The 71,738-nt window shown below is 34.2% G+C and overlaps 8 protein-coding genes and 1 non-coding gene across 14 annotated transcripts in view; 5 read left to right on the forward strand and 4 right to left on the reverse strand.

Moving 5' to 3' along the window:
• Positions 1 to 3,810: 3,810 nt before the first annotated feature.
• Positions 3,811 to 24,677, reverse strand: LOC140885303 (uncharacterized). 4 transcript variants are annotated; one of them, XM_073292263.1, is made up of 2 exons: positions 22,305 to 24,677; positions 3,811 to 4,001 (listed from the first exon to the last, which is right to left on the reverse strand). In XM_073292263.1, exon 1 carries the CDS (start codon positions 23,703 to 23,705, stop codon positions 22,317 to 22,319), a length of 1,389 nt encoding a protein of 462 aa, XP_073148364.1. In that variant the 5' UTR covers positions 23,706 to 24,677; the 3' UTR covers positions 3,811 to 4,001; positions 22,305 to 22,316. The 4 variants fall into 4 exon arrangements, with proteins under 4 accessions (XP_073148364.1, XP_073148363.1, XP_073148366.1 ...); XM_073292262.1 differs by lacking the exon at positions 3,811 to 4,001 and having other exon boundaries at positions 21,912 to 24,294; positions 24,343 to 24,677; XM_073292265.1 differs by lacking the exon at positions 3,811 to 4,001 and adding an exon at positions 21,913 to 22,190.
• A 3,521-nt stretch (positions 24,678 to 28,198) lies between these two features.
• On the forward strand, positions 28,199 to 30,525 carry LOC140885302 (AAA-ATPase At2g46620-like). The gene has a single exon (XM_073292261.1). The coding sequence runs from the start codon at positions 28,354 to 28,356 to the stop codon at positions 29,794 to 29,796; it is 1,443 nt and encodes a 480-aa protein (XP_073148362.1). The 5' UTR covers positions 28,199 to 28,353; the 3' UTR covers positions 29,797 to 30,525.
• A 1,792-nt stretch (positions 30,526 to 32,317) lies between these two features.
• LOC140885304 (serine/arginine-rich splicing factor RS31-like) lies at positions 32,318 to 35,154 on the forward strand. Of its 2 annotated transcripts, none has more exons than XM_073292266.1 (6): positions 32,318 to 32,398; positions 32,516 to 32,641; positions 33,930 to 34,042; positions 34,168 to 34,391; positions 34,511 to 34,765; positions 34,928 to 35,154. In XM_073292266.1, exons 2-6 carry the CDS (start codon positions 32,536 to 32,538, stop codon positions 34,947 to 34,949), a joined length of 720 nt encoding a protein of 239 aa, XP_073148367.1. In that variant the 5' UTR covers positions 32,318 to 32,398; positions 32,516 to 32,535; the 3' UTR covers positions 34,950 to 35,154. The 2 variants fall into 2 exon arrangements, with proteins under 2 accessions (XP_073148367.1, XP_073148368.1); XM_073292267.1 differs by lacking the exon at positions 32,318 to 32,398 and adding an exon at positions 33,305 to 33,800.
• Positions 35,155 to 36,478: 1,324 nt separating this feature from the next.
• LOC140879761 (protein yippee-like At4g27745) lies at positions 36,479 to 37,268 on the reverse strand. Its single transcript, XM_073283650.1, has 2 exons — positions 37,031 to 37,268; positions 36,479 to 36,828 (listed from the first exon to the last, which is right to left on the reverse strand). Exons 1-2 carry the CDS (start codon positions 37,124 to 37,126, stop codon positions 36,601 to 36,603), a joined length of 324 nt encoding a protein of 107 aa, XP_073139751.1. The 5' UTR covers positions 37,127 to 37,268; the 3' UTR covers positions 36,479 to 36,600.
• Positions 37,269 to 38,646: 1,378 nt separating this feature from the next.
• Positions 38,647 to 42,979, reverse strand: LOC140879760 (serine/threonine-protein kinase WNK8-like). The gene is made up of 7 exons (XM_073283648.1): positions 42,025 to 42,979; positions 41,420 to 41,457; positions 41,077 to 41,304; positions 40,761 to 40,981; positions 40,526 to 40,683; positions 40,054 to 40,447; positions 38,647 to 39,821 (listed from the first exon to the last, which is right to left on the reverse strand). The coding sequence occupies exons 1-7, from the start codon at positions 42,385 to 42,387 to the stop codon at positions 39,010 to 39,012; spliced, it is 2,214 nt and encodes a 737-aa protein (XP_073139749.1). The 5' UTR covers positions 42,388 to 42,979; the 3' UTR covers positions 38,647 to 39,009.
• Positions 42,980 to 45,238: 2,259 nt separating this feature from the next.
• Positions 45,239 to 47,684, forward strand: LOC140882386 (protein LEAD-SENSITIVE 1). The gene is made up of 2 exons (XM_073288365.1): positions 45,239 to 45,731; positions 46,731 to 47,684. The coding sequence occupies exons 1-2, from the start codon at positions 45,638 to 45,640 to the stop codon at positions 47,393 to 47,395; spliced, it is 759 nt and encodes a 252-aa protein (XP_073144466.1). The 5' UTR covers positions 45,239 to 45,637; the 3' UTR covers positions 47,396 to 47,684.
• A 2,498-nt stretch (positions 47,685 to 50,182) lies between these two features.
• Positions 50,183 to 52,190, reverse strand: LOC140883587 (dof zinc finger protein DOF2.5-like). The gene is made up of 2 exons (XM_073290123.1): positions 51,914 to 52,190; positions 50,183 to 51,235 (listed from the first exon to the last, which is right to left on the reverse strand). Exons 1-2 carry the CDS (start codon positions 51,935 to 51,937, stop codon positions 50,387 to 50,389), a joined length of 873 nt encoding a protein of 290 aa, XP_073146224.1. The 5' UTR covers positions 51,938 to 52,190; the 3' UTR covers positions 50,183 to 50,386.
• A 14,622-nt stretch (positions 52,191 to 66,812) lies between these two features.
• On the forward strand, positions 66,813 to 66,883 carry TRNAG-CCC (transfer RNA glycine (anticodon CCC)). Its single transcript has one exon. It is a non-coding gene; the product is annotated as a tRNA-Gly (tRNA).
• A 4,217-nt stretch (positions 66,884 to 71,100) lies between these two features.
• The window catches only part of LOC140882774 (uncharacterized), a 2,826-nt gene continuing 2,188 nt past the window's right edge, over positions 71,101 to 71,738 (forward strand). For both annotated transcript variants that reach the window (XM_073288965.1, XM_073288966.1), the window contains exon 1: positions 71,101 to 71,319. The gene's annotated coding sequence lies outside the window, so the exon portion shown is untranslated. The remainder of the gene's footprint in view (positions 71,320 to 71,738) is intronic.

Genomic DNA, 71,738 nt, shown 5'->3' on the forward strand with positions numbered 1-71,738 from the left:
GCCTTTTATTGCAGCTCGATGAGTTGCTACCTGGGATGAGTTCCGCACGGCTTTTAATAAGTTGTATTTTCCTTCTGCTCTCCGACAAATGAAGACAAGTGAGTTGCTGAGTTTACGACAGGGATCGATGTCGATCGATGAGTACACGTTGAAGTTCTTTGAGTTATTGCCCTATTGCCCCCAGATTTTTGATAGCACGGAGGCGAAGTATAATCTGTTCCTCCAAGGCCTTAATCCGGAGATTCATGACCGAGTTGCTGTGGGAGACGACATGACTTACGAGGGATTAGTGAGCTGATGTAACCAAGCAAAGGCCAGCATCCGCAGTAACAGATCCTTCTACTCATCTAGACCCACGAGTTCCTTGGGTCCCTGTGCTCAGTCATTCAAGAAGTCTGGTTCTACTTCTTCCTCAGGATCCGGGGAGGTGATGCGTTTCGGCATAAAGAATCAGGGTCCTTGCAAGCATTGTGGTGGGAATCATCCTGCCAACAGGTGCTGGAAGGTTTCAGGGGCGTGTTTTCGATGCGGAGAAATTGGCCACCTGAAGAAGGATTGTCCACAGACCGGGGGAGCAGGTTCTGGTTTTCAGGCTTTAGTGCATCAGAGACCACAGGGACAGTCGGCAGGGGGTTCTAATCTGAAACCTCGTACTTCCAGTCAAGTGTTCGCCTTAAGACATGATCAGGTGGTGGATGAGAATGAGAAAGTTATAATAGGTACGTTCTTGTTATTTGATATACCTGACCCATTGACACTGGTGCATCTCATTATTTCATATATGCATGTTTTGTTAAGAGATATAAGTTGTCATACATTTCACTAGACACAGTGGTTGTTGTTTCTACCCCGATGGGTCAGTCTGCGTCGGCTAAGCGTCTAGTGATGGGTTTCCCTTTAGAGTTCGAAGGGAATGTCTTGATGGTGAATCTCATGATATTAGCAATGGAGGATTTCGATTGCATTTTGGGAATTGATGTATTGTAGTACCCCGTACCTGAAATTGGTAATTAAGAGATTAATTATGCTAATTAAACCAATTTGGCATCGGGAGGATCGGAAGCTCCGAAGGAGGGATCGGAAGTTCCGATCAGGATCGGAAGCTCCGATCGAAAATACGTCATTCATGACGATTGCCAGGATCGGAAGCTCCGATCAGGATCGGAAGCTCCGATCGCCCTATCCAAAGTCAACCAGTGAGATTTTGACACATGGCAGATAACGTGAGATCGGAAGCTCCGATGGCAGGATCGGACGTTCCGATCGTGTTCGGACGTTCCGATCGTAGTTCGGAAGCTCCGATCGTTGTCTATAAATAGAAGGGCCGAGATTCAGTTTTGAGTGCACCTTCCACCTTTTATCTCTCGATTCCTTAGCCTTCTAACTCAGATCTAGGGAGTTCTAGGCGTCCTATCAGGAATTCGGAAGTGGCATAGCAATCCAGGCGTCGTAGTGGAGATGTGGCCTAGTTTTGAGGCACTCGACAGCAAAGGGCTAACGATGGACGAAGGTATAGCTTTTGCTTCCTAAAAATATTTAGGAGTATGTGATAGCTTAGTTAAGGCTTTTAGAGCACTTTAATGATAGTAGCATCAATTGGCAGTGTAGAGCAGACTATAGGCATGGACCTAGAGTTGGTAGAGCTTGCACTGATTTGAGGTACGAAAGTACTGTTCGAGATATCCTGACTGAGTATGCATGTATTATGTGACTGCATGATTTTATATGCCATGATATTATGCTGCATTCATTTGCATCTTGATGTATCTCCTTCGAGATGTCTGTTAGTAGGGTTGTACCCTATCCTGTTAGTGGATGGACTTCCATCGATTTGGGTCCGGCGTATCCACTGGTATTATGGTATGGGAGCCACCTCCTGAAGCGACGGCACAGAGTGCTACATACCAGGGCCCGGTCTGTCTTCTGTTATCTGATCCTTAACCTCGAGTTATAGGGAGTTCACTTTGCATGCATGTATACTCATACTCTCGTACTGAGCGATTTATGCTCACGTCTCGTACTCTGTGTTCTGGACACCCTATTCCATGGGGCAGGTTTGCGATTGGACGATGCGGGTGGGTCCAAGAGAGGCTAGATGGTGGTTGGCCAGCTGGAGCTTCGTCTAGGTTTTATTTCTGTTGTTTTGGGTTGATACAGCTATTCGATTTGGTTGTATAATATTTGGATAATTACATATTCCTTTCCTTGGGATTGTATTATTTTAATGGTTTCCGCAGTTTAATTCTGATATCTGTTTAATTAAGTTAATTGCATGCCTAAGTTCTGTTTAGTAGGTGATCCAGGTAAGGGTTACTACATTTATGGTATCAAAGCATGCAAAAGAATTCTTGGGATTTTAGTCTCTTCTTGAGGTAACCGTGAGGTGCTTTTGTAGATGGCAAACTATGATGATCAGAGTAGCCACGGTAGTGGAGGTGGACGCTGGGGAGATGATGATCGTGAGCGTCGTCGAGACCATCGTCATCATCATCATCGTAACGAGAACCGTTTCAGTGTGTGCCGATTCTTGCAGCAAGGGCCTAAGCCCTTGGTTGGAGGTGAGTCTCCGGAGGATGCGGAGAACTGGCTAGACCATATGGAGATGACTTTTCTTTCATTCCACTGCACCGAGGAGCAGAAGATGGAGACACTGGGCTATCTTCTGGATGGGCGAGCCCGTAGGTGGTGGAGGTTTACTTCTGCACCCTTTATTGCGGCAAAGGGAGTGGCCACCTGGGCCGAGTTCCGCACAGCTTTCCAGAAGCTGTATTTTCCTCCTGCTCTCCGACAGTCTAAGGCAGGTGAGTTACTGAGCTTGCGACAAGGAGCTATGTCTATCGAGGAATATCAGCGGAAGTTCTTCGATCTACTGTCTTATTGCCCGGAGATTGCTGGAAGTGTTGGTATAGAAGCTATTCCTATTGTGAATGAATTTCCAGATGTATTTTCAGATGAGATTCCAGGATTTCCTCCAGTGCGCGAAGTTGAGTTTGGCATAGAGCTGATGCCAGGGACTTTGCCTATTTCTCGAGCACCATATCATCTGGCTCCGTCAGAGATGCATCAGTTGAAGCAGCAGCTTCAGGATCTGTTGGACAAGGGTTACATTTGTCCTAGTGTTTCTCCATGGGGAGCACCTGTTCTGTTCGTGAAGAAAAGGTATGGGTCTATGCGTCTGTGCATTGACTATCGCCAGTTGGATAGAGTAACAATCAAGAATAATATCTTTTGTCTCGTATAGATGATCTGTTTGATCAGTTTCAGGGTACTTCGATTTGATCGAAGATTGATTTGAGATCTGGATATCATCAGATGAGAGTCCGAGATCAGGATATTACCAAGACAACATTCAGGACCAGGTATGGGCATTATGAGTTTCTAGTAATGCCATTTGGGTTGAGTAATGCGCCGGTTGTATTCATGGATCTAATGAATCAAGTGTTTTGGGAATTTTTAGACAAGTTCGTCGCTGTATTTTATCAATGATATCTTGGTGTACTCACATTGTGACGTTCCGTATTTTAAAACATTTAATTAAAAGAGATGGGAAAAAATAGTGAGGAAATTTTTCAAAACTTTTTAAACTATGATGAGAGTGCATCGCTCTAGTAAATCAACAAATTCATTATATGAAATACGGATGCAACCCTACATTTAATTTCATCTAAGATACGGCACGTCAAAACCTGCTACTAACATTTAAAGAGGATAGGGAAAAGTGAGTTCAATTAATTAACTATGTATATAAAATACATTTGAAAGACGAAACATTTGAGATCCTCAAAACTCATCTTTAAAAGACTGACAATGAAAATAATTAAACCATTACTTTTAAACATCGTACATAAAATATTATAACAACATAACATAAATAGACATAGATAAATATTTTCTCTTTAAATACATCAGAGTTTTTGAACTATTATGTCATGCAATGTCTTCGCCTCTTGGACTCTTCAGCCATGCTACCCAAGCTTTTTAAATCCAAACTGCTAAACCAACTGCACCATTCAAGTATAGTGAGTCTAAAGGACTCAGCAAGATTGAAATAAGCATATTGATATCATTATAGCTTCAAAATACTTTAAACATAAAATGACTTGAACATACATAACATGATACCTTGAACTTGAAGAATTTTAACGTAAACATCATGGAACTTTAAACTTAAAATTTTAAACATGAACTTCAAAACTCTTAAAAGATGCAAGAAACTTAAATATGAACATCAACTAACTTAACTTTAAATCTTGAAAATAGACTTTATGCATATTCTCAAAACATTACCATTTCATTCTTAAATAAACATTTGCACTAACATCTAATGAAAATCATGCAACTTGGACAAACATCAAACTGTGAACATAAACCATGAACATAACATAGAAACTTATCATTTTGGGGTGATGAATTATGTAAAATTGTGGCAACCTTCATAATGGGCACATTCGTAGTTCCTGTTGATCAACAAGAATTTCTTTCTTTTCGAAGGCCCTTCCGGAGCTCATCCCGGAGGACCTAACCCGTACATTGAGCCATATGGCATTACGCCTCATAACATTCGTTCTTTCATTTTCGGAGGCCCCTCCGGAGCTCATCCCGGAGTACCTAACCCGTACTTTGAGCCATATTTGGAAAGGTCCCTCCGGAGCCCAAACCGGAGAACCAGTCCCGTATTGCCACCACAAAGACACATAAGACATCAAAATATTTTCATGCATCAACATATCATATCTTCATGCTTCATCATAACATTATTCATTCATGCTTCATCATCTTTCATTTCATCATCATATCATCGTATCATCATAACATATCATTTCATTATGAAGCATCATCATATCATCGTAACTTTCTTCATAACTTTCATTCATGAACATAAAACTTTACTCGATAACTTCATGCATGTCATAGATGATGAAAATCATACTTTCATATTGAACATAGGTTTCATGAATGAAACTTAGACATGTACATGCATCACATAACGTAATCAATCCACGTAAGTCGTTCTTTTTGTTCTTGGGTTAAAACTTGAAACTTATTGCATAGAAACTCTTAAATATATTTTAGAAAACTTAAAAGATCATAACCATGAATTTATGACCCTAAAATAACCTAAATAAAAGTGTAAACCCGAAGGCCATGCGTGGGGGCGCCACATTTTGGGCGCGGGCGCGCATGCCCTGCGCATGGGTCAGCTGTCTCGCTCTAAAACTCTATTTTTCATGCATAATTTGGAAAAGTGGTAAACATGAAAGTTGTAGATCTTGATCTTGTCTTTCCAATGCCGAAAACCTCACATAAATTTGATTTTTCAGTAAACAGTTATACGCATTATCCCGAGAAGGGTTAGTTAGGGAAATTCAAAACAACCGACACACTCCGGGACGATTTTGGCCAAACATCCAAAACGATTTTGACAAAACTCAAAACACAAAAATTGTAGACATTTAAACTAGATTTCAAATAAAGTAAGCCTCATCTCATTTGGATTAGTACACTAGTCTTGATCCTCAAAATCGTGACGAGTGTCTCTAATCCGGAACAACCCAACACATGTAATAATTTAAAACCTTAACTCAAACTAACTCAATACTTCAAAATATGATATTTTCTACTACTCTAGCTATATACTTTAATTAAAACATATCTTAGAACCTCAGGAACTCATCAAAACTTTAAAATAAACATGTATCTTTTGAATCAAACTCAATAACTTGACAAGAACGACTTATGCTTCACGATTTCATACCATCACATAACATGCTCTTCAAACCCTTAAAATAAAAACTTCATGCTAAAATCATGCATACACATCTCAACATAAATCTTTTCATATCATAATTATATTTTGAATGGTGGTTTCAAAACCTTTAAAAATATGTGTAAGTGCCTTTAATCTTTGAAGAATAAGATCAACTTGGACCTTGGTAGAGATCTAACCATACTCAATGGAATCGAGACATGCTAAAGAGGTAACCAAAGGAATATGAAATCCAATAGGTTTCTAAGCTGTTCCTAAGATCAAAATAACACTTTTATATGGTGAGAATACACCAAGAATCAAAGACAAAATACAAGAAGAAAGGGAATAGAAAATCTGTGCAGAAATGTCTTACAAAATGGCTTCGATCTAGGCTGAAACAACCACCAAACATAGCGATTCATAGCTCAAATAGAAGATACGGATGTAAGGAAGATGACCCTTCAAACAGAATGAATTTTGGACACCGAATGAAGGAGTTATGAGCACAATTCAGCAGCTGCTCATAGGGTGACGAGTTTGAGAGATAGAGATGGAAAGAAGAAATGAAGAAAATAAAAGAAAAGAAGAAGATGATGCAACGTGAAGAATGGAGAAGGAAGGGGACAAAAGGATTGATTTGGGGGAAACATGGGTATCATGGGTGGGGTAGGGAGTAGATAGTGATAAGAACGGTGATTATGAATGCTACATCAAATATAGTCTGTCTAACACGCTTTAAACTGGACTAATAAGATTTTTCCTCCCGATGATTAAAAATAAAATAATAACAATATTATACTCAAAATACTCATAGAATTATTTTCTACGATATCGTTCGTAGGCTATACTTGTATTCTCAGTCCAGAATCAATTCTAATAAAATCATTTAATACAACAAATAAACATATATTTTAATACCTGAAACATAAACTTTTAAATCATTTACACAACACATAATATTTAATTGAGAATAAACTTTAAATCTTAAATAATAAAATACAATAACTTAAAATTCATTTAAAATTACTTTAATAAATCATTAATAGATTTATGAATTTTTCGGATATTACACACATAATGTGAATGAGCACGCATATCATTTGAGGCTTGTGTTGCAGACTCTGAGGGATAGACAATTGTACGCCAAGCTGAGTAAGTGTGAGTTCTGGCTGGATCGGGTGGTATTTCTTGGCCACATTATATCCAGAGATGGAGTTTCTGTGGATCCGAGCAAGATTGAGGTTGTAATGAATTGGTCGCGTCCGACGACGGTAGCTGAGATCCGTAGTTTTCTGGGTCTAGCAGGATATTATCGTTGATTTATCGCAAATTTCTCGTAGCTGGCTCGAACCCTAACACAACTTACTCGGAAGGGCGTGAATTTTGAGTGGTCCTCAGAATGTGAAGAAAATTTCTGTGAACTTCATAGACGGTTGACTTCTGCGTCTGTGTTGGTTTTGCCGTCTGGATCTGGAGGGTATGTAGTATACACGGATGCTTCTCTTTAGGGACTGGGATGTGTCCTGAACCGGAATAGGCATGTGTTTTCATACGCCTCTAAACAGTGGAAAGTTCACGAGAATAACTACCCAGTGCATGATCTTGAGTTAGCAGCTATTGTTTTTGCGTTGAAGATCTGGCGTCATTATCTTTATGGAGAAATATTTGAGATCTTCACAGACCACAAGAGTCTCAAATATTTGTTCACTCAGGCAGAGTTGAACATGAAACCGAGACGTTGGATGGATTTGCTTAAGGATTATGACTGTGAAATTAAGTATCATTCAGGAGCTGCTAATCTCACTGCTGATGCTTTAAGCCGCAAGGTGCGATTGTCTGCACTACAGACTTGTTCTGTGGCAAGTGAAATTGAAGATTGTTGTTCTTCAGGGTATACCTTCAAGCATAAGAAAGATATGCAGAGTATCCAGATTTTTGTGATCTTATCTGAGCGTGCGTTGTATTCTCGGATTCAAGATGCTCAGATGGCTGATCCGAAGACCCAGTGTTTGGCTCGTTTATCCAGGGATGATAGTCCGTCTGGATTCTACTATCAGTCAGATGGTTTTATTTGTTTATCTGGACGTATTGTTGTTCCGGAGGATGATACTCTGAGGGATGAGATTTTATCCCAGGCTCATCGTTCTAAGTTGAGTATTCATCCGGGGAGCAACAAGATGTACAAATATTTGAGTACTAGGTTCTGGTGGAAAGGAATGAAGAGGAGTGTGTATCTATATATTTTTAGATGTTTGGTGTGTCAGCAGGTCAAGGCAGAGCACCGACGACCTGGAGGGTTGCTTCACAGTTTACCTATTCCTGGGTGGAAATGGGAGTTGATCGCGATGGACTTCGTGACCCATTTACCGGTGAGCTCGAGGAATTGTGATGCTATCTGGGTTGTGGTGGACCGACTCACCAAGTCAGCACATTTCATTCCTTATAATCAGGACTACAGTTTTGATAGGATGTCACGGTTGTACATCCAGGAGATTGTTCGATTGCACGGAGTGCCTGTGAGCATTGTCAGTGATCGAGACCTCAGGTTTACTTCCAGGTTCTGTGTAACACCCGGTATTTTTAATACGTAAATTCGCATGCATAATTAGGGATTTTATTTATTTAGAATTTTAGATTATGGGTTAAATATTTATGTGAATTATTTGTGCATGATTTAATTGATTTTCAAGCATTTAACCCATAATTAGTGATTTTTATGATTTATGGAAATTAATTGTTTTGATCGCGTAGACGGGACCGTGGACGGACGAGATACCGAAATATTTAGCCAAAAATATTTTATGAGTTTTATGAGCCTTAAAATAATATTTTAAGGTATTTTGTCAAGAAAATTTTAGTATTTAATTATATATTTATTTAAGGGTTGATTTTTAGCCAAAATAAGTCATTTTAATGACTTTTATTAAATTTTAAAAATTCCCTATTATATTATTTCGGGATTTTGGTTGTGTTATCAGAATTAATAAGTTATTATGGAGTTTTAAATATTTAATTAGGTATGATTTTATTCCTAAATTAATTATTATCCTATTTTTATTCTATTTAATTTATTTAAAACCTAAACCTACCCTACCACTATCTCATTCAGCCGACAAATCCCTTTCCTCCACCCTCCTTCATGCCTCCATCATAGTTTTTGACAGAAAACTTCAAGCCACCATAGCCGATCAACCTTGCCCTTGTAGATTTCGGTTCGTCGTTGTCCCGGAGCCCTTATACGCATCAAGTTCTTCCAAATAAATCAAAAGGCATGTTTTCTTTCTCAATTTTTCATACCCTATCAGTGATTAATAGTGTGCGTGTGTATGCATCAGATTTATTCAAGAAATTTTCAGAAAAAACATTTGCTTTTGGTTGTTTGCACCTTGTTCATGTATTTCTTCCATCATGCTCACGTTTTTGGCTAAGGGGCGTGCATGGCTGCTGGTCAGGGCTGTCAAGGGGTTCGTCGGGGTCCTTAGGCTAGCTTGGCTTGGTCGGCTATGGGCTAGGTACAGGCCTGGGCGAGCTGGTGCAAGAAGAAGCCGTGGTTGCGCAAGTTTTAGGGCTGTGGAAGGGGGATCTGTGCTCGGTTCATGGGCTGCATGGGGCCAGGGTTTTGGCTAGGTTCGAACCTCCCAGACGTGGGCTACGTCTGGGCGGCGGGGCTCCGGCCAGGGGCGGCTGGAGCAGGGCGGCAGCAGCCCTAGAAGGGCTGCTGCTCGCGGCCGAGGGGAAATCAAGGGGGGGCGTCGGGTTTTAGGTGTAAGGGCTGGGTCCGGGTCGGGTCAAGGGCCTGGGTCGGGTCTGGAAAGTAGTGGGTCAAGTCGGGTTGGTCCGGGTCTGGGTTAAGTTAGTCGGGCTCGGGTATTTTATTTTTAAGATATTATTTAAGTTTAAGTGTTTAATGAGCCTAATTAAATCCCAAAATTTAATTGGGCTCCATTTAATTATTTTGAGTCAACTTTATTTATTTTGGGCTTAATTAATTTAATTAAGTGAGTCCATTAATTTTTATGGGCCTTGGGGGCCCATGGAAATTATTGGGCCAGTCTTTGGGCTTTTGGGCCCATTAGGCCAGATTAATTATCTAATGGGCTTAAGAAAATTAATTGGGCTTACATTTAATTATTTGGGCTAAAATTTTAAGTTATTGGGCTTAAGTGAGTTATTGGGCCAGTCTCAGTGTTAATGGGCCAGATTTAAGTAAATGGGCTTGAGTGTGAGGGCCAGCAAATCAGTACAACCCATGAGAAATTGCATGTGTCCTGATTATATATTTAATTATTTTTATGCATGGAAGTTATTTTTAATATTTATATGTTAGTATGAAATTAAATTAAATATATATGAGGGACACACATTTTATTTAAGTACATGCATCCATGAAATAATTTTTATGCATGATTTAATGTTTAAGGTTGAGCAAAAGAAAATATTTTATGTTGGAATTTGAAGTAGTGTGACAATTTAAGGGGGACTCGTCCCCATAAGTGAACTATTGAAGGGCAGTTTACTGCCAATTTAAAAGGTGATTCGTCACCTCCACGTACGTTGGTCTCCACGCTGATCAGTATTTAATGTATGATTTAAGGTTACACTATGGATACAACCATGCGATGTTAGAAAATACTTTGCTCAACAATGTTTATGTATTATTATGATATTCAAGACTAATTTAAGTTTACGTTATGTTTATGATATTTTAAGCATACTCATTCATGTATATGTTATGTATTAGTATTCCAGTGATTTAAGTTATTTTAAACTCTTGTTATGTTAGCATGTTGGGCCTCTAGGCTCACTACACTTATATGGTGCAGGTGAGTACGTAGAGGAAGATGTAGTTCCTACCAGTGGTGAGGGCGTATGAGCGGACATGCAGTGACCCCCGTGACCGCCGGCTGAGTCTTTATGGATATTTTAATAATTTTTAAAACTCTGTTTCTTTTATTTATTTATTGGCTTTCCAGTGGTGAATTTTAGTACTACTTTTATTTAATAATCTTATTGCATGCAAACTTTTAATGTGGATTGTTTGACTCAGTTATTTAAGTAAGTATTTTGCATTTTTATTTAAGATAATTTTTAAGTCTATTTATTTTTGGTGCATATATGTATGGGCATGTATGTACATTTATTTTATTTAGTATTATTTAAAAAAATTTCCGCATATTATTAGTAGTACTCTCAGTTTGAGTACAACTTATCACCCAAAGACTGACGGACAGTCAGAGCGCAATATTCGTACTCTTGAAGACATGTTGCGAGCATGTTCTATGGATTTTTGTCCTGCATGGCAAGATCAGTTGTCATTGATTGAATTTGCGTACAAAAACAGTTACCATTGCAGTATTGGAATGGCTCCGTTTGAGGCGTTTTACGGGCGACGATGTCGTACTCCACTTTTTTGGGAAGAAGTGGGAGAGCGACAGGTTGAGGGACCAGAGTTAGTCCAGCAGGCTATTGATATTGTTGGACAAATCAAGAAGAGAATTAAGGTTGCGCAGGATCGACAGGCTAGCTATGCAAATGTTAAGCGCAGACCTTTGCAGTTTGAGGTGGGTGAGAAAGTATTCCCGAAAGTCTCACCATTTCGCAGGATTTTGAGATTTTGTCTCAAGGGTAAGCTATATCCTAGGTACATTGGTCCATTCGAGATTCTGGAGAGTGTTGGAGATCTGGCTTACAGGTTGGCGTTACCGCCGTATTTGTCTAGTATCCATGACGTGTTCCATGTTTCACTGTTATGACGGTATGTGGCAGATGAGTCTCATAACTTACAGCTGTCTGAGGTACAGTTGGACTCGGATTTGACATACGTGGAGACACCTTTGCGTATCATAGGTCATAAGGATAAGGTGTTACGCAACAAGACCATCCCTCTTGTTCTAGTTCAGTGGCAGCGCCGAGGCATTAAGGAGGCCACTTGGGAACTTGAGAGTCATATGCGTACAGATTATCTAGAGCTATTCTGAATTGTTGTATTTTTTGGTTGTAACTTGTAAAATGAATCAGTTTGAATAAAGATGTTTATTCAGTATTTTACTGCATTCAGTACTTAAGATTGTTCGAGGACGAAATATCTTAAGTAGGGGGAGAATGTAGCAGCCCGGTTCCATTTTACAAGATTAAGTGATTTTAAACATGTTAGAAAATGACATATAATTTTAAAAGTGTCAAAATATGTTTAAGGAGTCCTTATTTGGTAAAAACAAGTCGAAAATCATATCCGGAACGTCCAAAAATGGTAGGGTAGGTCCCGGGGGTCCAAAAATGACTTCGAAAGGACCAAAATAGTTCGGAGCATACGGACCAGTTCGGGCCCTCCGAACCCAAGTTCGGGCCCTCCGAAGTCCGCAGAGCCAGGTGTCTTAAAGGCTCGGACAAGTGGCAGTTCGGACCGTTCGAACCCCAGTTCGGACCGTCCGAACTTCGCCTATAAATAGGTCATCCGAGAGCCTCATTTTCACACAAGTTTCATCTCTCTCTCTCAGCATTTAGTGCTTTCTAGGGGTTTCGGGGTGTTTCCAGCCTTTTTAGGCTTGGTCCGGAGGTTGTCAAGGTGCTTCGGGGTTGCGGCGGAGCGGTGCCCAAGTTCTGGGGCAGTCGTCATCAGCGGGCTGACGATGGATGCAGGTATAGCTCTGGCTCCTTATAGTAAATAGGGAGTATGCTATAGCGTAGTTAAGGCTTTTAGAATAAAGTGGTAATGCATGAGTACTTTTCATTGTAGTGCGGATTATAGGCTTGGACAAAGTGCTGGTCTAGCTTGCCTAGTTTATAAGGTACGCAAGTATTATTCGAGATATCCAGATTGAGTATGCATGTATTATGTGTTTGCATGGATTATGTGATTGCATGTTTTATATGTCTTTATATACAGCATGTCATGACTGTATGTTGCATACATGAGCATATTGAGTCTTTACCTTAGAGGTATTCGGTAGTAGGGCGCTCACCCTACGAGTTTGTAGATGGTTGGATACGTAAGTCTTGTGTCAGGTCATCGTGATGGTTGGACACATGTACTAGTATCAGGTCACCATTATCCGCTGGGTATATGAGTCACCTCCTAAGGCGACGGCGCAGCGTGCTATATACCCTGGACCCGGTCTTTGAGCATGTTTTTTGACCTGAAAGTCTTGGTATCCTGTTCACTTGCATACATGCACACATAACACCGTATACTCATACTCCCGTACTGAGCTTATCATGCTCACGTTCCGTACTTTGTTGTATCTTGTCACCCTATTCCATGGGGCAGGTCTGCGGCTAGATGAGGCGGGTGGTTCCAGGAGAGGTTAGGTGATGGAAAACCAACAGGGTTATTGTCTAGGCTTTTATTTCAGTTGTATTTGGGTTAATACACTGGTTTATTCGATATGGTTGTAAACAATATTTTATTGTTGTTTAAGCTTTTTCGCTATTTAGTTTTTGATTTATTTAATTAAGTTAAATGCATGCTTAAGCTTCTGATTAGTAGGTGATCACGGTGCGGGTCACTACAGATGTGCCTTGCCAGCATCGCAGTCCACTCGAAAGTTATGCCCCTCGATCTCAACAAAGTATAATATGCACCAATCATAGTAGTGAGCCTAAAGACCCAATAAAAAATACCAAGGAAATAACGAGGATTCAAAATACATGCATCATACTAAAAATAATAATAAGTATACAATGAACTCACACGACTGATACACATCTCATGCCCGAAGTAAAACTTTTACAATATGCAATAAAAACATAACAATCATGAACATTTCATTTTACTTAACTAGTGAATTTAGATCCTCGATTGTGACACTTGGTTTTGATCGATCAATGACTATAGTCACGCTATGGGGAAGCTTTCTTCCAAGGGTGATGCTACGTGTATACGGAGGATTACACGTTGGGTTACACGTAGCACTTGAAATTACATAAATATTTTTAATGTATTTTGAAAATATTTTTTTCAAATCAAGTGGAGGGATAAATTTGTAATTTCATATGTATTGTGTAATCCAATGTGTAAATCAATATGTACATGTAGCATTTTTCTTCTTCCAAAGCAATTCAATACGTGTACATAGTAATGAGGAATTTTATGCAAATGCAGACATATATACCACTTAATCTCGCCAATACTAGACAAATTTGTTCTTTCAAAGGAAATGATCAGGTGGAAAAAAAAATGATTGACATAAAACTGTATGTAGTTGATAGATCTGTGTGGGTCATTTGCAAAAATGACTCTCTCATCATTTTCTTTTAAGTTTAAGGGTTTGTTGACTTTTCTTATATTTATAATATAAATTTTATTCTTAATGACAACAATGCCCTTTTGATCAAGGTGAATTAATGTCATCAAATGTTGAATCTGATTCAAAAGTAGATTCACTTGATTCTGTGAGATAATAAATATTTTCATCCTCAGATGAACATTCCATTGTTTCAACTGGATAAAATCCAATAGTGTAGAGTTCTTCTAAAAGTTTAATTTTGTTTTTCTATTCGTTACGTTTTGGACATTTATTTGCATAATGTCCTTCTTCATTGCACAACCAGCATGTGCAATTTTTTTCTTTACCCTTTGGGCAAGGTGGTTTTTTATTATCAAATTTTTTATAAAATTTTCTTCTATAAGGTTTTCTGAAGAAATTATTTCTAAATTTCTTTTTCTTATAAGGAATAAATTTCTTATTAAAAGATTTATAAGGTTTATTAAATTTATTCTGCTTTTTTTCGTTTTAAATATTTGTGTGACATGTTTGTTTTGCAACCGTATTCTTTTACTGTGAATTCCATTTTGTCACAACAAAGTTTATTGTTTTGTTTGTATGATTTAGAGATTCTTTTATTTAGTGTTACTTCATGACATTTCTTTGTTATTATGTCTTTGATGAATTTAATAGCTCCTCCTAAAGTTTTAGCATACGGACCAGTTAAGAATTCATCTTTACAGTTTATTGGTATATTAGGTATTTTATTAAAGATACTTAATTTATAATGTTCCTTTTTATCAGCATCTATTAACTGATAATAGTTTGTTTCATAATCACAAATAAATTCTTCTAAGTGGCATAAATTGCATAATTTAATATTATCTAGAATAAAAATTGCTCTATTTTGTTCTATGTTCTTAGCTACTAGATTAGCATCATTATTGGATACTCCTAAAAATTCTTGATACATGGCATCAACGAATAGTTCAAAATAACGATGTCCTGTCATTCCTTGTGGTAGATTAGTAATTACTAGGTTTTCAGCCCAAGTTCTGACTGCTCCTACCAATGTCATTTTTATCATTCCATGAGTTAAAACTTGAATATTCTCACTTTTGTCTAATAATTGTGTTAATTGAATTTGTACTGATAGTTCATTTGTCCAATGATCTATCTTTGATTTTCTTTCTTTGGCTGTTGAACAACCTAAATCTAAGATATTCTGTTTCACAAATCCTGATGTTTTTGATTCTCTAAGAATATCTCTAACATCTTTATAAGATCCAGAGTATTGGTCTCTATTATATTTAAATTCTTCATCATCTCTTCCGCCACTTCCTTTTATATTTGTTCGTAGATTTAATCGTGGTCTAGAATCATCTTCAGATTCTGATTCTGAAATATCCATATCTCTATATTGTTCTGATTCCTGATGTGAATAATATAATTCTTCTGTATTTATTCCTATTTGTTCAAAATCAGATTCGTCTGTTTCACTAAACATCTCCATATTTATGTTTTCCATAACTAAGGGGATTTCTATACCATGATTCAATTTTGAATGGTGGTTCTTCTTCCATTTTCCTTTTTCCTTTATCTATTGTAAGAACTTCTTTAAGATAGTTTAATATTTCATTACTATGTCTTTCTTGTTCAATTATTAATTTAGTCGTAGCTAAATCAATATATTCTTTAAAATGTTTCTCTAATTCTTGTATTGATAGGTTTATTTTATTAATATTATTTTCTAAATCTCCTAGATCTTTTTCTAATTTTATTAAGGATGTCATTGCGATGAGGTTGACTCATTAACAATGGCTTGTTTAATTTTAAGAATATTTTGATTCATTGTTCCAATCTTTTCAAGAATATCTTCATCATTTCTTGCAAATGATAATGATCTTTTTGGTACAGACTGTTTTGTAATTTGGAGGTCATCTGAACTCCATCTTTTATAGGGATTTATTTCTTCAATAAATGCTTTTCGAGGGTGTTCAATTCTTGTAATATTTTCAAACATTCTTTCAACAGAAATGGTTGGTTTTGTTGAAATTATTCCTGTTTGAGAATTATTACTAATTGCTAAACCGACAACATAGTTTATATTGATCGGATGGTTTCCTGTTAACATAAGATTATTTCTATAAAAGTAATAATCTAATGTTAAAACGTCGTTTATGTTTTTATCAAAAAGAGATATATTGTATTGTGGATAAATACAAAATTTCATCTTTTTGTAACATAAATTTCCTTCAATTTTTCCAAGGATAGAATCCTCAAGATTACGTATCCTTTTGTCACGAACTGTGATTTCAATTGGTGTATCTATTCCTTCTCGATAGTGAGCTGATACTATTATTTCAATTCCTCCGATATGAACATATTTTAGTTCAGATCGTTATTTTCACTGGCTTTTGCCATGATGGTATCAATATCTTGAGTTGTTAATAACTTCAGAGTATTAGACCTTAATTCATTATTTATTTTACAAGATCGTTCTTTTGTACGAATCGAATAATAAATTAAATTTTTCCTAGGATTAATAAAATTTGAAATTTTACTTAATATTCCTGGTTGATCTATCAGATTAGTTTTTGAACTAGAAAACCCTGTTTTCTGTATCTCAGCAAACTTATTTTGATTAAATATAATATTCAAATTATACTTTTGGTTTTCTTCAGATTCATCAATCTGACTATTTTGATTTGGAATTGTTACTTCTGTCATTTTAACAGATGATATAACTTCTTAATTTTCTTAAGGCTATTAAAAGCTTTTTTGTTGAATCTATTTGTTCTAATAAATTCTGAAAATCTTCGAAACTATCAATTGAAGATTGACAATTTTTAAGATTTTTCAAATTGTTTTCACAATTTTCTATATCAAAATTTATATTTTGAGAATATAAATTAAAAATATTCATTTTTGTATTTTCATATATTTTTCATTTAGTAAAAATTGTTACTTTTATTATTTTATTTTTGTTGATCGGATTTCGATAACAAAGTTTATTCTTATTCATAACTGATTGTTATGTCTTCAATTTCTTCATTTTCAGACATCTGAATTACCATTTTCCAGTTGCTTGAAAAATATTCTTTTTTATGATTTTTGAAATAAAAGGTTTGAAGATCTTTTATTTCATTCCATAATCGATCTATTTGACGTAAATCTTTTAGTAAGATTATTTTATCAAATAAATTTTTAATCTCAATATCTAAAGTTAATCCAGGCATTAATAATTTATTTTAACCGCTCTCATACCAAGTTGCGGAATTCTTATGAATTTATTATTCATGGTTTATAAATCTGATTTATTTATAAACGATGATTGTTTTCATATGAATTTGGTTCCATTTGTTGGTTATTATTACAAATTTTATTTGATAAATTGATTCGAATATGGTTAAATCAGAATTATTTAAACGATATTCATAAAATGTATCATATTCATGATCATCTTCTATTTCAAACCAGTTTTTTATTATTAATCTTCCATTTCTTATAAAAGAGAATGACATGATTATAATATGATGAGTTTTCAAAATTTTAATAAGGGCAGCAGGAGGTTTTAGAAAGGTTACCGTGGTTGATCAATCCTTGATTTACAGCAGAGGCCAAATCCTTGTTTTCCCTTAGCGATCACCTGATCAAACGGTACTCACTTTTGGATCTCCAGGTTTACTTTGATCACGGATCTTTCAATCCTTGGCTTCCAGCCTTCTTCCTCCTTACGCCCTGCTTGTTTAGCTAGTTGTCATAAGGCTAGATTTGTTTATGATTTTATGTTTCTTAGTTTCTGATAATTTTCATACGTCTTGTATGAACCAGATTGTAAGAAACTTAAGAAGAGAGAGAGATACTCAAACTTCAACTTATTCATTTACAGCACGAAACATCTCCTTTTATAGGCGTGGAGAAACGCATACAGAATTTAAAATAAAGAAAAGAGGGGGACCACCCGACACTACATAATGGAAAACAGCTCATTTTTCATCTGAGTGGATGCCTTTAACATGTGGTGTGGTCCACATTTGTTTTTACATTGTGTCACTTTCTGATTCACTGGTACATTCAGACTATTTCTTTATTGGTTTGTCTTCTTTGACAGCTTCTTCTTCTGTCTGAATGAGTTGACAATGTCCACATTTGTGAGTGGAAATTATTGTTCTTAGTCTTTGACATAACATTTGTTGGGTTTCTCGGGTCATGTCAACTCTTGCTTCATAGATTGGAGCTTCGAATTGAGCTAACATGGCTTGTTCTTTCTTTTGGATTGTCTCCTTGTGTCCAGTGGTTAATAAAATTTTACTGGTTGAAAAATTTATTTTAACCTTTGAGTTTCCATCAATCTTTCCTGTCTTTGAGATCACGTCAATCAATGTCTTTATTCTTATCTCAGGAAGTGTTGAGATATCCATTACTGGTTTCTCTTCATTTGATCCTTCGAATAAGAACTTGTCTTTTTGTTTTCGACATTGAATATATACCATTGGTTGATAGAATTTGTTATCATCCCAATCTGGAAGGGTTGAGTGAATACTTAATGTTAATACTGGATCGTCCTTAAAGACTGCTTTCTTGAATTGGATGATATTATTTCTCAACTGATATGGAAATAGTTCTATTTCTTGATTGTTGGGACTGACTTCCTGTAACGACCCACTGTATCAAGACGGGTCTTTTCAGCGTGCTTATGTCCTCACTCACACGCACCCTGAGAAACTTCCCAGGGGGTCACCCATCCTATAATTGATCCAAGTGAAGCACGCTTAACTTTGGAGTTCTTATGTGATGAGCTCCCGAAAAGAAGATGCACCTTCTTGATATGAGTAGTACATATGAAATCTTTTAAGCTCTTCTCAACTATGCAGTCTCATACCTACACAGTCTCAGAATCCCCTCTCATTCCGGCAGGATCGCTTCATTCATGTCTCCCTCCGCCTAGAAGCCTTTCAGGAGCCGCTCATTGTCCGTGCAACCTCTTGGCACCGGCGATCACTCCCCGCCTCTTCAGCCCCGGGCGTCACACTTCCAATCCACTTAATAATCCATTAGAAAAGAATCTTGCGACTTCATGCGCTGGAGCACCTTGTAGTGTTCTTGCTCTTGATATGCTCTGTGAGTCACAAGTTTGTTGCCAAGATTCTACAGATGGTTTGGCTATTCTCAAATAGTTTAGTGTTTCAAAGAATTCAGTCCTAAGTTTTTTTGGAAAATTTGTTTTTTCAAAAATTGGTTTTTGTGGTCGCAGATTGACCATCTTTCTTTCTCTTGTTTCAAGGGCGCTTTTAAACGTCCTTTCTTTCTTTTTATTTTTCTCGATGTTGGCTGTGACCACCGGTTCTTTCTTCTTTTCTTTTTCTTTTTCCCTTTCTTTTTCTTTGTTATCAGTGTTGGCTGTGATCACTGACTATTTTTCATTTATCTCCATTATTTTGTCAAATGGAGTTGCTAACTTGATTGGAGTTTTTGGTGAGGATGATGATGATGATGTTGTCATCTTTTCTTTTATCCTTTGAATTTTTCCGTTTATATTCTTTTTTCTTTGTTGAAGAATCTGAATTTCTTCATCTATGTCAATCAACTGTTCTTCTAATTGATTTAATGTATCCATCCTGCCCAAGAAAACATATATATATATATATATATATAATTGGTTAGAAATTTAACTCTTTATCGTGAGTAACTCGGATGGTTTTATCATGCGTATCATGGCATTTATAAATTCTTTTGCAAGAATTGAACCAATCTGAGATTGATTGTTTTACTCATAGAGTAATTTATGTTTCTGAATATAAATCTCATTTCATCAATTTATATTTCTCATGCTTTCTGAGGCATGTTCGGATGACACGTGGTCATTTTCTGGATCACTTAGGATCTCTTTTATTATTCCGTTACTAAGGATAGTATAATTTGGATGAAGTTCTCTGGTTAATACGTCGGGTAATGAATTATCTGTTCCTTTGACATGTTGAATCTCGAACTGATAATGGTTTAATTCCAATTGCCATCTAATTAGCCTTGCTGCATTTCTCCCTGCATTTCTTGATATTTTCCTTGTCTTGAAATATGTTAAATTCATATTATATGTTCTTATTAAAAATAGTTTAGGAATAAGATAAATTTCATAAGTCCTAATTGTGAATATTAAAGCTAATAATTTTTTTTCATTTGAATGATAATTTAATTGTGCACTTTGAAAAGTTCATGATGTGTAATTGCATAATTTTTCATTATTTCTAGTAGCTGTTTTAGTAAGTTCTTCTAAATTTTTTTCTCCAGTATAAGCTTTTAAACATGCTCCCCAGTATTCATCTGAAGCGTCTGTTTCAATTATTATTATATTTTTATTGGAAGGAAAATATAACTCAGGAAGATTACTAATTATTTTCTTTTTAATAGTATCTATGTAATTAGTATCTTCTTTCGACCATTTCTACTTATAGTCCTGTTTAAGTTTTACCTGAAGAGGTTTTCTGATTTCTGCAAGTTTTTTAATGTAATTTCCAGAATAAGTTAATAATCCTAAAAATCTTCTTAATTGATCTTTATCCTTGATTTCACTAGGAAAATCATGAATTTTCTTAAGTATATGCGGTTGTAAACAATGTTTTCCATCTTCTATTTGTAATCCTAAATACTTAATTTTTGTTTTGAATAATTGTGCTTTCTTTTCAGAAAGTATAATTCCATCTTTATGACAAATATCTAATACTGTCATGAGGTCTTTATAATGTTGATCTAGTGTTTTCGAATAAATTAATATGTCATCTATATAAACACAACAAAAATTTATATATGATTTAAAAGATTCATCCATATATCTTTGAAAGATACCTGGTGCTTGTTTAAGTCCGAAAGGTAATATAGTCCATTGATATTGTCCTTTTGGACAACTGAATGCTGTAAGTAATTGTGTTTGTGATTCTAACTGAATTTGCCAGAATCCTGACTTACAATCTAAACTGGAGAAATATTTCATTCCTCCTATATAAGATAGTAAATCATTCTTGTTTGGGATGTAATATCCATCCATAATTGTTGCATTATTCATTTTTCTATAATCAATTACCATTTTTTTCTTATCAGTATCTTTCTTACTGACATAAAAGGCTGCTGAAGAGTGTGGACTCTTACTGGGATGATTATCTTAAGTTTTAATAATTCTTGAACTTCTTTTTCAAATATTTTTACATCATCCATGTTACATCTTCTTGCTGCTTCACGAATTATGATATTAGGGTCTTTGAGTTTTATTGAAGCAATGAATTGTTTTCTCTTCTTAATTTTGTTATGAGGATTTTCAGAACAAATATCATGAAATTTCTTCATGATTTCTTTTTCAGGATTAATTGTTAAAATATTTTCTATTTTTAGTTCTATTGGATTTGTATTTCGTTTATGAAAATTCTTTGTAAATTCTTTATTTCCTACACGAAATGCTGTTCGAATTTTAGGAATTTAAATCATTGATGATCCTTTGTTTAAAGTTATGTGATCTTCAAACTGTGTAAAAGGAAGATATTCTCTTAAAAAGTTATTTCCTATTATAATGTCCATTCCTGATTCTATTTGGTATATAATGGGTATTACAAATTTTGTTTTTTCAATTTCTATTTTTAATTTTTTTGCTACTATATCTAGCATAATAATTGATCCATCTCCTATTCGAACATTTAATCATTTATCATATTTCTTCCAATAATGATTAGGAATTATATGTTTACTTGCTAAACACATAGTTGCTCATGTATCAACATAAGCATGTATATGATACGGTTTATGTTCTTTTATTTTTATTTGAACTTTTATGTAAATGCTATTTGGATTGGTTTTATTCTTAATATTCTTAATATCCATTCTTTTTTTTTTAAATAAAAATAAAAGCTTGGAAGGGTATATAAGTAAATTGAGACAACAAAGTCTTATTAAGTTAGAAGAAGGCTATTTACTTAATTGAATTTGTGAAGAGGCTTATTTGTCAAAATCTTCCGATCTGTGTCTTGAATATCTTACAGTACGCGTTTAAGCTTGCACCAGGTTTAGAAATAATTCACCACCAAACTGTCTTGTGGTTGCTCAATAAAAAAAAAATTATTCAATCAAGGATGGGGTACATTGTATTCTCCACTCATTAATTAAACAGGACAGAATGTATGCTTTCCCTTTAGCTGCCTTCCATTGGAGCTGGATTACAATTGGGGTATCAGAATACATGCCCTTTTCGGCTTAAAACAATCACAATTCACAAGTGATCAGATTTGTTATTCAGTGAGCTACTGCACCAAGTTTATTATAAATAAACACACAGGAAAAAGAGAGGTTGGGGGGGGAAGGAATACCTCACAAGCCTTTTAGTGAATCGATTTTCCACGTTGGTCCTTCTGGAGGCTGCCATTTGCCTTTTTCGTAAGAGAAATATGGACACCGGGATCATTGTTACGATGGTTACAATTGTAAAGGATTGAATTGTTTACCCCCTGAACATTGCTATTCAAGAATACCGCTGTTGGTGAAGACTGCATTTCCATTCCCCTGCTAGTTTTTCCATCCTTGTTTGATTTTCCTTCTTCACCACTTTCACTGCTTGACTGATCAAAGTTACTTACAATGGAATTGTTTTTATTTTTGGACATACGCAGAGGGTTTCCCGACGGGTAATTTTTCCTCTGATTCGGAGTCAATTCCATTATAGCGCCTTTGTTCTCCCCAGCAAGTGTTATCACTTTCATGCCCGATTCTTCGGAATCAGAATTCTTTTTGCTAGTGCCTTTAGTGTTCATCACGTGATCTTTCCTTCCACTGGCATCTACACGTTTGTTATGAGAATTAGTCATTTCCTTGGGTTTTTCAATGGTTTCTTGCACTAGCACCGTCTTTTGTTCGACTTCAGCAGGGAACTTTGGCTCGCTCTCATCTTCAGTCTTCTGGGTAGGTGGCAGAGTGAAAGGAGATGGGGGGTTTGATAAAGGTTTGATTTTGGGAGATTGTTCCGGGGTTCTCGCCGAAGGTTTTACTGATTTCGGAGATGAAACAGGTGTCGCTGCCTTAATGGCTGCAGGACTTGCAACAGGTCTTGAGACTGGAGAAGTTGGCATTGATGAGGATGGAGAGTATGCCTTTACTTTAGGAGATGCAGGTATGGGAGAAGATGATGGTTGTACATTTCTTGAAGCTGTTATTGGTGTTTTTGGGACTGGAGAAGTTGCATGTGGAACAATGGTTGGGGAAGGTGCTGGTTGAGTCTGGGGTCGCGGTAAAGTGGCTGGTTCGCTTGTTCGAGTAGGCTGAAAAGCGGGAGAAGGTGGGGGAGCATCAGTGTCAGATGGTTTAATTGGAGACTTTGGTGCAGTTACATCCTGTACTGGGTTTGTAGTGGGGGACCTTCCTGGAGCTGGTTCTGGTGCTGCGGTTACAATTGGAGACCTTGGTGGAGCTGCAGCTGGTGCAGGGTTCGACATTGGAGACCTTGGTGGAACAGGGGGTGATGGTGGTGGAGCTGCAGTGCTGGGTGGAGGTGTTGGCTCTTGAGTTTGAGTTGGTTGCACAGGCTGCATAATTGGGATCGTAGGCATTATTGGGCGAGTTATAGGTGGCATTGGTGGGGGTGGACGGATGGGAACCGGCTGTGCGACTGGAGGTGGAGGTGGAGGAGCAAGGTTGGGAGTGGGTGCTGGTGCAGTCGGACGATTGCCTAATGCAGGGAACCGGAACCATGCTGGACGAGGCTGTTGGCTAGCCATTTCAAAATATGGGATAGTCTAAAATTCTATAACTTTGTGTGTGAACTATGATGAAAAGGATACTGGAAATCATAGGGATTAACCATCTGGTTACACTCCTATGTATATATAATACTCGAAAACAAGCCTGAAACACGCCCCTTCCACGTCTGTAGAAAAAGAAAGGAAAGACAATTGGTGAGAAAAGTATCGATTCTGGAAAGAGAAACTGCTATAAAAGCTCAGAGTAGTCATAGTTAAGGTTGGCATCACCTCTTGGATGGGGCCATTGACAAAAAAAGGAGTTAAAGTGCTGCATTCAGTTGTCCCATTAGGGATTCCTTAACATCTACTTCTACTTCACGCATGTTCCATCACACTTTTTGAGAGCCATCAAAACAAATTTATCTCACCAATTAGAGTTTTTAAATTATATCCGTAGAAATTTTCCCTGAAATGCTTCTAAAATTGTCAGCTAAATGCATGTTCTCCTATTCACTGCACAAATTACGGCTGCTGATGCTTCTTAAATTGTCGATGTTCCTGCATCGCATATCATATCCTGATGGTAAAGAATAAATTCACCACAGGAAGTGTAGTTTCATTGAATCTACATAAGATTTGTGCTGTTAATTGGGTGGCTTGAGATTGGGTGAACTTTGTGGTTCCACCGCTGGATGTGCGTTGCCATGACTTTGCTTGTAGGTACGACGATTCTAAATGTCGTTTTACCTTTACGTTTTAAGTGCTGTGGAATGAAATGGATGGCTTCATGAGTGGGGTTTCTAAAATTCAGATACTGTGCGGATTAAATCGGCAGCCTACCTAGAAAGTCATGTCTTACTTTGAATCGAGCAGATGATCACTACCAAACCGGTCGTCATGTGGTGTGTGTACTATATATGTAGGTTTTTTATCACGTTCATTATTATACTTGAAAGGTTAACGATACAGTCTGGTGGAATTTATTCTCAGAATGCATGAACAGTTGAAAGTGGCTTCTTTGGCTTCAAAGTTTATGCTATCTTCAAAGAAGCCTAATTCTCTGCATCCACTTTTAACGACAAAAAAAGAAATCTAATTATACCACCTTAGTTTATTTATTATATTTCTGTGCTATGTCGATTATGATTTATGGAGGAAAGTACTTACTGACCTCACATTTTGAAAACCGAGGGAAGGCCTTCATTGCTCTGTTTCTACGTGTATTAGCATATGTTCCTAACTTGTTGAGTCTTCATTATGTTTAATTTCGAATCAATATGTGAAAACTCCTTTGCTTTGAATGCTTTGATTTTATATGGATGGGGGATTTCATGCATAAGTTGATTATTGACATGGACTGTATTTGAAATCTCTTACGTATTTTGTTTATCCAAACAAGTTAAGTTATTCAAAATCAATAAATTTGAAATTCATCGATCAATTTATGATTTATTAAACTCGAGTTAGAATGTTCATGGGGATGTTTGCGAGTTTGAAAATAAGTTTTAAATGTTTTTGTGTATATATTTTTTCAATATAATCATTTATGAGATTTAAGATCTAAAAAATGACTAAATATCAATATACACAGATAAAAAAATCATTTACCAATGTGATATATGGCACTGATACTACTTGCATTATGTAACATAAAAATAAATCCTCCAAATAATTAACGTCATTTTCAAAAGAACTAATTATCTTTTACAAATTAGTTAAGAGAATGAGAAAGGTAATAAAATCAATCGCAACAAATTAAATTTTCTTAATCGAACAAACTAAAATAATTTAAGTTGTAAATAAAATCCATTATTATAATATTACGAACCAATTGTTTCGTTTTGGATCACTGCTTCTGTTCCTACCAACCGAAAAAATCCAAGTTTCAAGATTTCAACTTATAACTTGTTAGTGGGCCTCGAGATCATCGTAATTATCACCAGCGGTGCTTTCTGATAGCTGGGCGATGTGCAAAAACGTACGAAAGTAGCCCAAGATCCACTCTTTTTGAACAGGCCCAATAAACTATGCGAGAAAATTTGGATCCAATTCTCCAGTTTTAATTTAAGATGCAAACAATAATTAAAGAGGCATCCATGATCCATCCACTTGTGATGAGTCGTGGGTGTCGGTATTAGGAGATCATTAAGAAGATGCGATGGGTCTTTGTTTTGCCACATATCACTTAATTCTCACCAATCATGTCTCGGTTTTTGTGGTCACCAATAATAGTAATAATACAAGAAAAAGGAAATTTGGACGGCTCTCGAATCAATTTCCAGGCTGAAACTTTTTCGTATTTTAATTGTTATTATGAATTTGTCTTTCTAAACAAATATGTGAATCTAAGGTTTCTAATGATGATATGCGAATATCGTCTTATTCGTATATTGCTCGTATGGTCCCAAATCATCCGAGCCTTCTAGATTAAACGAAGTATCTAGATATTTTAGTTGTTATTAATAACTAATTGATTTCGAAGATGTTTTAAAACTTATAAACTCTACAAAACTTTTTAATTTGTATACACACAAGCTAATCGCATCGGCTTGTTATAAATGCCATCTTTTGTATGTGATGATGCATTATTGTTTGCCTCAATTAACAATATGATTGTATTTCACGATCTCCTTTAATCTTTTCTATTCGGGGTAATTAATGCCGCATATTTTATAAAAAGGAAATAGTTACAAGGCTACCTTGTAGGCCAATAAAACTGGAATTCTAAAATAAGCCAATAAGAATATATCAATAATACAGTAGATGCACCGAATTTCAAAGATCGGAGGCATGCCATCATTAAAATTCTAAAGTTAGAGTTCCGATCCGAAGAGAATAAAGTAGCACAGCCCATAGAATCTTATTCACCAATCATTTCTCACTAAATAAATTCTTTAATATGCCAGATATAAATATAGACACCTATATGAGTTGTCCGTTTCGAAAATCCCTGGTTTCCTGTGATTTATTTAAAAAGATTAACGACGATGCGGCAATAATTCGAACCACACAACTATGCATTTTTTTAATCAGATCACATTCGTGTACGCCTAATCCCATGTATGGATATAATGATCGTCTTGCATTGCCTTTTCGGCTTCTTGTCGTGATTGATGCACAATAATTTCATTTTCCTCGAGGGATGTTTGTGAGACGGATCAATTCGACTCATATTATATGAAAAATATACAAAAATTAGTTTTTTTTTGGATTGTGTCAAATAAAATATATATATCATAAAATTGATTCGTGAGATCGTTTTATGAGAGTTTTTGTGTAAAAATTTAGATATTTCAATTGTTAAAGATTCTATGAATCACTTTCATTTAATTAAGAATCACAAATCTTTCAATTAAAAGCGTGTGTAGTTTCGTTCATAAACCAAGATTTTGGTGAAGATTCATTATTAGGAAATTAATATCTAATTAATTAATGGAGCCGGGCCAGATTAATATCCTTCGCCGAACCTTTTGGTTTCGATTACTACGATATTTTATAATACGTACAAAATTTATTTATTTTTTATAATATAATAACTCCAACTTTTATCTATTGGTTATGGTTTTAACTTATAATGCATTAATGCCGTGGAAAAAGAAATGTTGACAAAATCGCCACCCTCGGATATACTGATTCTTTTTCTTCCATCCGTATGATTAACTTTCAATCTTTATTAAAACCTCTCGTAACTATCCACTGTTGCATGTTTGTACAGACGAATAATAATAAAATTAAAAAGTGCCAAACATGTATTTTTTTTTAGAGGTGTCAAAACGGATCAGCGGGCGCGGCCGATTCACAATCCGTCGTAACCCATAATTTGGCTAGGCGGGGCGGGGCGGGCCGACCCACCTTTTAGGCGGGTTGGGCAAACACCAACCCAACACACCAATTTTAGGTAGCGGGGCGGGCCAATCCGGCGGGCTCACGTGTAAATTAGCGGGTTTTTGCGGGTCAACTCGCAACTCACCACAACCTACTATTAGACGGGGCGGTGCGGGCCGGCCCACCTTTTAGGCGGGTTGAGAAATTACCAACTCAATCCACCAATTTTGTATGGCGGGACGAGCCAACCCGACAGACCTAACTCATTTTGACACCTCTATTTTTTTTAAACAAATAATCACAAAAAAATAGATGTACCTAAATTATACAAAGTGTGATGACATTTTCATAAATAAAAAGATACAAAAGTGTATATCATCGTTTTGATAATATAAATAAAAAAACATCAAAAACTAAAATACATAAAAAAAATCATATAAAATGACTAATTTATCTAATAATTTTGATCATATTATTATTTTTTTTGTGACGTGGGAATCCGCAATCGCTACTTTCGAAAAACACCGAATAAATATAATAACTTACAAACAACATTAGTCAAGTAATCAAACAATACTGTATTATCTGTATCCGAGTAGAATTGAAATAGAGTTATACTTATACACACCGTATTGCAGCCAAATCTTAAATTATTTTTTAATTTTAATTTTTATATAATATATAAAAACAAAAGTGGGGGAAACATGATTTATTTTCATCGGACCAAATACCATTTTCTCCGAATGTATTCCCACAGAAGTCGTCTCTTGAGTGATCCCTTATATACTTACTACAAGCACATATGAATGATATGATCCATGAATCCAAATTAACAAATCTCTACTATTTCTAGTGCGTCATGTTTCCTTTACACTTGATATCGATCATTTTCTCAGTTGTATGCTCAATCTTTCTCTTCCGATTGTTCCTGCATCGCACTGGTCTGATATACGTGGTCCGGAAATTCGTCGACTGGGTCGGCGACGGGATTCACGTCCATCTACTCCTCAAGGTGCCCGAATTCAACGATTCCAATCACCAAGAAAACCAGTTTTTTCGACGGGTTTCGCTCTATGTCTCTTCTTTGGCTTCCCTGGAAGATTCCGATTTCACCAATCTCTTCGCCGGGAAGAAGCCCAACGACATCGTTTTGTCCATGGACGATGATCAGGTTGTGCACGACTCGTTTCTCGGCGCCAGGGTATCGTGGCACTACAGGGTCAGGAGGGATTGTGAAAACCAGGTTGTTTCGCGATGTTTCGTGTTGAAGATCAAGAAAAAGGATAAGCGTTGGATTCTGAAGCCTTATCTCCAACACATACACACTGTTTCTGATGATATCGATCAGAGGAGGAAAGAATTGAAGATTCACAATAACATCAACGGCAGGTGGAAATCGGTTCCGTTCCATCATCCGGCTACTTTCGATTCCGTCGTTATGGACACGGATTTGAAAAGCAGGATTCGGTGCGATTTGGAGACGTTTCTCAAGTCCAAGCAGTATTACCACAAGATAGGCCGTGTTTGGAAACGCAGTTATCTATTGTATGGCCCTTCCGGCACCGGTAAATCCAGTTTCATCGCCGCCGTGGCGAATTTGCTTGGCTACGACGTGTATAGTGTTAATTTGGCGCAGGTGGCGGATGATTCCGATCTCAACACGCTTCTGTTGCAGACCGCGTGCAGATCTTTGATCGTGGTCGAACATTTGGATCGTTACCTTTCGGAGAAGGCCGCGGCGAAGATCACGGCGACCGGGTTCCTGAATTTCATGGATGGGATTTCGAATTTCCAAGACGAAAAGATCATGATCTTCACGATGAACAGCAAAGAGGGGGTCGATTCCGCGTTGTTGAGGCCCGGCAGAATCGATGTTCACATCCACTTTCCCAATTGCGATTTCAATTCTTTCAAACATTTGGCCTGCAATTATTTAGGCGTCAAGGAGCACAAATTGTTCCCTCAAGTGGAGGAAATCTTTCAGAGCGGCGCCACCATGAGCCCGGCGGAGATTGGGGAATTGATGCTAGTGAATCGGAGCTCGCCAAGTCGCGCGTTGAAATCGGTGATTACTGCCTTGCAGTCCAATGGAAGAAACGCCGGAGTAAAGGCCGGACCACAGATATACAACAGTGCCTCGTCTTCGCCGGCTCCTCCGTATGCGGCGGAGGAAGCTGGTGGCGTGCTCTGGAAGGACACCGTGCCGAAAGAGTTTCGGAAGTTGTATGGACTTTTGAGGTTGAAGAGTTGCAAAAAACCTGGATCGTTGGATCATCATGATGTTGAAATGATCGACCGATAGCATTTCTCCAGCCGTCTGGTATACAATTTCTTTTCTTTTCTTTTTTTTTTATTTATTATTTTATATGGAAATTAAAAAAAAAAAAAGTGTATTTTATGTCTATTAAATTCTTCTTCTTTTTCCCATTTGACTCTGCAATTTATGGAGTAAATTAACGGGTAACTTGGTTACTCAGACTCTGATGAAGTCTACCAAAAATATTTAGAATATACGGGTAACATATTCTCTGGTATCATACACAACATAATAAAATGTAAATCAGAAATAATGTAAATGGTTTTTTTGGGGAAAATAAAATATTATTGGGCATATTTGCCTGTCCTCCTCACGCACGTCTTGTCACTCTCCCAAACTTTTGATTACGCCTCTGAATATGTTACATATACTCCCAAAAGTCTTTTAATTGAGTGTGGCCAACAACATCATTACATCACTTTCATTATAATCTTTGGTGGTTGTATTATTGTTAACCGAAGAATAAATATCAATACCCTGTTTTTATTCACACAAAATTATATGTTCCTTCTTTTCGGAAAAATAATGTTCGTGTATCATAGAGCGAGTTTTGGATGTCAAGTTCCGTTGCTCCGATTCCGCTTTGAAATGGAAGCGTAACATGCAAATTTCAGCTTTATCACAGCAAGGCTTGGGGAATGTGGAATCAAAGTTTAGGTACTTGAGAAATGAGAAGGTCGTCGAGTATTTGTCACATAAAAAGACCAAATGAACAAATAAAGTAAAAGATCATGATAGTGCTTTGCTTAAAGTTTTGAGATTTATCTTCTTCCCTACCTCGGAATTATACTACTTTTTATGGCAAAATATGTCGAATCCAGCTTGATGTCTCGTGAGGTTAATTGATATGACAAGTGATCTTGCCCCGAAATCGGCATATACATAATACAATCAATATGATGTTGTTTTTATTATTAATATTATTTCATTCATAATTACATAATATTTTTAAATCACAAATTGTTTTAACTTTTTTGCGCATCAGAAAAACTCAATAGAAAATAAAAACAATTTCTTCTTAAGCAGAGTCGATCATTTTAAATAATGAATTTGCAAAAACAAAACAATTAATTGATTCAAAAACACAAGTTCATGGTTAATTTGGTTCCACAACGAGATTTTCAAGTCTCACGGACAAAAATCGATTATTAATATTTCTGAAAATATACACCTGATTATATCCTAAAAATAGTGTTTATTACCCGATACAATTCTTAGCCTAGCTTATCATAGGATGGAAATTAGTCACTCCCTAGGTTCAAGAGTATAATTGAATTGAACAAAAAAAAAAAAGGCGAGTGTTAAATCAAATATCAATAGAAGGAAATTGAAAAAGAATAATTGGCCACCAAATATAGGAATTAAGAAGCAAGGCAGGCTTTTTCAAAACCGAGTCATGTGAGAAAAATGCACGCGCAAGCTGCTTCTTCTTCTACTGCCCTGAACATCATTGCATGCCTCCTCCTCACATTCGAGTAGTGTAATTAAATTATTATATTTTAAAATGTTGTATCCCATTATACCCAATATTCTTAGCTAATTGAAGCAAACATGGTGGCATGGACGCCACCAAAAGCAGCGACGCTATGATTGTATTGTTGCTCCTTTTCCAGCATAGATGTGGATGGATGCTTGTTATGTAAAATTAAGACACTCGCAATCATGGTGAACTTACTTTTAAGCTTCGCAACCATAAAACCATCTTATTGACAGTGTTTTGTACTATTCTGTCTTATTTTTCAGTTTATGTTAACTTCCTTTATATTTAATTGATATACTTATTATGCTTCATGTCATGATTTTTGCGCTTGAAAAGAGAGGTACTGCACCAAATATAATATACAAAAGAGGTGAATTCAAAAAATGCATAATTTATGCCTCAAGAGGATGTCCAAGTTTATAAAGTAGGTAAGCACTTGACTAGTGGTCAGATGTTCGACTCTCCTGCCAACACTTTTTTCGCCTAGTATGTCACACAGGGCATGTCCAATATGATTTATCTGACTAGCGAGATTTACCTAACTAGCGTGGTTTACATACTATTGCGTCAGTCCGAGATTTACCCAATGCACACCGAAAAGTAACTATTGTTTTTTTTTTCACTTCAATAAAAGTAAAAAAAAAAAAAAAGAAGAAGAAAAAAGACAAATTTGTAACTTAATCACTTGTTGCATGCGAAGCAACTTCTAATTTAAATTTAATTTGGATCCTGTAACTCGTATTCTTTTGCGCAAGGGGACAAGAAAATATGGGCCGAGTGCAGGTGTAGGAACATTTAATTTTGGTAATGGGCTCCTTTTAGTCTTATGGGCCTTTGTCAGTTTGGTTATCAAATAGGCCTGTATGTTTTAACAAACTTGTATTTATAGCCCATGGGCTTTGCCATGAGAAGTCCGTCAACGGATCACTTTGCTCCAGACTCCACGTGTGTCGGGCAAGATTAGGGCTCCGATCTCGCAGCTATATAAAGTTTTTTTTTTTTTTTCTTTTTCCTATATTGCATTATCAATTTATCACTAGTCCGGAACTGTTCTCGTTTACGGTGGGTTTGTCGGGCTAGGGTTCTTCAATTGATCTTCAGGCGGAGGTAATATGCGTTTTGTATCTAGTGGTAAAATTTTTGGGCGATCTCTTACTGTGTTTCGCGTTCGGGATAATGATTGTATTGTTTACGACTGTTCGTATTTTCATCTTGTTATCACAGGGTCTAATCTGTGAACTAAGATGAGGCCGATTTTCTGTGGAAATTTTGAGTACGAGACTAGGCAAACGGACTTGGAGCGATTGTTTTCAAAATATGGAAGGGTTGACCGCGTCGACATGAAATCTGGTACTCTCCTAAAGGAGATTCAGTTTGTTTTGTGGATCGATTTATTAAAATCAGAGGCGCTTTCTGTTTAATTCGAAGACGTTTTAGTTTGTTTTGTGGATCGATTTATTAAAATTGGAGGATTTGTCTGTTCAATTCTTATTGTTCACGCCGATTCATCATTTTCTGTTTGATATATGTAGTCTTTCGAAGTGATTTAATTTATTTATTTTTAATCGAACGATTGAAGTGTTATTTCTGTTCTCTGTAGCACCCGCTCGTAGCTAGGGTCGCTCTATCTTTATTGAGGAGATGAATAGTAGAACACATATTTGGTGTGTGGTTGATGCATATTTGAAAGTATTTTTTTCTTGGGTTTCTTGATATTTAATTCACAGTAATTAGAACAGATCCTATAATCTATTCTTTTTAGATTTGTTCTAACTTCGTGAGACTGGTATGGTAGTTGGTATGGTGTTATTAAACGTACACCATGCAGTAGCTGAGGCCAATAAACAAATGATAAGTTGTCTAATGACATTGCACCTGAAACCTTGATGAATTTACTTCTCTAAATGTGAGAGTGAGTAAATTCATTGCCTTGACACATTGAAAATGAAATGGCAGGACATTCAAATATTTGTCCGGGAAGATCTCCGTATTTAAGTGTTTGTTTTGACGCAGGAACATTTGCTAAAGGAAAATGAGCTTCTATACCGGCTTGCAGTCTTCTCTGCAATAAAAACTTCTAATGCCAAGGCTACCTAACTGCTTACTGCTCTCCTTATGGCAGATGGAAACATTCTACATATCTATCACCCATCTTCCCTTTGTCTTTCTTGAATGCTTAAAGTTGCTCTCTCACCAGAATGGTAATGGTGAGGTCTATGAATTCATCATGTCATGCCTACCTTTAATGATAAGGGTTCAATGTGTCAAGTTCATCATCTCATGCCTACCATCAGTAATGATAAGGCGATCAATGAGGTCTAGCTTGCCATTTCTTCAATGTACTGAAACTCTGTGCCCTGAAATTGATGAAGCATGCTTAGCAATGACTACTGAGGCCTGACACAATGGATCTAGCCTTTACTTGCCTTCATCATAATTCGTCTTGCTTTAGTTCTTCATGCAATGCCTCTACATCCTTACTTTCATCAGAACCTTCGCATATTTGCAGGTGTTGTATGTTATTTTATTATCTGCCAGGAAATTTATCCTGACTCAGCTGATGCAAGTTTTCATGTGAGGCCTCAGTGAGATGGTTTTATACCTTGCCACTTCTTCTCATGCTTTTTCTCCTCTGCAGGATTTGCTTTTGTTTATTTTGAGGATGAACGTGATGCTGATGATGCCATCCGTGGTCTTGACAACATCCCCTTTGGGTATGACAGGCGCCGCTTGTCAGTAGAATGGGCAAGGGTATGCTTTCTTCTAAATAAGTTTATAAATTTTAATTCACTGGATGGGGATTTGTTCAGCATGATCCAGTTGAAGCTTTTATGTTAAGAACATCGTATTATTTAATGTTATTATCGTTTCAACAGGGTGAACGTGGTAGGCATCGTGACGGGAGAGCAGCAAACCAGAGACCTACTAAAACGCTCTTTGTTATCAACTTTGATCCTGTGCGGACTAGGGACCGGGATATAGAAAGACACTTTGAGCCTTATGGGAAGGTACTCAATGTCCGTGTTCGCCGGAATTTTGCATTTGTGCAATTTGAAACCCAGGAAGAAGCCACAAAGGCTTTGGAATGCACACACATGAGGTATGTTTAACGGTGGAGTTGGTTTGTGATTGTATCTGTATCTTATAGCATAACTAATTCATGCTTTGACTAAAATGTTTACATCTTTGTTGCTGACAAATTGTGCTGTGAATTTGCAGTAAGGTACTAGACAGGGTGGTTTCTGTTGAATATGCCCTGAGAGATGATGATGAGAGGGGGAGTGGAAGAAACAATAGCCCCAGAAGGGAATTTGGGAGGCGCGGAGGGAGTCCTCACCAGAGATCACCAAGTCCAGGGTTTCGCCGGAGTCGACCAAGTCCTGATTATGAGCGAGCTAGAAGCCCGGTTTATGACAGGTATAATGGGCCTTCATTTGACAGAGCCAGGAGTCCAGAATACGCAAGATACCGGAGGTAAATGAATCCCAGGAAGTACTTACTTTGTTGCTGGTAGTTCTATGGTGTTTTCTATTTTTTCCCAAAATGGTCCGAACCTTTGCTGCATCACTAGCAATTTTATAAAGCATTTTTTACACGACTACTTGTGTGGTTACTTGTTCCGTGTTCCTTCTACAGTAGGTCACCCGTTCGAAGGTAAAAGGCTTAATGGGGTGCTAGCCGCTATGCAAATGGAGGTTGATTTTCTATTTTGATGTGGTAGCATGTAATATTCTACTTCCTTCGCGATGAAAGTATGGGAGAACGAACTTGGGCATAATTCCTCCATTTGTAACTCTAATTGAAATGGTTCCGATGGTCTGCCAGGATCTTATACTTGGAAACGTGTGATGGAGTTTCTATTATGCCATTTGCTTTTGGTAGTTTTTCTGGAATCCCATGTTTTATATGATGAATTTTGTGTCATCTGAGTGAAAGGTTAAAACAAAGAAGTACTTTTGAATCTTAAGAAGCGTAAGTAGTGTGGGATTGAAGTTTTAATATTTTAAGTAAAAGCTCAATAGTTCTTCCTAGAAACAATCCAATTACTATCCAAACACTATCTTAGTAGAGCACGAAATTGGTTCCATGATGGATGATAAATCTGTTGGAGGATAAACACAATCGCAGCGTTTGATTTTTCATCCAAAAATCCTTCCCTTTTCTGAAAATGTTCTTCCACTTTCAATCTTATTCCCGACTTCTTTTTCTTCTTTTTCTTTTTTTCCTTTTTTTTTTTAAAAAAATGACAACCAAAGGATACACTTACAAGTCTCAATACGGTCCTTGTTATGTCATTGATTTAGATTTTAGCTATTTCAACATTTTCGAAAAAATGTTTTTATATAAATTCTAGAATTTATTTATCGCTAAATAATTCGAATATTTCTTCAAAAAAAAAAATAATAACTCGAATATAATGTAATAATATAGTACCTTCCAAATGTTGTAATCTTTAATAGTTCCAACATAATTTATTCGTGTATCCATCGATTAGAATATACAGAATTTTCATTAAAAAATACTTGTTTTTTGTGTTTGTCTTGTGGAATTTATATCAATTTTTTAAATACACGTTTCAAGTGGACCAAGTGACGCTTTAAATAATTATTAGGATCGACTTGGTGCAACTTTTCGTGGTCCATGCTAAGTGGCATTGTCCACAGCGCTTGCAAAGAAAATAAGCACGCTATGATACTCATCTCTGTACGACTAAGTATTAATTACTTGATGAACTCATTATTGAAAGAGTTATTAATGGATTTGGTGCCAAATGTATAACTAATTATTTATTTGAAGAAGTATTATATAATACTATGACATTACATCAGTTCTATGTGAAATCTACAATTAATTGACACAAACAAAATTTATGCAAAATTTATTTATCTCGGGGTATTGTCTTCCCCAAATATATTCATTACATTTGAAGATGTAATTTTTTAAAGTTCACTAAGCCCCGTTTTCAAATTTTCCATGTCCAAGCCAACATTGACTTCTTCTCGTGAAATTCAATCAAATATTGCTGATGAAACGCTAAAATTTATATAGCGTTATCTTCTCCAACAACTTTATTCTCTGTTTCCCACAATTTGACTTCAACGTTTTCACTGTTTGATATCAATGTTCCCTTTGACAAAAAATGCATGCATAAATAACTTTACACCAAGTAGTTGAGGTTTCATCAATTTTGACTTGGAAACACAAAATTCTTCAAGTGAAATCGATAAAAAACGAAATTCATCCACTTTCCATTAAACCGAAATATATTTGTACAGGTTGGTTGAAGAAGCACATTAATATTGGAAAGGCTACTGATTTCCAAAGACAATCTTGAACTTTTCGAGCACAAACTTTCCTTCCTTGTACTTCTCAGAATTCTCGTAAGCCTTTTCATACTTCCATCCCAACGCCTCCCCGCAGTCGCCGCAGTGGACGTCCGCCACCATGTGAAGTCCCGTCATCAGCTGCCGGTCTTCTTTCGGCCCCGAAAGCACGTTCATCGCGTGTGAAAACAGAAAAGCTCTCCCTTTTCTCGACTGATGATGATCAATCACAAAAGTGAAAAAAAAAAAAAAAAAAAAAAAAATATTCATTTGGTCAAAACAGAGTCGAATAATCGAAACTGATTGATTGAGCCAGATGATATTGAAGATCAATGGTTTTTTTATTTTTTTTAATGGAGAGAAGACAAAGATACACACACACATATTATATATGTAAGTATGAGAATTGCTTCACCTGAAAGCCTTTTGAGACGATATCATCATGAAAAGCAACGGGGTTCCTGCATCTGTAGCAGCTGTAAAACCTCGGACCGATCAAATTATCATCCATTTTCCAAAATATGTGCAAGAAATTGTATTAAAGAATGTTGTTGTAGGTCAGTGGCAGAGTATAGGTAGAGCAAATGGATTTATCTGTCAGCGTCAATATATACATCATTATATGGCAAATATTTTTCTCGCAACAAATTATAATATTTGTTTAACGTGGATACATTAATTTCGGGGCAAATTTATGATAATGAGCGAGGAAAAAAAAATAATAGTTGATGAGCAAAGCAAACGTATATTAGATAATATAAAAATATAGTGATGATTCCGAGCAAGTTGACGGCGTTATTATAATCAAGTAAAATTTGGCCTCGAAAGTGACATGGGATTTTGCATTATTCAAAGGATTACATTACTATCTTAATATTTAATTTAATTAATTAAAAATATATCTTCTTTAATAACTCACTCTTAATTAATTTAGTGAAACCCAAAATAAATTTACATTTATGCCTACTTTTTTCTTTTTTATCCGAATTTTTTTTATACCTACTGACAATTTCTCTTTCTTATTGATAATTTGAACATTTTACTAACGTATCATTTCTTTTTCAATCTTCCATACTATCTTAATCTATATTTTTAAATTCAATCGTATCTTTATCTATCTTTTTAAAATTGTAAATTAGATTGTCTATCACTTTTAAAAGAGTGTTTGCAATAGATTATACTTTTGTAGAATTGATTAAATTTATACATTATAAAAAAAAGTGAGAAAAAATGGTAAATAAGTGATTATAGTGATTTTATGACTAACATTTTTATTAAAATCACTTTTGGAGAATCATAATCATATGACTAGCTTTTGGATTTCAATTAAGTTAAGCATAAGCTAACACATATTCTAGATATAAGAAACACACAAAAATGATTTTTTATGCCAAAATCTAACAATTACCTTTTTTTTAGTGATTGCAAACACTCCCTTAATAATATCCTCTTTCTTTGAATATTCAGTACTATATTTAACTGCATTTTAGATTCAACCTTATCCTTATTTATATTTTTAAATTAAATTTTTAGATAAATTAGATAGCATATTATTTTGAAAAATAAATAAATTATCAACTTCAGATAAATATTTCAATTGTGTTGCGTGTGAAAAATCACTAAATGCAAAATGTTTACAAGATGAAGAAATGACTTTGGAGGTACACAAAAACCTCGCAAATAATTGATGTCACATTCAACGGTTCCGGCTTATTATGATCTAACTTGTTTTCATGAAGGGCGGATATGGATCATGGTGGTTAACTTTATTGTCCGCACATGAGGATTTGTTTTCCCTAAATTTGGAGTGCAAGAGGTGACCATTATAAAGTGCACAACCCATTGGCCATATAAATCAAACATCAATTGTTATCTAATTTTAATATGAAAAAAGTTGGGAAAGGAGTGGTGGTGTACCAATTTCATCATTTTCAAATTGAAAAAGTACAGTGCAAATGAGTCATAGATCAATCTCACCAAGTGGACTAGTAGATTACCTCACAGACTTGAGATAGGCTCATTTTAAACTCACAAACATATTTGCTAACACAAATCGCGATATTGGCTTTCGAGTTCTTGTCAAAAAGCTCAACCTGATAAAAACCCATGTTTGGTATCATTTTTTTTCTTGTAGTGCATGCGTGGAAAACTGCAGAATAACAAGTATGTACAATCTCATAAAACACAGCGTAATGGTAGTCTACAACGGAAGCCGCATCCAAACAAGTTCCGGAAGGCTCCTCACTTGCCAACAAAAGAGAAGAAACAAAATGCAAAAGGGGGGAAAATAGGGGGAGGGGGGGGGGCCGCTCACCAGAAATCTTCAACCTGGAAATTTTAAAACTTGGATACGAATATGCAAAAGTAATTAGCAAACTAACCGCCATTCCTTGTTCAATGAAAACCCACTTTCTTTTTTGTTATCCATCTCTTCTTGGTCGTCTCCATGGCCTCGTGCCTCATCCTGGAAAGCTCTTGAAACCATTGTTGGTATTGTGATTCAATGGCATCAAGCTCCAATTTCAAATGAGTTTCAGGATCTGCATCAAGCAGAGTCAAACTCGAGCAACTGCTTGTTAGGCTCCCAGCTTTGGAAACTCTTCGTAGCTGGTCCAGCGATGGACATTCTAAACTGCTATTTCCAAATTCATGCATTATACAGTCGTAATATAAATCCCGAAACTCCATCTCAGAGACTTCTCCATTACAATCTTTAGAAACATTCTCATTTTTTATTGAAGAGACTTCACCTGAAGCCTCATAAGTCAGGGATCCATCTGAAAATTTGTCGTCTCTTGTAGGCATCAAACATGGAGACGTAATAAATGCCCCATAAGATGACACAAAACTGGAATCCCTAGACAAATCAGCCCGATCATGCTGTCGTTGTTGACAAATTTGAGGATCCATTTGAAATTCAGACCCATCACCTTGTTTGACCATTAACTCAGTTGGACAATCAGGTGGTGATCTCTCCCACTGATCTCTCATCAATGTTAGGCCGCTTGCACTTATCTCCCCACTGGAGTGACTATCAAATGAAGGCTTCCAGTTAGGTAAGATTCTTACTATTAGGAAATCGATGAAGTCAGCAATGAAAGCAACATCATGGTCTTTTAACTCTAACTGCTCAACCATCTCTGCTGCAACTGCAAGTGCTGTGTCTGAATCAAGGTAGAAAAGAAAATGTATATTTCTCACACGGCCTGCATTAAAAAACAAAATGCCTCTCAATCCAGATTTGCAAAAGTAGTTTGGTCCTAGTACACATCACTCTTCTTTTAACATGCACCTTTCGATGATTCAAAGAATTGTTGGTCTGACGTTAAATACACGAGGGGCAATAAATCAAACAGTATTTGCCATATGGGAAATATTTTCCAATGCGGCATAGAACAGACCAAATGGTGTAGAAAAACTAGGCAATTTCATACTTACCACCCTGATCAGCAATGCGAAGGGTTAATGAAATGGAGTTGTTATCATTTTTCTTCCCCTTCAACCTAAATTCATTGTTATCGTGTAAACGTTGAAACTCCAGCACAGAAGAACTAGGGGTCATGCAATTAGAATCCGAACTCACGGGCAGTGTATATTCAGAATCTATATCCATAGAACTAGGACCACAGTTCATTAATCTCACAGAATGAGGAACTTCTCTTGGTACGTGTAATGAATCACGAGGGCTTTCTTTTGCATGATTAATTTGAAGAAACGGGTCTTTAAGAAGTTCCTTTGCAGATAACCTTTGAGAAGCTGGAACCAAACATTTCTCTATGAATTCTTTGACTTCAGGAGAAGCCACCTTGCCAAGAGAAGCAGGTTTGATACCCTACCAAAATGGTATACCTTAGGTTACTTTGGCATAATCTGTCACAATGCAAGATCCAAAGAAAATAGGTGAACTTACAGATGTAACTTTCCTATATATTTGAGCTGGATTTTTGCATTCAGCGTAAGGATATTCCAAAGCAACCATTTCCAGCATGCACATTCCAAAGGAATATATGTCAACTAGTTCATTATATTCCTCTTCGTAAAGCTCTGGAGCCATGAATTCCGGTGTTCCTGACAAAACAACTCAGGAAGTAAGCACTTCTGATACTGTTCATTTCAGTTGTAGAAGTAGGAACATGGCAGTATACCAATGACACTCTTAGCAGTAGGCTGCTGCATGATGGTTGCCAATCCAAGGTCCCCAATCTTAACTTCCCCACAGTTACCATTAACAAGAATGTTGTCACATTTCAAATCCCTGTGAATTACAGGGGGGTTTTGACTGTGAAGATAGTCTAAGCCTCGAAGAATCTGCCTCGCCCAATTCTTTATAGCCTTCATATCCACGCTTCTATGCTTTTTACGGTATCTAACAGACAAAGTACAATATATTGGTTCAAACAAATACGATGAATGATGCCACTGGCAACAAGAAAAGAAAAGAAAGAAAACAACAATGCGTACTGTCTTAGGCTTCCAGAAGTGAAAAGCTCGGTGATCATATTAATGGTCTTTTTCTTGTCATCAATCCATGCATCATAAAACTTGATAATGTTTTCATGCTTCAGTTGTCTAAGAAGATGCACCTCAGAGTATAATTTTTCCAAATCTTCAGGTGAGCGCAACACATCGTCCATCTTCACTCGGTTCCACGCGCATTCTATCCCATCCAGCCGGTCAAATGCCTTATAACTACAGAAAATTTCATTCACTAAAAGCAAAAGAATTTTCTCTCCATTGTCTCTACTGTTGTCAATTAAAAGGCACAAGGAAAAAAAAAGGTGAAGTTGAAGTATTAAACACATACACAGTCTTGAATGCACCCTTGCCCAGGACTTCATTACACTGCAAAATGAGGCCATGAAGGTCAAGTGAGTATGTGCATTAAGCAACAATAACTCAAAGTCAAAATGAAAAATGTCGATCACATACATGAAAGTTAAAACTCCAGTCATTTGATCATATAAAGTCAGATATTGAAGTTGAGCATCGTTACTCCATCGCACACTTTATTTAAGAGCCACAATTTTGAAGTTGAATACAAAGAATAAACAATATTTCAAGAAAACATATCATTGAAATAAACCAAATTGACCACAGGATGAAGCAAAATCCATGGCACAAGAAACTCAATCTGATCATTTTTTAGCAGATAATACAGTCTGATCATTTTTTAGCAGATAATACAACAATGGGGCATCCACAGGGACTTTACCATCTGGTAACTATTAAGGAAAGATTATTAAAAGGACCATAAGCTCGGGACAAAAAGATATGAAACTAATACTATGCTATCGTCGCACGCGCACAACGCATGACTTCTAAAAAGGAGCAATTTTAACACCAAGAAACACAAAACTAGCACCAGTATTGCAAATGCAGAAAGGTGGATAGGTGCGGAAAAAAAATTACCCTAACGTATCGAGCCCGAGGACATGTCTCCAAATAATCGACATCTGCCTGATCAGAACCACCACAATTCACAGAATAACCTGAAAAATTCTCGCTACAATTTCCTATGGAAGGAGGGAATCCAAAACCCCCGCTGGTGTTCATCGCGGTAAAAAACAGCAACAGCGGCAGCAACCACAACAAAAGTAAATCAGCAGAAGCAAAAACAACCCAAAAACCAAAGAGAAAAAACAAAGGCTGCCTAAGAATCAAAGGAGGGCAGTTTGGTAAACAGAGGTTCGCGCTTTTCCGTCGGAAAATGCCTCTGACGCAATGCAGTAACAACCGAAGAGCGATTGCACGGGATCGAATCGGGTTTGCCATTTCCAAATCTCATTTGCGGTAACATCTAGAGCCGACACATCGCCAAGATTCCTCAAGAAAAATGTTTGCGACGCTAATTTGCAGAAAGATCCGTGGAGACACCGATTAGAACATGCGCTTCGTGTCATCGACGTGAAACCAATGTCCATTATATACATCTACAACTAATGCTACGATTCTAATGATCAAAATAATATCTGATCACGATTCATCAGTTCACTCATTCATGGAAAAAAATATATATATACACTAAACCTGAATTCGTACGATCCTTTCGATCCAAACCCAATTCTAAAAATGAAACCTTTTTCCAGAAAGAACAAAAAAGAAAAAGAAATGATATTTTTGTCTTGGTTGTGGGGTTAGGGGATTATAATAGTAAAGGGGAGGAAAGGGAACGAAAAATCATGGGAAATTTTGGTAGTTGGAATGAAATTTGAAGGGCATGTAGATGAACAGACGGAATTATTGTTATTATTATTATTTTATCTTTAAAAGAAGAAAAAGAAAAAGTGGAAAAAAGAAAATGAATTTGAAGCCGGAGGAGGCGGAAGAACAGACACTTGTGCGGCGTTGGGGGCTGCTCGCTTCATCATTTTGGCCGTCGGCCATATGCGATCATATGTCATTTTTTATGCTAGTTAATTTTATGATTAAAATTTAATTTGGTATACGAACTATTGGTTAAATGTTAAATTGATACACAAACTTTTGTTAATGACTTAATTGGTACATCTTCGCCGAATTCCGATTAATTTCCGGCGATATTTATGTAAAATGTCCAATTTGCCCTTTATTACAAAAAATGCATATTTTATTTTAGATTTTAATTAGATATATTTGTATATTATATTTTGTATGTAAAAATTAATTTGATTAAAATTTTTATTTGTACATAATATTTATTATATTAGATAGATTATATATTTCAACAAGAAGGATTAGATAAATTATATTAAGACATACAATATCTAAATAATTAAAAATAAATAAATTGATACCATATAAAATAAATAAATATTTTTTTTAGCTAAATTTCTGATTTTTGTATACATAATTTGCTCGATAATATTTTGAAAAAAATTATTAAATAAATAGTGATTGTAATAAAATATTTTTTTAATATTTTAACTATGTAAAAATTTATTGAATATATATTTTAATAAAAATATTATGTAAGTTTTGCTAAAAATTAATTTTACATTTCAAATCATATTTATAAGAAAAATTCATCGAAACACCAATTAAACTTCGCTATAACGTGCCACAATTTTTTAATCAACGAATAAAAATGTGAATTGCGTTAGTTTGAAGATTTACCCGGTGCGCACCAAAAAAAAAGCGGCTGCGTGTTTCCACGTTATTAAAATAAATAAATAAAAAATTGAAAGTTTAATTAAACACAATAATTTTATAAGAGAACATGACTAATAAAAAAATTAAAAGTCGTTTTCGATTCTTATTATGGACAAAAATGATGAAACTGATTTTAAAACTATAAAATAATATTAATGTTTTAACTAATTTGTATTATCAAAAGACTATTATACCCTTTTTCATCACAATTTGATCAAAATCAGGTGAACATGTACCAATTAAGTCATTAACAAAAGTTCGTGTACCAATTTGACATTTAACCAATAGTTCATGTACCAAATTAATTTTTACTCTTAATTTTATGATATAATTTTAACATTTAAAAAAAATTTATTTTATATATTATTTTTTTATCATAAATAAATTTTACCTATCGTTTTATAATATAAATTCATAAGATCATGAATATATTCTATATATATTTTAAAAAAGGGTTGACTCCGGAGGGGACCCCATTCCACATGAGTCAGAGGCCCATTGACTCATACGAAGTTTAAATCGAGGGATGTTTACGAGCGGCAGGGACCTGAAGGAGGGAGCAACATGACCCAACCTTCAGAGCATACCACACAATATTTCAGCAGGAAATATTCTATATATTGTCATTGCAAGAACCGGACGTAATGTGTATACATAATATATTTAATATTAAAATACATTTTTAACGATAAAATTGTGGAAGAACACACTATAATTTGCCAAGAGTTAATTTTGGAAGTTTAAAATGAAAATATCAAATATTTTTTTATAAGACCCCTTTATGTTATTAAATAGTAAGAGATATTGACAAACTTTCGAAGAAATTTCATCCAATGAGTATCATGACATGTTAAATCAGTCGAATGAACGAATTATTATTTTTATTAATTTTATAAGTATGGGTCCATTTCACACTATTGTTATTTAGCATAGGAGGCACACGCATGTTAACAAAAATACGAGGTATAGAGATCTATATCTTATTTTGATTCGGGTGTAATATTGAATACGATATAAGATAATTTAATTTAATTACAAAACTCTTAATATCATAGGTTAATTTTATGTAACAAGTGTCTTATTCGATTCAATCCGTCTCATTAGCAACATGGATCTATGAGAGTTGTAAAAAATATATTCTAATTTAATTCGGGTAAAAGAAGTCCAAGAAGAACATGGATGATGAAATTATTATTATATTTGAAAAGTATATTTGTTCCGATTACAAAACTAAATTCACATCAATTTAATAGTCAAAACACACTTCAACGGGGCAAAAGGGTCATTTGCATAAGAGTTAGAAAATAATTTATATGAAAAATATATAATTTAAAAGGTCACATGCTAAAAAGTCAACTATTTAAAACTTGATAATTTATTTCCTTAAAAATATGTCATGTACTTATGTTAGAAAGGAGAAGCATAGCATATATTCTTAAAATGAAAATTGTCACATAAATAAATAAATATAATACTGAGGGAATACCAATGGCAATGGAGAGAGCAAACTTGCCTTGGATACCAATATCAGGAATCTGAAATTTGCTCACGCCAGCCCAAATGCAATGGGTCCCCTCCAATGCCCGATACTGAAAAATTAACCCTATGAAACAATGTTCCACGAATCAGAAAAGAGAGGAAGAAGAAGCCAAAAGGGCCCAAACTCCAGTTCTACGGTGCGAGGGTTGTTGAGCAAATACTTTGGCAACCCAATCGCATCCTCCACATGCAAATCATCTTGCAATCTACCTTCTTTTGAATAGTGAAATACGTAGAATTTAGAAACAGTGAATACGTAGAGTTGGTGGGCTCTGTGTCTGTTTGATATCCAAAAAAAAATATCGTCTTTGTGGGGTTTTAGCTGTAGAATTGATCAAATTTTGGGGAAAGCGAAATGGGTTTGCTCACAAACAGAGTTGAGAGAAGCGACATCAAGCCAGGGGATCATATTTACACTTACAGAGCAGTGTTTGCGTATTCTCATCATGGTTGCTAACAAATTGACTTTTGTCGTTGTTTTAGCTTTTTTGTGTTTGTTTTAGTGATTGTTGCTGTGTACATTGGAGAAATCTGCAATGTGGGTTTTATTTATTTGATCCAATTGAATGCTCTTTGGTTGTGCCTTGTTTTGTTTAGATTTACATTTAATTGCGGTGTCTGTCTCTGTTCTTGTTCTGCCTACCAAATTTTGACATCCTGTCGGCAAATTGGGTGGATGCAAGGCTATGGCCTGAATTTCTGCAGTTGTAATATGTATTAAAATCTGATCCTGGTTCAAGAAAATTCTGTATTGTGTAAAAATAGCAGCATATTTATGCTCGATGTGGACTGTTTTCCTTTATAGGTATATGTATATAAATTGCCCTCTTTGCAGAAAATAAGCTATAAAATTTTAAAAAGGGTGCTTGGCAGAGAGCTGAATCTGGAGTTGACATAACGTATTGGTCGCTTAGGGGTCATTTAGACCTTAAAAATTGGAAGCCTTGATTCAGCAATCCGTGAAATTTACAGAGAGAAGAAGGAACTCAGAAATACGTGGTTTCTAATATATGCCTTTTGGGCCTAATTTCCAATGCTAATTTAATATAATAGTTCGTCCCATAAAGTTTTTGCTTCTTGAACTCTTCTTTGTTCATCCTTTAAAGAAAGAAACTTAACTACTATATCCTATTTGTTAAGTGTTTCTCTGTGCTATAAACTTTCCATGCGCTGCTCACCGTTTGAATTCAGCTGCATCGAAGTAAAAGCTAAGATGTTGATCTTGCGATTTGTTTATTGATTTTTCCGATATTTTTTAGGCTTGTTGATGCAACCTTTCAAATAAAAATTGGTACTTTTACATTTAAAAGATACATATTATGGCAGCGATCATGCGGATTAGTCTGTGCGAAAATCATCTGTCGGGTCTTACTACTTGAACTATTGGTTGGTCTGTGTAACAGGTGGTTAGTACTCTCTTTTGACCCTTCTAATACCTGATTAAGCAGGTATCTATGTTGGGGGTAGCAAAGTAGTTCATTTCACCCGTGTTGGAACCTCTTCCACCTCCAGTGATCAACAATACAGCCTCACTGCAGAATGTCCAACCTTTCCTGACTGTGGGTTTAGGCAGCCAAATAGTGGAGTTGTCCTTTCTTGTCTTGATTGCTTCCTTCAAAGTGGTTCCCTTTACTGTTTCGAATATGGAGTGAGACCATCCATTTTCATGGCTAAAGTACGTGGAGGCACTTGTACCACTGCAGCATCTGACCCAGTGGAAGAAGTCATTCATCGCGCAATGTATTTGCTTCAAAATGGATTTGGGAACTATGATGTGTTTCAAAATAACTGCGAGGATTTCACCTTGTATTGCAAAACAGGACTACTGACAGTCGATCATCTAGGGCTTGGAAGAAGTGGGCAAGCTTCTTCTGTCATTGGTGCACCATTGGCAGCTCTTCTTTCTTCTCCTCTAAAGCTTCTATTGCCTAGTCCAGTCGGTGTGGCGACTGTTACAGCAGGAATGTACTGCATGAGCAGGTATGCTACTGACATTGGCGTGCGGACTGATGTTATCAAGGTTCCCGTGGAAGATCTGGCAGTGAACCTTGGTTGGGCAAATAGTGAAGGAGATACAACAAATGTGACTGCTACTTTTCCACTTATTAGATGACACCAATCTCATTGGTTAGTTCTGGAGCCTGGACATATTTCTTTTCACCCTTAAAAAAAGTTGACATAATGCATAGCTGGTGTGGTTTGTGGCTTTGTGCTATTTATATGTAATAGAACCTGCTATTACTGCTAGCTGTGCTGTGAAGAGTTGTTCTTTGGAATTTTAGTCATCTTCTTGTTATTTAGACCGTCGTGAACTTGTTGAAAGCTATTCTGGTCTGACAGAACCCTAAAACACCCCTGGTTAACACTTCGACTTTTGGTATTTAATATGTTTTTCTGTCCATTTATTGTTATCTTCCTTCCCTTTTGGCTATGATTTGTTTCAGTTGAAGTGTTGTGTTATATGAAAAGACACGCATGACAGTTTTCAGCAAATTTAATTAGCTTATTGGAAAAATTATCAAAATGCAAAGCATTGGAATTTTTTCCAAGGAGCTCAATATTGACATGGGCTAGAGATTTATGCCCTATGTTGTGGCTTCACTTGAAATCCACATCTATGGATTTAATAACAAGTGGTAGTGCTCTGTATACTCACTGGCCTCTTGCCGAGTACATTCAACCATAATTATTCTGGATATTATCTTTTTTAAAACAAATATGTATATTCCATCTTCTATCAAGTTAATTGCTAGTGAAAAAGCTGTGAGGTGTAAAATGGTCATCAGTAAGTTGGCTTGTCGCTTTTTCGTGCAGCTATGTTGTTGCTTGCTTCTCATCTACACGTACACGACTGGATCTACTCATTTACTTCAAAAACCCAAGTAACATAGATACTTGAGCATATATGTGTTGTCAAAATCGCGATTGTTTCAGTTCGTCGTCACATCTCCATGGCCTGCAAAAAATAATTTGATATTTCGATCTTTTTTTTTTTTCCGCCTGCCTCCCATCTATGGATCAGCAAGCTTTTCATGTATATTTGATAACGTTGTGGAGCAAATAGGGTCGAAGAACTCCATTAGTTAAATCATGGTTTAATTTTATTAATAGATTGAGTCCGCGTTTGGAAATATTTTTTTTAAAAAATAACTATCGGTTTTTCTTTACAAAATTTTCACCAAACCTAAACCGAGAGAATGTTGCTACAACAATAATTTCATTTCTTGTCTTCACGTGTGTGGGCACATATGTTTTTCCCCCCGAAATTGAAATTTGATTTTGAATAACATATATAGAGTTGACCTTCCCAACTAATTTTCCTCCTACTTTCTCATAGGGTTGAATAGAAACTTGTTAATGTGATGGCCACATAATCAAGAAACCTGACTAGGCGAAGCTAGCTTTTGGTTGAGGCAGGTGTGATTACATATATAATTAACCCAATTTAAATGATCCATGTCTGACTTGAGACCATATTATATTATATTATACTATATTATATTATTTATACTATCTTAGTGTCATACATTAACTACTTTTTGATGTGTCATGACACACCAAAAATCATATTTCAATTTTACCATTTTTTGTTCACTTTTTTCTCAACAGCTTTTTCCTACTAACATTTTTCATATTATTTTTCAACCAATTTGTATTATTTTTGCATTATATAATTTCAAACGTATATATCTCAAACATCAATTTGATTATATTAGCATATTAATTTGTATTATCTTCTCAATAATTAATTTTCAACAACTAAATAATACATTATTTCATAAATAAAAACTCATAAAATAATCATGTATTATATCGCACACGCAATTAAACGTTTTTCCGTCGTTAGTATTATATTATAAATTGGGTCTGAATGTCTGATTACTGATATTTGGAAATTAGAGATGCTGATCGTGGAATGCATTTGAATATATAATAGTAATTAAAGATCATGATGACATTCCTATTCTTTGAATTCTTTACTTAAATATTGAAGTGCTTTTCTTGGCTGGAAGAATCACATTCACCCATATCATAATATATAATATATTATTCAAACTTGGCAGTCCCTTCAAAGCATTATTTTTTAAGCTTTTTTAATTTAGGAGGAGCGTTTGAAATTTAAACTAATATATCAATGCCTGTGTGTGTGTCAACTTTATTGACCGATTGGACCTAATTAATTTATAAATAAGACATTAATCCCAAGAAGTCTACTACAAAATTCCTTACGACATTGATGCAACTTCCATGCATCTTTAGAGGTTGAAGGCACATCTTGAAACACGATCTTGAGAATGATATATATATATATATTTATATATATATATTCAATTCATCATAACATTTCATAAATTTTTAATTTATATATGAGAAATTATAACAATAAGGAATTAAACAGATGGTATTCAACATGTTCTGATTTTGTAAACATATATATTGAAAAGGGTATATATGTAGCGCGCTATAGAGCCAGTACATTCATGCAGAGTGACCAAAACTCATATCAGATAAATAGAGGGGTGCCAAATTAATTTATGAGGTCATTTTATATAAAATATGTATTAATCTACAAGAAACTTTGAAACATATATATCGACGGTAGATTCTCCTCCTTTAATTTTCGACTTTGCGATCGACTATTAATTATTAGCCATGGGATGAACTAAAGTTATAAAAGACAAGTAAAAGATGGAAATTATTTATTTGGCAATATACGTACATAAAGCTAGACTTGTACTCAATGGGATAACTTTCGGGATAATGCATGACAAATATCAGCAGCTTACTTTTTTCAAGCTATATATGCATATATATAGCTCCAATTAGTCATAAATCACAACGCTAAAAAAACTAATCAAACGACGAAATGAAAACAAATTAATAATACACAACAATCACATGTAGTATGTCTGTGCGTTAGTCCCAAATAACTCCAAACACAGTCGACCATTTCCATGAAACCAGAAAAAAAGATATATATAGGAACATACAAATCAAAGAAGAAAATATCAGAAAAGAAACTCTGCATGGAACCTAATACTTGTAATATTCCTCCTCTCCTTTTCTTCAAGATATTAATTAATATACCACGTCTGATATATGATCAGCTTAAAATTCCATTCCAGTATCCATTTGAATTCGAATTCTCTTGCTCCTTTCTTTGATCCCCTTCAGTGCTTGTGCTCGAATGTCGTTTCATTCCTCCAAAAGGGAACACCAGGCTTTCATTAATATTACTTTCTTGAGACAATCTACCAGAATTCCCATGAAATCCGTCGAAGGAGAAAGGAGGGGTCGGTTTAATTTCTTGAAATTGGAATCCAGAAGCAAAAGGATGAGTGGCATTACTTTCTGTGTTAGCCATAGGAATAGAAGGATTCAACCCCCTTACTGCAATGCCATTCCTTAAAAAATTAAGAGCTGAAAGTTGATTAGGATTGAAAGACGGTGAAGAAGATATAGAACTGATGACACTTTGGTTTTCGATCTTGGGAAACTCTAGAAACTGAGGGATCACATGATAGTAATCTTGTGAATTAGCTGGGAAACCAAGATTAAGATCCTGCCCTCGATCATGGCTCGTATGGTTCTGCGAACCGAAGCTCGGAGGGTTCAGATCAGGAAGCTGCTTTTGGGATGACACCGATGGTGTAGTCGCCATTGATAACGAAGGCGAATTAATAATAGAGTTGGATTTCTTGTTCTTTCTCGAACCACCTCCGACCGGAACATTTCTTAGGGTTCCGCCTTCGGTCCAATACCTTCTACAACTCTTGCAAAAGTATCTAGGTTGAGTGAGGCTATAGTTGTTGTAATAACAAAACTTTGTGTTGGTTGAATGACACCTCGGACAATTTAGGGCTTGGTCTTTCTGAGGCCTCACCTTTCTCTCCATTGCTGCCCTTGTGCATTCACTTGGAGCTGTTGCCATAGATTTTGTCACACCAATCTCCTGAAATTAATAATAGAAAGTATATGATCATACTTGATATATAAGTCAGGGCCGGGCTTATGATTCGAAAGGTTCGTACGTACGTTCATGTATTTGGGATTGATGAAACTAAAAAAAATTAGAAAGAGATCATGGCAAAGTAGCTAGCTAGCTAAACAGACAAAACTAGCTAGCTATGTAGGTAACTTTTAAAAGAAAGGAGATTAACAAACATTAATATTAACAACGAATCAAGAATACCCTTTTTCATCTTAGCTAGCTAGTCTTCATCAATGCACAATACATGCAAATTAAGAAAAGTGGGGAGCAAAGAAACGTGTGATATATGGTGCATGTCTCTCTCTCACAACCACACATATAATTTTCTGTATTTAAGAACTGTCTCAAAAACCTAAGGCTTAAGAGAAGAGATAAAAGGGGATATATATTGGACAAAAAGACAAGGTAATTAAGTAAAATCGATAAAGGTTTATTATTGTGATTTAGTCTAGTACAACATAAATCAAAGACAGATTGTAATCCATATATTGTCATATTTTCTCCAACCTCATCAATAATCAGTTCTAATTAATTCTTCAACGAAAACTCGACCCCGAAAAAGGCAAAAAAAAAAAAAAAAGAAAAGAAGACAATAATTGTGATAAACAAAGGGGAAAAAAAAAAAAAAACCCTTCTCACCTGAGTCCATTGAGCACTATCCATGAATCGAAAGGAACAAAAAGGAAAAGCGAGATGGAGAAAATTCTCCTCCTTTAATTGTCTGCAGCTGTACTTCTTTAAATGAAGAAAGTAGATGTTGTTTGATTTGTTCTAGGGTGGATTTTTGGAGTTTGGCTTTACTTTTATGGTTGAATATGGAAGGAAGAAGGAAAGGGATTGTTTGTTTTGACTGCACTTATTACACTACACATTAATATATTGCTGAGCTTTAACCTATGGTGTGAACTTTTGTCTGCTTTTATTCACCATCTTCCATCTTTTTCACTATTTAATTCTCCTGCGAGTGCAATTGTGAATGTACATTCTTTAGTGGATTTCTCTTTTTTGACTCCGGAATATTGAAGGAATCCTTCAATCATGACGTCTCCATGCCATTATTATTTTCCCACAATCCCAAATATATATATATATATATTTATCGAGGTGATGTTCATATGTTGGATATACATAATGGATTATATAAATATATCATGTACGTGTTTATGTGCAAAAATACAAAAATATACGTGTTTTGGTGCAATCTTTTTAAAGAAAACGTGTATATCTACGTGTTCTTCAAAACGTATGCCACCGAATCAAATCGAAATTTCGGGTTTGAATTTTTGAAATGAAGCTGGAACAATTATATCTTGTTGCATGTTGTGAAGACATGTAAAGAAAAAGACTACAATCCCTTTACGCTTTACCCATGTGTTTTCCTTTATTAATCGAAAAGGCCAATGTGTTTGCATGTTCAAAAACCGTCATCATGAAAGAACAAGTGCATTACAGTTCTGTGAACAATTAATTTCAAAAGATTTAGTACGAATTAGCATTAATCTTCAATTTATCGAAAATCCCTTATTTTCCTAACTGAAACATTCTTCAACTACTTTCAGGATCAGTCCATAGAATTTAAGAGCCTCTGGATATCTAGCTTACCAACCGAAGCAATTTCAATATTTTCCTTTTCCTTTTGCCATTGTTTATGGTTTCATTATTCTTGATCATCCATGCATCATTTCTTGCTGCTTTCGGAACCACCACGTATGCGTTAACGTACGTGTTTATACTCCATCAAATATATATTCTTTAGAAATCGCGTTTTTTGATCATCAATACTGTCAAATTTCTGTCTTACGTGATCAATATCTATACTTATATGATATATATGAAAATTATACACATATCAGCACCATTTTTTTCCAATTTTTTAAAATTCACATTTTGTTTTTTGAACGGAACCACTCTTGAATGCAAGTGCCAAGTGGTAGCCAACCGATGAACTGAGAAATAAAGTGGCCAAAATGCTTCGAATTGAAGTCACAAATGGAAATTGACAAAATGGAAATAGGCAAGTGGGGTTTGTTAACGATTTGATAAACAAAGCCCGACAAAACAAGCTTTGGTGGGCTCCAATTAGTGCGCATTATAGAATGGGCAAATGGGAACGGTGCCTATTTTGAATTTTCCCAGCAGCCTAATTGGAGCCCCGCCCGAATAATTTTTTTCAGTTTTATATATACAAAGAAAAATTGCTTTTTTTTGTCATGTATGTTTGTCACTTTGCGATTTTAGTCCTTTATATTTTTAAATTTTAGTTTTAGTCCGCTATCTTTATTTTTTTGGCAATTTTAGTCTTTTTTACGACGTGGCGCTGTTGTGGCACCAATTCAGTGCTGATGTGGAGCTGACGTATACGGTGTCACGTAAGCATTTTTGAATAAAAAGAACCGAAATTCCCAAAAATCAGAACATGCAGGACTAAAACTGAAATGTGAAAATATAGAAAACCAAAATCGCAAAGTGACAAACATAGAAGACTAAATTTGCAATTTTCCATATATATATATATATATATATATATATATACATATTTGATTTCTTTCAATAATGTTCTCTCTATATTCCTAGATCACAAGCATGGAACATAGTACGTGGTATCTTACAAGCAGAAAATTTTAATTTAGAGGTGTGAAAAAAGAATTTTTCGTATGTGCAATTGAAAATTTTTGTTTATACTAATTGATTTAGTCCATCAATGTGACACTTTTATCAAACTAGTAAGTTTAACGTGCGTTGCACGTGATATACGATATTGTAAGATAGAGTTTATAAAAAGTGAAAGAACATAAAATTATTTTTTTTCAAATATATATATATATATAAATATATATATATATGTATATGTATATCGGAACCAAAAGATATTTTACCTTTGAAAAATCTGAATATTAAAATCTAAGTACCAGGATCCCTGATTTATAGACCATTTTGATGTAATCTCTTTCAAAAACTGTTAAAAAAAAGATACAAGTATAAAAACACATAATATAAATGAGAATATCAACCATAGATACGAAAAGCAAAACAAAAACTTAATTTAACACAAAAAGAAAATTATTATATATAACACATAATATTGAAAATAAAAGATTAATCATAACAAATACGTCGATGTTTTACTGTCCAACAAATTCTCCATTCTTGAACCTCGAAATATGTTGATGTCATCCATTTTCATCATTTAAATTTAACATACACAATAAATCAAATGCAAAATAAAAACTAATTTAAAGAAATAAATTAAACTCAATGACAATATAAACAATACACAATTAAACTTTTTCTTTTTAAGATATATTCTAAAATTATTATATATAACACATAATATTGAGAATAAAATATTAGTAATAACAAATACGTTGACGTTTTTCTGTCGAACAAAATCTCCATTCTTGAACCTCGAAATATGTTGATGTCATCCATTTTCGCCATGTGAAGAAAACAAATTAAACACTTAAATAAAAATTTAACACACATGTTAAGGAAATAAATTAAACCCTAGGACAATATCGATTATACACAATTAAACTCTTTTTTTTTAAGATATGTATTAGAAAATTATTAAATATAACACATTTATTGAGAATAAAAGATAATTTATAACAAATACGTCAACATTTTATTGTCCAAAAAATTCTCCATTCTTGAACCTCGAAATATTTTGATGTCATCCATTTTCGCCATTTGGAGAAAAAAAATAAACACTTAAATAAAAATTTAACACACACAATAAATCAAATGCAAATCGAAGACTAATTTAAAGAAATAAAATAAACCCAAGGAGAATATAGACAATAGTAACAATACACAATTAAACTATCTCATTTTAAGATATATTAGAAGACTAATTTAAGGCAATAAATTAAACTCAATGACAATATAAAAATACACAATTAAACTCCTCATTTGTAAGATATATTAGAAAATTATTATATATAACGCATAATATTGAGAATATAAGATTAGTCATAACAAATACATCGACGTTTTACTATCCAACAAATTCTTCATTCTTGAACCTCAAAATATGTTGATGTCATACATTTTCATCATTTGGAGAAAACAAATTAAACACTTCAATAAAAATATAACACACACAATAAATCAAATGCAAATTGAAGACTAATTTAAAGAAATAAAATAAACCCAAGGACAATATATAAAATACAAAATTAAACTCTTTTTTTAAGACATATTAGATTAGATAAATAAAAATTTAACATACACAATAAATCAAAGGAGTGTGTTATTATACTCCAAAAATTGTCAATAACACTAGCATTCCTTACTTAACTTAATATTAGACAAAATTGATTTTATAATATCATTTCTTAAATAATAAAATATTGCCTTTAAGAAATTTCACTTACAAAAATTTTGTTTTATATTTCAATTTTCAACAACTAAAGTTTTCAAAAATTTTAATATTTTAAAATATCGTCACAATATTTTACTATATAATATATATATATATAATATTAGAATTTTAAAATATTTTATTACCAAAATTTAATAAAATTTTGGAATATAAAAGAAAAAATTTCTTAAAATTTAGTATTAAAAAAGATTTTTATAATTTTATATTTTATGATATATCCTCCTGTGATTAATAAAATAATTTTTTAATATAATAAATATTAAAATTAATTTTATCTTATTTGTTTTTTTATTTTGAGAAATATTAATACACGGCAAACTAACTTTGATTTGATAACAATACTTTAAAATTAATTTTTTTGTAGCAACTACCTATGTTATAAGATATATTATAATTACTTTATAATTTTAATTTTTTAAGTAATAAGAAGAAAAGAAATTAAGAAGAGAAAACTAAAATAATAGATACAAAGAAAAACATAACTATTTCAAAAAGGTGAAATATAAAAACTAAATGGAAAAAAAAAAGTAACGATTTTTTGTGTGTTCCTTTTAAATTTTATGAAAAATTGAAACATAAAAACTAAGTTGAAAATAAAAGTAACGATTTTTTGTGTGTGCCTTTTAAATTTTATGAACAAATTTAACAATATTTTTGGACAATTAATTAATTTTTAAGATCATTTTAAATTGAAAAAATGAGTTTGCCAAAAATATTTTTGGACAATTAATTTTTAAGATCATTTAAAATTGAAACAATGACTTTACCAAAAATAAAAATAATCAATTAAAGGACATCATTGTCAATATAACACACAATAAATGAAAACTAATTTAAAGCAATAAATAAACCTAAGGACAATATAGACAATACACAATTAAACTCTTCCTTTTTAAGATAGATAGATAAGATACCAAAAATATTGTTGGACAATTAATTTTTAAGATCATTTAAAATTGAAACAATGAGTTTGCCAAAAATAAAAATAATCAATTAAAGGACATCATTGTCAATATAACACACAATAAATGAAAACTAATTTAAAGCAATAAATAAACCTAAGGACAATATAGACAATACACAATTAAACTCTTCCTTTTTAAGATAGAAGATAGTTTAAAATTGAAACAATGAGTTTGTCAAAAATAAAAATAATCAATTAAAGGACATCATTGTCAATATAACACACAATAAATGAAAACTAATTTAAAGCAATAAATAAACCTAAGGACAATATAAACAATACACAATTAAACTCTTCCTTTTTTAAGATAGATAGATTACATATATCCCGGCCCGTAAAAATACTCATTCATTTTTATTATTATTAAAGATGAAATAGGACGAAATAATTGTACTCTCTCCACTATCTGATAAAAATAATCTTCGATTCAAAAAATTATATGAAACATTTATCAACTTCTTTCATCTCAATATTTTTATTATTAATATTTATCTTTCTTGATATTTTTTCTTTACGTTATACGGCTATATTTACTTATATATAGCAGGATTAATTATATACAGATAATTAAATAATACTGAGATTATTAAACTAATATTATAGGATGTGAAAAAATGATGGATAAATAATATATAACATGTTTATTTTGATTGATCAATTTTGTGATTGAAATTATGATTAAGTGACAAGTTATAATTTTGTCATTTGCTTATAATATATAATCACTTTTTTTTTGTTTTTATTTGTAAAATTGAGATTGTCATTTTATTGAATAATGTAAATTATTGTTAATCCACATATAATTATTTTAATTGACCAAAATTATTGAGTATAAATATTATTTATTTTTTAAAACAAAAATTAATAAATTTAGTTAAATTTTTTTTTCCATAAATAAGGATAAAATCCAATGAAATACATTAATCATATCTTAAATTATTAGAATTTGTATTCATGTTTTAAAATTTTAAAATTGATTTTTCATATATAAAAAATCAAATAAAATTTCTATTCATGTTTTATAATTTTTTTAAATGGGTTTTAATATATTATTTTTGGAAAGTATGGATGTGCTTTATGTGAGTTGATGCATGCGAGCCCTTAAAAAACAAGTAAACATGAGATCTATAAAATTATTAATATAATTATATATGTTTCTCCCTACAATATGTCTCGATCACTGGTAATAATAATGAATTGATGATGGCCGTAAGGATGTCAAATGTGACTAATTTTGTAGATCAATTTTATAATTTATGCTCAATTCATTACACCCATAATGTGATCTGGGGAAAAAAAATGATTGATCTTCATTGAAGCTCTACAATTTCCCGGACATATCCAAGAATTTGGATTATGGATCGGAGAAAAACAAAATAAATAAAAACAAGCATGTTTGTTTACTACTTGTCTACACGAATAAATATTTTTCATCGCACAATTCATGTTTACAATATATCTATATATCCCATGCTTTCTTACGAGATTGAAACAGAGATGATCCCGAATTACATCTAACTAATTAAACGAGGCGCTTTGTTATACAGAAGTAGCTAGATTCAATCTTGTTCATCTTCTGCATATTTGAGTAATTCTGAATCCGGTTAGTTCGATCTTACCCTTAGCGCAGGGTGGAAAAATTTTCGAATCTGGTCATCTCATTCTCAACCTGATTTATCGAGAATTTTCTTGTCTCGATTAATATCGATAATAAAACTTATTCTCGAAAAAATTCTTAACACGTCCCGAAATAATACTATAATATGTTTTATTAATAGATAGGCTAAAAGTTATTGGGCTTAAGCCTATATAACAATTAATTGTGGACTTACTTCGCATAATTTTTTATTATTGAAATGATCGAATAACGAATTTACAAAATGACATTCTATTATTGTGTATTTTTTGAAAAATATTAATTAATAATGTAATTAATTAATATTTATAATTATTTAATTAGAACAATATGTAGAATAAAATATGCAATTTGCTCATGTGTATTTAACAAAATTTATCTATTAATATGTATCTCGAACATTTTATTAATAGTTATCTGATTTACAGTATTATGTTTTTCTCTTACCAAAAATATTTTAAGTAGAAGATTTTTTTTTTAGAAATATAAGTTTTTAATTATTATTTTTGCAAAAAAAAAAAACAATTTTTTGGGTATTTTTCGTATAAAACCATAAATATGAAGAAAAAAAATCGGGATATCATCTCCCTATTCTATGGTATTCCGAACATTCGAGATCTCGAAAATTTGGGCACGGGAGCGAAAAAAAAAGTCTATCAATTCTTTTCGAGACAAGAATTGGTATGAGGGTTATGAGACGGATCCCCACCCTATCACATCCCTACCTTGGGGTGTGCAATGTTCGGTTTGGTTTTAACAAAATTCGGTTCGGTGTTTCGGTTTACGGTTTTTCAAATTTCTAATCCGAAACCAAACCATTTTATTTCGGTTTGGTTCGGTTTTTTTATTACGGTTTCGGTTATTATGATCGGTTATTACAGTTTGATTACAAATTTAACTTATAAATGAAGTTGTATATTAAATTATTTAAAACAAATATAACAAAAAAACAGTGATCAAACCAACTTTTTGATTATCTTGAAACATCAAAATTAATAAGTAATAAAAATAGGCACAGTTATGATTTTTGTAACCAATTTGTTTGTTATCTTACATATATCAAAACAAAATAATCAAAAATATAGCGATTGACGGTTAACTTGGTTAAGGATTGACGGTGAAAAGTCAAGAGGGGAGGCGAAAAATCTGTAAACCTAATGAAAATAACATATATTAATTATTTTTATTATTTATTATATTTTAAATGGTCGATTTAATTTTTTGGTTTTAAAAAATTCAGAACCAAAAATCGGACCAGAAAACCGAGACTATCAAAAATCAAAACCATAACTGACCGAAAAACCGTTTAAATCGAACCAAAAAAACCAAAATTTATGGGCCGATTGGTTTTTTCGATTTGAACCGTTTAATGCACGTACACCCCTACCCCTACCCTTGGGGTACTACACCAATCGTTGATCCAACAAATACAAGGGAAGCCACATCATTTTTAACGCGATACAATGCATCGAACAACATGAAAAACATATACATGTAACACTACTTAACCATTATATTGAGGATTTTTTCCCCTGAAAACACGTTCTTAAGCTAAAAACACCGTGTTGATCATCGCAAGAAATCTCATTAGTAAAATGTCTGCTTTATTTTACATCCAACATCATACATGATCCATCCACTTTTGAGCTTATCGTTTTGCATTAAAATTTCGGACCTTTCTTTATGCTTGTACGCTGAACTCCTCCTGAGTTTATAATAAACACAAACTGTAACCATATTTGAAAACAACAATCATTTATTGTCTGAAAACAGTTTCAACAGTTGCTACATATATATACTTAACCTATCTGCATGTCTGCACTCGGCATGCATGTTAACATCACACAGACAGTCAGACACACACACATAATATGAAGTATTGATGTCTTCATATCAGTTATCTGTATCTGTATCTATATCTATATCTATATCTATATATATATATATATCCCTATATATAATTTTGATCACCTACATCTTAGGGTGCAGGATTTTCGTGAACGACCACTAAAACACGATGATGTGTTTTAGTGGTTTAAAAACAATTTTGGGACCACCGCTCATAAAATTCATACACACTAAAGTACGTGAGATCAAAACTACATATATATATATATAAACTTGATCCCCGCACCCTAGGGTGCGGGGAATCCGTGCACACCCGTGCTTAAAATAATTTCGATTGACTTGAAATTTTCACGGTAGGATCGTTTCAAAAATACAAATCTAACGATATATCATATGCTACAAATTTCAATCTCGATGGCCGGAATCGTGAAGATGGCCGGAAAATTTAGCCCTATTTCCGGTCATCTTCACGATTCCGGCCATCGAGATTGAAATTTGTAGCATATGATATATCGTTGGATTCGTATTTTTGAAACGATCCTACTGTGAAAATTTCAAGTCAATCGGAATTGTTTTGAGCACGGGTGTGCACGAATTCCCCGCACCCTAGTGTGCGGGGATCAAGTCTTACATCCAATAGAATAGTGTCACATCATTAGTGGGCATGGTAGGTGTGCACTTGAAAGAAACTCTATATATATATATATATATATATATATATTAAGCTTCCCAACAATGTCTTTTCACTTCATGTCCGACCAATAAAACCCGATGGTGGGTTTCAGTGGTGCGAAAAATAAAAAACAAAAACAATTAAAACCCACCATCTGATTTTAGTGGTCGGGAATGAAGTGAGCAAGAATTTGTTGGGCAGAGTAAAACCTCTATAAATAAAAAGTGTTTGAACCGTAAAATTTTAATAATTTATAGAGGACTAATTCTTCGATAAATTAACAATTTATTATTTTAAAGAGTATTCAACAAACATAATTTTAATTACATGAAAGATATAATGCTTCACTAATTCGTTTATATATTCCTTGAATTAATATGTAAAATAAAAATCATTGTACATAAATATTTATAAAAATAAGTGAATATTTGGTGATATTCATGACTGTTTTTACTAAATAATAAAATTAATTATATTGTATTGACTAATAATCAATCAATTAATTTTTTTTGATATTATCAATTAATTAAATTTCAATGCTTAATATGAGTGCAAATACAACTGCAATCACTTACGTACGAAAGGAAGCATTGATATATAGCAACTTAAGTACGTACGTATTACGTAACCTTCACGAATTTATTGTTTCCGTTCGAACCCATATTACTAGTTCTTTTGGATGTAATGAAAATAAATAGAAATAAATCCAACTAAATTTAAATTTCAAGGGAAAAAACAAACATTATAATCATATTTTATCAAATTGTCCTAGTTATATTTGTTAGTCTAAAGAATTATTAATCTATGATATTGAGGGGCTATATATAGAGTCACATAAGGAAGTACGAATAATTATTATCTTATTAATCTATCGAATTATTATTTTAGCAAGATGACCCAATTGAGGATCGGGAAAATATATTATCTATCTTAAATACGTTATTAATTTATCTAATATTAACTTAAAGATATTTTACTAATATATATTATCAATTGTAATATCAAACTATAGTTATTTTTGTGTAAATACTCCAAATTGTACGTAATGTTTTTTGTTCATAGTTATCAATAAATATACGAAATGACCAGATTAAATAGTAGGGATAAATTATATAATTGTATACCTAAAATTAATGGAAAATTGATTTTTTTTAACTATTTTTCCGTGATTTTGGTTTCGTATTAAGTTATTAGATTTCAGCCTTTGTTTGTTACCTTTGTTTTATTTTTTCGGTTTCCTTTTGAAAATTTTAGTTTTTTTTTTTCTGATTTAACTGCCTTGACGAAATATTGACGTGTGTAATGTTTTGATAAAAAAAATATTCAAGTTTCCAAAAATCAAAAAATACAAGACTAATAATGAAATTTAATAATATAGGAAATCAAAATCAAGAAACAGAAACACACAAGATCAAAATTTTAATTTTCCATAAATGAGGACTAAGCCGTTTCCGAGTGACCAAATAACATTTTGCATATAAAATTTTACGAGTGATGCTACATGTACACGGAGGGTTACATAAATATCTTTAATATATGTATTTTGGAAATAGTTTTTTCAAATAAAGTGGAGGGATAATTTTGTAATTTCATGTGTAGTCATGTGTAACTCAATATGTACATGTAGCATTTCCCAAATACTAGGCTAGCTTAGTCAAATATTACCTTCTCATTAATTTGAAAATGCGAAACATTACTAGATTTCTCATGCAAGACATTAATACATTCTGGCCGGCATATATATCACGACTTCGATCGATCGGCTAGCGTGTACTATAAATGATGGCCTCAGACTTAATAATAACAAAATATAGTGCTAAGAATAAGATTATGGCATACAAAGCATACAGCGAGAAAGTTTGGTGAATATTTATTTCACGGATCCATATTTGGACAACATGTAGCTTTCAATGATCCATCATACTCAATAGTGTTTCAATGCAGCTCACTTGGGTTGTTTATTTTCGATATATATGAGTGTGTTCTTTATGAAAACTTCATCGATCGTCTGCATAGTTTCCCAACCAGTATATCAATTTTTTATTTTTTTAATTTTTTTTTACTCATCAACTTACATGCATGTGCTCCCTTCCAGATACAAATTAGCTAGGTGGCACGTGCTAATTTATGTAGAAAATAATCACAAGTTAGCTAGAAGAAAATATTATATGTGATGAGAGATTGCTGCAGTTCTGGGACGGAGCTGCGGCGAAAAGGGCCTTGGACTGCTGAAGAAGACGAACTGCTAGCGAATTATATTCGTACTCACGGGGAAGGCCCCTGGAAGTGCTTGCCCCATAGGGCTGGTACGTATTAATTTACATATATTCAGGTAGTGTTTGCAACTTTTAAAAATAAATGATTATGAAGATTCTCTTTATAAATTTGTGAAGAAAATCTCCATAATCACTTATTTTTAGAGGTTGCAAACACTACTTCAATATCCTTGATTAAATATTCTATTTGCACTCATATCTCGCCATATATGTACGTACGTGCCTCATGCATATATATATACATGTACTACTGATACAATCATATAATTCTTGTCGAATATGAAGGGCTGCTTAGGTGTGGAAAGAGCTGCAGGCTTAGATGGTTGAACTATTTGAGACCCGATATCAGGAGAGGTAACATCACTCCGGATGAAGAAGACATCATCATTAGAATGCACATGCTGCTCGGGAACCGGTGGTCCCTCATTGCTGGTCGTCTTCCCGGTAGAACCGATAATGAGATCAAGAACTACTGGAACACCCATCTTTGTAAGAAAATGAAGTTCAAAGGCACTCTCCTCCCTCTCGGAAGTACACACCAGCTACAGTACTTCAGGCACGGTGAAAATGACAAGGGCGATATCCACGATACACACGTCGATGGTGAAGGTCATGTTTATGATAATGAGCCCAAGTACAAGAAATGCCGTAGCGTGGAAAGTACGGAGAGTGTTAAAATTTATACTCCTAAACCAATTCGAATCAGTACTACTAATTGTAGTTCAAGAGTCGAAGTTTGGACCCCGAAGCCGATTAGGGTTACGGCTTCTTGTTTATCGAAGACGCCGATGTATGCGAGTAATGTCACTTCTGCTATGGGGAATGACGAGGATAATTCTTGTAATGGGCGTGGTGAAAACTGCAAGCTAATTGAGGAAGTTCATAAATTCTTTGATAACGAAGATGATCTTCAAGAGCAAAATCACTGCTATGAGATTTGTACGGATCATCGTTTGGGGATTGCTGATGGACGTTGGAAAGTTTCACATCAAGGGAATGCAGAAAACTTAGTCAATGATGAGCCCAAGACTCTAGAGATGGTTTATCAAGAGTATTTGCAATTACTCCATAGACAAGATTGATTTGGCCCGTTGATTCTTCATATATTAATTTAGATCCTTAGCTTCGATCATGTTAATTTGATAAAGCAAACATTATGCAACAAATCAATCATTTGTTCTGATTTTGTTGGAAAAAAATTGTTTGACAATTGTTGTTGGAATAAAGGTGATGAATGAGACATTCATGCTCACAGTCCCACATTGGTAAAATGTGACAATAAATGTCTACATATATAGCCTAAATTGAGACAATGGGTTGAGATCCCAAGGGGTACCCATGTTTGTTAAAGGGAGCGGGCCTAGACTACGTTAGGTTTGAACCATTAGCCACACGCGCGCCGGCCGGCCGGCGCTGGGCTTTAACATGATATAACTTTTTTGGACAAAAAAAATCAATTAAATATTTTATTTTTGCTTCCGAATCAGTGCAACCATTCAGCCCGAAACAGTGCAACTTTTCACAAACGGACGCGACCTTTTGGTCCGAACCAGTGCGTCATTTCGGCTGAACAGGTGCGTCTCTTCAGACCAAACCATTGCGTCGAAGTGCTTCGGTTTTGAGTCTGAGTTTCTAAAACACTTTGAAGTGTTCGAAGTGCTTCGGTTTTGTAGTGCTACTAATCGAAGTTGTAGATAGCGTTCTATCTTGGGAGACACTTTGATCAACCCGTAAGCACCTAGGCGGGCAAATTTGTCTTAAAGATAAAGAGTCAAACTCTCGGCCCGCTATCGTCTCTGTTGCTGCGTGCATGCTGTTGAAAAGTTCGTAACAGATTTAATGTTATCATGTGAAAATGATGTTGTTGAGTTCTTGTTAACATAAGAGTAGTACCCTAATACAAGATCCAACGTTCAAAATTGATTTAGACATATGTGATTTGTATTATTCTAAGTTTATTTATCTGTTATCATTGAGAAATAATGTGGTTAACTTAGAATAAGTTTAGTACCTTAATACAAAATTCAAGGTGTAAAAATTGATTTGGACATACGTGGTCCAGAAAACTATATGAACTCAACTTAATAAAAAAATAAATTGAACTCTTGGACGTGTAGGACGAGGATTCAACCCTTATACCAACATCTCATTATTAACATTACTAAAAAAACGGATTTAATTACCTCAATTTGCTTACTGAAATCATAGCATCCTCCTTCGATAACCAAAGAGGATAATGCATGGTTAAGGATCGATGAGATACTGGTTTAAGGGTAATACATTGACAGTGCATCTAAATATCTAATTTTAATTTGATTATGTTGAATCCATATATTTTCATGACCCTCAGCTATCCAAGCCAATTTTGAATAATCATATTATATTTGGTGTTGGGATACTTATGTTATTCTAGCATGAACTCAATACATCGCATGGTCGTAATGTGTTCCCTCTTCTTTTCTCTATTTCAGTGATGATATTATTCCATCACCCGCGTGCATTATGATCCTGTATTTATACCATTTCTGATTCCACCAAAGGTCAAGAAGATCTTTTCGTTCTTGTACGTAGAGCGTATATAAAGATAAACTACGCACAACACTAAATACTTTTTCTTAGTAATGGAGGCGTAAATGTAGTAATCTAGCTCGAACTTGAAGAAATGGGCATGCTGCACTTGCCTTACTTTTCTTTATTGTAGATAGAACCAGAGCCAAAAGTTTGAAGAGGTGTTACAGAAGTAAAAATAGAACTGCAGTGAAAATTGTAGAAGTCACGGGGTTCGTGAGGAATAGGTAGTGAGATCGATTAAACATTTTGTCGAGTAACTTATGGGGCACCAACTATGTTTGAGATTACCAAAAGTCTTGCCATTTCTTCTTGGACAAATTGCATCACCACCCAAGTAAGGACTTCTCCTACAGAACAGAACAATTTCGACAATAATTATGAAGGGGACGCAACAGCAGAGAGATGATGGGAGATTAAGAAAGAAGTTCTGCGTTGCAGAAAAAAACATATACAACAATGAAAATGGGCACAGCATTGAACAACATAATTGCAGAAGCTAAATCACAAAAATCTCCACAAAATTCCACCCAAATACAGAAACCGACAGGAAGAGTAATTGCATAGGTACAAAGTACAACACTCGGGCAACGTTTGTCATACGTAGATAGCCCACACAAACAAATAATTATCTACGCGTTCACAGAGGAGTACGTGTAGTACTAGTAGCAGCAGCAGTAGTAGTGGGGAGGTTATCGGCGGTGGGGCGGTATGAATCGGCGGCGAAAGAGGGTTGCTTGGTGAGCATAAGGGGGCGGCCCTTGGACTCTTCATCGGTGGAGAGGTTGATGCAGGAGCAACGCTCCAGTGAAGCGAAGAACGCGGTGGCGACACCGGCCCCCACCCAGCAGGCCGCGCGGTCCAGCTTCTCGCACTTCTTGGGTCCGCATCTGCTCTCAGCCATTTCGTTTTGGGACTTTTTTTTTGCCCTAAATTAATTCGGACACAAAAATGGGAAATCAATTTGCCGGAGCGGGATAAATACAGCCCAAAATCGGATGTGTGGTTTCGGTGATGCGTACAAGAAGCAGAAGTCAAAAGTGGCGATGGCTTTTCGTGGGGATTATTGATTTTAATTTTTAACAAATCTTCTTGTAAATACCAAATGGCCGGAGAGACGAAAGATGCAAACCAAAGGGATATGGTTATTAAATAAATAAACATGTTTCCACCTTGTTCATAACAAGCAGCGCATCTAGTGTAGTGGTATCATAGTACCCTCCCACGGTACTGACCGGGGTTCGATTCCCCGGATGCGCAGTTTCATTTTTTCCCCATTTTTGCTCCTTTTCTTTTGGGCCGATGATGATTGATAGCCCGTTTTCCATTTTTATGTTGGGCCGAAGATGATTGATAATGATAGCCCATTTTCCGGTTATATTTGACTCTAGCAGAAGATGAGAGAATAAAATTTAAATCGATGTTTGGTGCATTCATTTGAAAATTTAGGGTTCTTTTCTTGAGCAAGAGGTGGATAGCTAAGGTGAGATTGCTTACAGAAACCGTTATACGTATGAAAAATTATTGAAAAAACAACAAATTATATACTAACTTTTTATTTTGATTCTATTTAATTCATTAAAACAATGATTATACTTTTTTTTTTTAACACAGTTAATAGGTCTAGTGAAAAAAATAGTACCGAATATAATATAAACTTATATATTTGAAATAAATAAAAAAATAAAACGCATATATAATCAAAATAGACGCAGTAAAATTTAAGTTCTTAATACCTCAATTAGGTTTAATTCAACCTATTTTATGGATATGACCCCCAGTTTCCAACGATAGATCTAATGTTTTATGATTTTTTACGTCAACAATATATCATTAATTACGTCTATGTGTATAAATACGAACCATATTCCCATTTTTATAAGATCTCATTAACCAATCAGCGCACAACAAGCTACACGATTTCACGTTTAAAAAATCATTAAAAAAATTTTAGGTAGTTTGAGTCAACACTTGGCCGCAGAGTTATTGGAATTTACTGACCAAACAAACAACTGAAGGTCCACAAGACACGTGCCCAAAAGCCTTTGCTGAATCAGCCATAAGTTGAAACTATGTCCTGCTTATCTTGTTTTTTCACTTTTCCCAATCACTCCAATTATATCCCCAAGACAAATATTTCTTCCTCGAAAACAACATTTTCTCTTTTGTTCTAATTATACCTTAAAAAAAAGAATAAGGTAATTTTCAGTGCTTACTAAAATTTATTTTATTATATAAACGAATAATCAAAAATATTTGCAATTTCATAATACGCGATAAAAATAACCACTAATTGATTCATAATGATTTCAATGTTCAACCATGAAAAATAGGATATATATAAAAAGTGATATATTATATATATATATAATCGTTATTTTTTATGGTAAAATCATTATTTAATTTACATTATGTACTTTTTTCAGTTAAAATAGATATCATTAATTGATAATCAATTGAGAACCTATAACGTGATTTAAAAAAAAAAAAAAAGAATTGAATCCTCAAAGATAAATCCTCAATACAAATATTTGTCACTCGACACTCGGCATTTACTATTTGACAAGGCGTAGCCCCACATATTTGACAGGGGAGTAGCTTCTATGTGGGCAAAGCCCCACATATGTATTTTTTAAATTATATTATTTTACCTATAAATTTTTTTCGTAGCAAAAAAATTTTAACATAGGAAGAATATTATATTTAATTATTTTAAATAGGTAGAAACTTTTTTAAATAGTTAAGTTTAAAACTAAAAAATATATGTTTTGATTACTGCAAATATTAATTACGTTTTTCCATCTATGGAAACTTTTTAAAATAGTTATTCCCTGCTATTTAAATTTTTATTAATATTAGTATCGAATTGTACGCAATACAATATGTTTTTGCGTACACGCATTGCATGTTTGTCCGGTTCGTTTTTGTGTATACGTTTGCGTTCATGTACATTTTGTTTTTTATTAAATAATTGTAAAAAAATAAAATAAAATATTAAATCATTGTAATAAGAATTAAAAATAAAGATGTTACACCAACATACCAACTTGGTGTGACTTCACACTTAATATAATTGAAGAGAATATATACAATGGTGTTAATGTAAATTTTATATGAAAAATAAATATAATACTACAACTCATAACTAATAACATGCATGTGGCATGGATCTTAAGGAAGAAAAAAATTTCATAAGGCAAGAGTTTTTTTTTTTTTTTTTTGAAGGCATAAGACGAGTTGAAAATAACTTATAAAACTAACTTGCAATAGTGTGTAATAAAATGTATCGTTTAACTTTTATTCTGTTCATTCATGTGGATGCAGTCAACCTCCCAAATTACTCAATTTTTAGATAGTGTATTGGAGAACTTGTAGGAAGCAATTCTCAACTTTTCATTAACAAAATTTAATAAATTTTAAAATTTTGTTAATGAAAAGTTGAAAAATATTTCCTAAAAACTCTCTCAAACATTACATCAAAAACATCCCTTGTGAATTTCCTAAGACACGAAAAAAAATTCTCATTTTTGTCTACTTTGCAATAATTAAATACGCTTTTGTTATTTAGAAATTGTCGGGAAAAGCCGTTTGAATTCGGTGAAATATTTCATTCACACAAGTAAAATGAAGTGATTGGTTGAATATAGAGGCTGAGTCATGATAATAATATTGGATCCTATCGCAATATAATAATCTTAAGTAAGATATAAGATTAACGCTACTTTGACAATTATGTTGGTACTAGCAATTCGTTAGTGATAGGTCATTTTCATTGCAAAACTATGTCCAAAAAAAAAAAATTATCATCCAACGGGACAAACACAATGCCAATAAAGATAATATTTATTAATAATATTACCAAGAAAAAAAAAAGATGGTCCAAAATACTTTTTTCCCACTCAATTGTTTTTGTTAAAAGATATGACTATCTAAGGGATTCGAAATTATAACCATAATATGATTTAATGATTTGTTTGTATTTAAAGAAAAATAATAATGTTGGGTATTGTGTATTTTGAACATATTGCATTTATGATTACAAGCTTTCATTACTGTTGAATACTATTATATTTTTTAGGTTCGTAACTACTATGATACAACATTTTTATTTATTTATTCTATATTATAAAAGATGAGCATCTTATAGTAATAATTTGATAACACCAAAATAATTTATTTCAAAATTATCTTTTTTTGTCCAATATTTTGCTAAAAACTTCTCACTATCTCCATTATTTTTGTTTTAAAAAAACACGATCTCTTTTACACACGCAAAACGTGTCATTTTGCCCTAGTATGAATAGTTTTTTTTTGTGTTCTACGTGGTTTCGATAAACAATTTTGTTATTTTATTAAAAAAACTCTGATGTTTGTATCAAAAATTTAAATTTAAATCTGCTTGGAAATTATTATTAAAAGTTGAATATTATTATATATTCGTACTATAGTCACTATTCATTAGTTAATAATAAAATAACTTGAATAATTCATTTACCATCACATAATGATTATTTGTTTAATTTATTGAAAATTTTAAACTTATGATACACATATTTTAGCAAAAAATAGTTTTTTTTTACTATTAACTTGTCCAGTTTTTTGTTTTGATTCATTAACTTTTTAGATTTTTGTTTTAATACACTGACTTATAGTTTTCGGCTATTTTGGTTCAACCATTGATGTAACATCAAAAAATATTGAAGTGATATCGAAAAATATTGTCGTGTCAAGCTGTCATATCAACAATTGAACCAAAATCACCGAAAATCAAAATTTAGTATATCAAAACCAAACTTTGAAAAGTTAAGACCAAAACAAAAAAAAAATAAACAAGTTAATGAGCTAAAAAAACTTTTTTTTTTCATACTTAAGTATAAAAAAAAAAAGCTCGTGTGAGACTGTCAATTTTATGACCGATTTGATTCAAATTTATCAAAAAAATATCATATTTTTATTTTTATGATAAATTTGAATCAAATCGAATTCTCAGATCAATATAATAACCATGTAAAACTGTACGATACCAGACATATATGGCTATACAGGCACAATGCTTGCTCTATTAATAGTTTAAACTAGACATCAAAGCATATATATTTGCGAGAATTGCAGGAATTAATTAATTATCAAAATTAATAGCTACGTCTACAAGTTGTGTGGGGGAAATAATAATAACTAAAGATAAATAAATAAAATATTTACTTTTTACCTCCGTAAAAAAGCAATAATAATAATTTAATAGTCCACTGGGACATAGACGAGTTGGTAAGGCTTGAGTGACGTTGATTCGATCCTTGTGTGAAGCATATTCGCTGCTGAATTATTGTGAGATATGCTTTGGAAATTGAATCATGTGCTACCGCTCGTGCACATCCCTCGATTTTTCTTTCGCATGAGTCAATGGACATATGAGAATGAGGTAAAGGGTAAGCCCTTTTAAAGAATAATAATTTAATAGCCCGACATCTCACCGGGAGACAGGAGCTCCTCACGCGACAACGTTGCACGTGAAAGATCGCAGTTAGCAAAACTCCACTGGATGGATTGATGAGGCGAAAATATCCGAATTCTTCAAAATTCTGCTTGTTCAATTTCTGTAGAATCATCGGCAGCTTTTACAATTCATAATTCGGATCCGAACCACTTTGGAGCCCCCTGCTCTTTCACTGTTTCATCCTGTTTTCTATGATTCACAGGTTTCTATATGCCCTCTGCCATCGCTTATATGTACATATCTGTGTGTATGTGTGGTGTTTGTCTTTAATGGCTGATTTTTGTTGGTAATTCTGCCATTTAAGATCTGGGTTTGCTGATTTATGTGGTCTGTTTGTTCTTTTCAATTGATCGCTAAGAGTTTTTCGTCGATAACTTAAAATTTGCATATAGGTGTGGTGATGAGGAGTTACATGCATGGAAGAATATTTGCGGTTTCTGTATCTGCTTGTTTCTCCTTCTTTGCTTTGGTTTTAGAACGATTCTACGTGACTTTGAGCCTCGGGATCTCGATGATTCTCTTTTTGATCTGTGATGTCTAATGCTGTCGAATTACTGCTAATTTCTGGATTTCTTTGATTTTGATTTATGAAGGCTTTTGTTTTTGGAATTCTTTTTTTTC

The sequence above is a fragment of the Henckelia pumila genome, chromosome 2 (genome assembly GCF_033568475.1).
Source record: "Henckelia pumila isolate YLH828 chromosome 2, ASM3356847v2, whole genome shotgun sequence".
Classification (NCBI taxonomy): Eukaryota; Viridiplantae; Streptophyta; class Magnoliopsida; order Lamiales; family Gesneriaceae; genus Henckelia; species Henckelia pumila.

Excerpts from the sequence above, each read along its gene's own strand:
- LOC140882386 (XM_073288365.1), top strand. The coding sequence starts at position 45,638 with ATGGGTTTGCTCACAAACAGAGTTGAGAGAAGCGACATCAAGCCAGGG. Across the intron at positions 45,732-46,730 it reads GTTTGCGTATTCTCATCATG|GTATCTATGTTGGGGGTAGC; the intron begins GTTGCTAACAAA and ends CTGATTAAGCAG.
- LOC140885302 (XM_073292261.1), top strand. The coding sequence starts at position 28,354 with ATGTTTCCTTTACACTTGATATCGATCATTTTCTCAGTTGTATGCTCA.
- LOC140879760 (XM_073283648.1), bottom strand. The coding sequence starts at position 42,387 with ATGGCAAACCCGATTCGATCCCGTGCAATCGCTCTTCGGTTGTTACTG. Across the intron at positions 41,458-42,024 it reads CTCGGGCTCGATACGTTAGG|TGTAATGAAGTCCTGGGCAA; the intron begins GTAATTTTTTTT and ends CTCATTTTGCAG. Across the intron at positions 40,448-40,525 it reads TATATAGGAAAGTTACATCT|GGTATCAAACCTGCTTCTCT; the intron begins GTAAGTTCACCT and ends CCATTTTGGTAG.
- LOC140883587 (XM_073290123.1), bottom strand. The coding sequence starts at position 51,937 with ATGGATAGTGCTCAATGGACTCAG. Across the intron at positions 51,236-51,913 it reads ATAGTGCTCAATGGACTCAG|GAGATTGGTGTGACAAAATC; the intron begins GTGAGAAGGGTT and ends TATTAATTTCAG.
- LOC140879761 (XM_073283650.1), bottom strand. The coding sequence starts at position 37,126 with ATGGATGATAATTTGATCGGTCCGAGGTTTTACAGCTGCTACAGATGC. Across the intron at positions 36,829-37,030 it reads TCGTCTCAAAAGGCTTTCAG|TCGAGAAAAGGGAGAGCTTT; the intron begins GTGAAGCAATTC and ends GATCATCATCAG.
- LOC140885304 (XM_073292266.1), top strand. The coding sequence starts at position 32,536 with ATGAGGCCGATTTTCTGTGGAAATTTTGAGTACGAGACTAGGCAAACG. Across the intron at positions 32,642-33,929 it reads CCGCGTCGACATGAAATCTG|GATTTGCTTTTGTTTATTTT; the intron begins GTACTCTCCTAA and ends TCTCCTCTGCAG. Across the intron at positions 34,766-34,927 it reads GAATACGCAAGATACCGGAG|TAGGTCACCCGTTCGAAGGT; the intron begins GTAAATGAATCC and ends TTCCTTCTACAG.
- LOC140885303 (XM_073292263.1), bottom strand. The coding sequence starts at position 23,705 with ATGGCTAGCCAACAGCCTCGTCCAGCATGGTTCCGGTTCCCTGCATTA.